The sequence below is a fragment of the Erithacus rubecula genome (genome assembly GCF_903797595.1).
Source record: "Erithacus rubecula genome assembly, chromosome: 2".
Taxonomy (NCBI): Eukaryota; Metazoa; Chordata; class Aves; order Passeriformes; family Muscicapidae; genus Erithacus; species Erithacus rubecula.
In genome coordinates, this window is record NC_136685.1 from 54016376 (window position 1) to 54088464 (window position 72089).

At 40.5% G+C, this 72089-nt stretch overlaps 1 protein-coding gene across 1 annotated transcript; it reads right to left on the reverse strand.

Moving 5' to 3' along the window:
- Positions 1 to 2752: 2752 nt before the first annotated feature.
- Positions 2753 to 43536, reverse strand: LOC306816949 (uncharacterized protein). The gene is made up of 4 exons (XM_079333423.1): positions 42969 to 43536; positions 20890 to 21105; positions 3091 to 3175; positions 2753 to 2974 (listed from the first exon to the last, which is right to left on the reverse strand). Exons 1-4 carry the CDS (start codon positions 43035 to 43037, stop codon positions 2865 to 2867), a joined length of 480 nt encoding a protein of 159 aa, XP_079189549.1. The 5' UTR covers positions 43038 to 43536; the 3' UTR covers positions 2753 to 2864.
- Between the last annotated feature and the right edge of the window lie 28553 nt (positions 43537 to 72089).

Here is a 72089-nt window from a genome sequence, read left to right on the forward strand (position 1 = left end):
CAAGGTCACTTTTACAAGCAACATTAAAACAGAAAATTATAGCAACTTTTCCAGTGGGATATTCATTCAATACGACCTTTTCAATTAGCTTATTTTGATGTCTGTAAAATTCAAAGAAATAGTTCTCCTTGGGCAGGAGCCAATCAATAGAAATGAACCAGGAGACCCCTGATACTCAACTTCTGTTCTGTGCCACATTTTCCTAGACCTTTACCCTATTAATCTTGCAACAACACATGCATTTGTGTGATTTATTGCTTAGCTGTGTCTATAACACACAAAAAGCTTGTGGATGATGGCCCCTGTACTTTTCAAACAAACGGTACTCTCCTATAAGGGCTGGAGGTCTTGCCAAAATGTGGATCCCTGCTGGGGAAACAGGACCTCAAACATACCAAAATCACAGTTTGGGCTCTGTCTCGAAGGGATACTGTGAAGGAAATGTTAGGAAACCTCCTTATCACCCTGCTGTTTTCTCCAGTGATGTCTTTTTTATCCTCTTACCTTCACTTGCTTTCATCCCCCACAGCTGCAGCAGTGTAGCAGATCCTCTGGAAACCTCACCTAATGCCTCACTCTGGAAGAAATCATCCAGGGCTCTGGTTTGGCCAACTTGGTGCTGACCTCCTTCACCATATGGTGTTGTAGGTCAGGGTCAGGTTTACAAATCAATGGGAAAATATGCAAATTAAAAATAAATAAAATGTTAAACCCCACAAATGCTTAGTTCTGTGCTACATCTGTATGGGCTGTCCAAGGAAATGGGCATTGAGGATTCCCCACTGCTGAATATCTCTGCTGAATAAGTTAAACCCAGCTCATCCAGCCTTCCTTCATAGTCAGGAGAGAGAAAAGGACATAGATATGGACTGATTCTTCTCCTCAGCCAGTTCTCCTGTAAGTCAGAAGAACAATGCTTGTTCTTTGTCACAAAAAACAGTGACAAGTGTGACAGCATCACCCCCTTTGCAGAGGTCTGAAGTAAAGGGAAATGATGGTTTTGGTTTTTATTTGAGAAAAATTCTTCAGAACTGCTTCTTCAAGTACTGGAAGCACAATTTTTCACCAAAAAAACCCAGAACATGAAATCATCACAGATCTTCCATATTGCAGCATCTGAGTCACAATGGAGTTCTGTTTCCTGCCTGACATCAGTGTCTGAAGGATCAGCTCAAGGTTGTACTGCAGGTAAATCTGGAAGGATTTCCCATGTCTTCAATCCAGACTGCTATATTTCTTTTTTAGTGCAAGTTCAGTATGACACATAGGGAGACAGGTATATTAACTGCAATTAAGCTTTACTAGACCTTTGATCTGCTACCATGTTGAAGTGTATAAATTAATGCATTAAAAGAAAAATGTAATGTAAAATAATTCTCTTCTCCAAGTTGCAAAGCAGAATTTCAAGCTGTGCCTTTAGAGTACTTTCATCACATTTTTAATTGAGCTAGCTTTTGTGTCAGGAAATAGGGCTTTATTGGAAAAGATGAGGGGAAAGCAGAAAAAGAGCTGATGTTTCATTAAACTGAGAATTGCCATGGGCATGAAACTGTAATCTTTACAATTGGCAGTTGTGTCCTGGCAGAAGAGCCCTTAAACTTCAACTACTCTGGGACAAGATCCCAGATTAGTAAGCTGTGAGCACTTTTTCTGCTTTAACTGAAATTAGCCTGGATACCCAATTAATGTGGGTAAGAACAGTCAGTATCCCCATCTCACCACCACTGCCAAAAAGTGGTGCCTAAATACTATATTTTTAACTGGGTCATTCCCCGGATGTGTTTTCATGTGTAGCCAGCTGTGGACTTGACTGAGAAGACAATGATTTGGTAGTGAAGAGACAGCAGGAGTGAGCAAAAGGACATTAAAACCCCTCTTACTGCACATGTAGCTTGTGGTGGGGTAACCACTGACCTAGTGCAGTTCAGGCAGAAGAAGACACCACTCAAATTAGTTAAATCACCTTCCCTGTCCAGATTCCTATATATATATATTTTTTTTTTTCATTATTATTATAGCTATAGGTACCATTGCTTAGGAATCAGTGTAATTTGCAACATTCACACACTACTGTGAGATCTCATGACTGACTGAGCGTGTTTAGCTAATTAAATGTATTTCTAAACTTGTTTCATAAAAGTTTATCATCTAGATCAGGATTTACTGTCTATGCATAGAAGCCAAGACTGGTTATAGGTCAGGGGAATTAACCAAGAGCATTAAGCATTCCGAATCAAAGCAAGGAAGTGAAAGATTTCCTCCTAATGGGGACGGAGGCTTCTGGGATTTCTCCCAGGGGGACGGTAGCAAAAATGGCAAAGGAAGCAGGAAATCCAAATGAAATCTGCCTCAGGATCAGACACCTACTGTCATGTTGGGAGCAGTTTATGTTCACTGGGACTTTTGCACTGTGTAGTCACAGCATTTTTAGGGGTAATTTTTTCTTGGCTTAAATGCAGTTCTGATATGTCATCTAACTACAGCACCAACAATCCAAGTTAATCTGGTACACTTTCCATTTGTAAATAATATCTAAGCTTATGATTAGGCAAAGGGAAACAAAGACAAAGAAAAAACACCCAAAAAATCCACATCCCTCCAAAAAGCAGAACTCCAAGATAGAAAGCAGACAGAGTAAGAAGAATGCATGTGAGCTTAAGATAGTCAATTTATTCTATCTATGCCAAAACTACTGAGGCTTCTCTTTGTGCACAGCTCAGTTCTGCACACAGACCAGGGGTCACTGAGTGGCTCAGGCTCTTGTAGCTAACGAGAGCTCTGCTCACACCACGGGTCAATGCTGAAACGTGTCTGACAGCTTATTAAACAGATCTGCTAGAATCCTGTTGTTTTTCCTCATTGTGTCATGGCATAATTCCTCTGGAGCCTTGGTGCTGCACACTGTGCTCTGCAGCCATGCACACAAGCGAGGTTGTTGTTGTTTTCACCCAGCAAACACTCAATGGGTGAGAGCCTGTGTCTCATTTTGACATGAAAAGCATCCTTCAATTAAGCTTGGCTGGGAGACAAAGCATTTCAGCCCAGAGTAAAGGCACATCCGAAGCAGAGCCCGCTGCCCACCCCCAGCACCACCCGTACCTGTGTCCTCACTGCCCCAAAGGGTCCTGGGCTCCGACTTGGGCAGCAAATCTCCTTTGTTCTGGGGCTCCTTCATCTGAAAAACACAGAGGGAATACATCACAGCTTCCTATTGAGGTGCCTTTTGCTTTACAACACTTAAAATTATTTGCCGTCCCAAGTGTGTATTTCAGGCGACAGTGCAAGGCCCCTCTCCAGCTGTTTCTATAATCAGGGGTAAACTTATGAAGTGTAAGGTATTGTGATTTTTCAGAAAAGAAAAGGGCCCTGTGAGTCACTGTTTTGAATTGCATTTTCCCATTCCAAGCGTGTGTTGATTTTACACTGCAGACCAGGTGGTGCAGCCCCATTCTCCTGCCTTGGCCCTGCAGAGGTAGGGGCAGGGAAAGGAAATGGTGGGCAGGGAAAAAAACTGTGGATGGGGAAAGGAAATGGTGGGCAGGGTTTCTTTAATGCACAGTGTCTCTACAGAGGGTGCCAGTCCTGGGAGCAGTGAGCTGCAGGAGCCCATAGCTGCCAGCACAGCTCCCCAGGCTATTGCTACCATAAACACAGACCAGCAAAGGCAGTAGATGTCATTATTTATGTCTAAGGAGAAGAGAGTTTTCTAGTTGTGCCAAATACTATTTTTTTTTTTTTGTGGGACAGCCACAATATAGATACTCCAGTGGGGTCTGAAGGATGCTCTTCCATGAAGAGTCACCAAGACTGAAAACAATAATATTCTTCAACTGTGTTACTGATTTTTTAAAATAAATTCCTATCATACCATTGTTAAAAAACAAAAAAGCACTCAGCATTGCTGTTAGTTATTGGGGAAAGTGTCCTCATTTCCTTAAAGCAATATTTTATTCAGACTCCAACTTTTAATTTCAATAAATATTGTGCTTTTGCCTTGACAGTTGTCAAATTGTGAGAAAACTTATAGTTTGTGGCAATGTTTTGTTCAATTAAGATTATCAGGGAAGGAAGAAACAGATACTATTGGTGGACTAAAAACTCAGTTAAAGCAGAGCACAAAGATCTAATAGCATTAGTAGATGCATAAGATATCGTAAAACATGCAGCTAATCTCTACAAGTCCAAGCTGTTTGGAGTAGCTCACATCTAACCTGAAAAAACATAACCACATAACCCTCTTCCAGAGGTTCTGTGACCATTGCCAGGGGACAGAAAATGCATTTTTCTGGAGGACAGACTGGGCTAACTGAATTTGGCACTGGGTTAACCGTGTTCTTTCAACCAAGGACCTTATCCCAGCCTAAAGCCAACCTCAGGGCATAACTGAGCAACATTCTGTGAATCAGAGCTTTTGTGATTCATTGCCTTCAACAGTGCAAACCAGAGCTGTGTTTGATGATGTTGGGAGCCAGATCAGTTTGAATGGGCCTGGTTGATGTAACAAGAGGAAGGACTGTGTTGTTGTTCACAGGACAGGGTCCAGGGAACAATGAAACTGCAAACCTGCAGTGCAATGTAAATGCTGCATCACACAGCAATTCATTGTGAATGTACAGCATGCTGTAGCTACATCACCTGTTCAGTTAGTGAAAAAATCCTGCCTCACGAGAAAACAAAGTCAAGGGAAAATCAGCAGTGAAAATCAGCACTTTTCTTACCCACACTTACATGAAATTTTACCAGTGCTTTTTCAACAGTAGAGCTACACTAATCCAAACAATGCATATAAATGTCATTTGGATTGATCATTGTAAAGCAGCTAACATCTTTATTTATGTCAGATGGTGGAAATAAAAGCACTGAATAGAATATGTTTTTCAAAACTACATTTTTCTCTCTTAGTTTAAAACTTCATTGAAGCCAAGATATGAGATCCAAAGTTTGTAGTCTCAGATTTTGAAAGAGTTTGAATTTGGGTTCAGAATCATATCTGTGTTTTATTCCATGGGAATGAATAGGAATCTTGAGAGCAGGCAATACTGAATGGAATGGAAATTCGGGTATCTAACTGTAGAGTCATTTGTAGACTGCACAATGATCTCATCTGAAATTCTGCATAATGTGGCTACAGAATCTTGTCAGGTTTATTGCCACCTCACCCCCCCCCCTCACTTCTGGCATTTCATGCCTGGTTTGGACTTCAGGATTTCCAGTGATGTAAAATCCACCCTTCCTTATATGAGTTACTTGTTCAACCTTTTTTCCCTTATTTCTCTTATCAATTGCTTTTCTTCATCTTCCAGTCAGAGGAAGCTTTTCTATCCTTTATTTGAAGAGCTTTGTGTTACAAGTAGCTGCTCCACCAGGGAGATATTTGTAGGCCACGGTCAAGTTGACTCTCAATTTTTGATGAAGTCATCATGGCCTTCTCATCCAGGGTTAAACAATCTTGCACTTGACACAAGGGAAAAACACACACTGACAAAGTAACAAATAGAGCTATAAATCTGAGCTCTTCCAGTTGACTCACAATAACATGTACCTATATCCTAAATCAAGTTCAGGAAAAAAACCCAACTAACCTTTAATTGGTCGTATTTTCCAAAATAAGACAAGGTGTAATAGAAACAGATATCATGTCTAGACTATCTAAAAATGGGACTTATTGCCAATTTTCTCTTTTTATGTAGACTTAAGGAGGTCAAACTAAAGACTAAACTATCACAAATAAACTAATGCATTATACCCTATAATAAAAATTATAAAATGTGTCTGAAATAATGTTAAGTGTGGAATTTAACTTCTAAGTAAACAGTGGTGTAAAAAGGTAGCTGTTTGCAGAGCTGACACAATACTCACAATGAACAAGGTGATCAGAGTGGGCAGAGCTCCTGCATGTTCACAGGGTCCCTCAGACCTGTGAATACCTTCCAAATTTTCCAGGAATCAGACTGAAAGTGTCATAAGACTCTGTTTTCTGGTCCTTGCTGTCTCTAACCAGAGCAAAGTCATTCACTTGTGCATTATCCCACTCTCATTTACAAACAGTTAATGCAGGAAAGTGACTGTTCACTTAATTCATTTCAGGTTTGGTTAAAGATTTGGACAAATGTTGGAGTCAGTTCCCACGTTGCCTGAACTAATTCTCTGCCCTGGGCTGTAAACCCTCAGAAATAATCAGTGAACCTTGCATGCTCCCAGCTTGCTCTGAACTGCCTCTGGCCTGAGCAAGGAGCATTTTTCCACAGATGAGCAAGTGAGATGTCTCAGCAACAATCACATCTGCCCACAGTGATAATTGTTCTCTGGCTGTTCAGCCACATAGCACCTATTGCCAGGGAGAGGATATGACTGGATTGTGCTTCAGATACTAAGTGTGCTTATTGTGTAGGTAGTTTGCAGACCTTCTAGACTATATCCTCCCTCTGTCCTAGGCACTAGTATAGAAAACTAGTGGTAATATTGATTGTTCTGTATTTTTCTGTATATGAGAAGAAATAAAACAATGACCACTCATGCAGTGATGCATGCTTTCCACAAGCCAGGGGAAATTGATAATATTTGGCATCTTGAAGTACTGAGCTTAAGGATTAATTGGATAATTATCTCAATTTTACACATGGAAAATCTAAATAACAAAGAGATTGAAGATTTGTTCAAACTCAAATCTCAGTTCAAAGAATCTGGAATAGGCTTTATTTTCCAATCCTCCAATTAATTTTCATGATGAAGTGATAACCTCTAATACATTCTTACATAAGTATGACAATCAGTTTACACATACAGTGGGGTTTATACCAGTGGAGAAGCCCTTTTGTTGTGCATATTTTCTTGATGGTCATCGAGCACTTGGGGATCTTTTTTCCAAGGCTTGTAGTTCTGCCATGTATTCAGATACAAAGGAGCTGAAGTCAGTTAAGTGAGACAGTAGATCTGAAATCCCACCAACAGGATTAACAAGCCCTCAAAACTTCATATATATACAGGATTTGCTCAGAAATGGGTGAATTACTCAGCAAAAGGGCTGAACTTGTTCCTGAATGATTAGCTCTGTTGTAGCACAGCTCCAGGTCTTGGCAGGCTGGTGAGAGGGGGTGAAGGATAATGGCTCTGATGTGTGCAGGGGCGACCTGAGTCAGCTGTGATTTACAGCTGCTGAGAGGATCAGAAGCAATTTATCTCAGGGGTTCTGTGAGACCTGTAAGTCTTTTGGGGGTGTCCAGGTTTCCTGCTCCAGCCCCAAAGTCACCATTGCCTTAGCCCTCTTATGTCCTCTAGCCTGTGCAGTATCTGTGCTGGCAGTGGTGAGGAGCTCTCTACAGTCATCTCTGTCCCTGTGCAAGGAAGCTGACTGGCACATCCTTTAACCTTGTCTGGAACACAAACTTATTCATACAGGAAGAGGGGCAGATATAGTTGACTGAAGAACAGAAGGTGAGGCTGCAGGAGGAGCAGAAATTTACCTGGACCCACCAGCAGCAAGTGCATGGTGCACTCACCAACTGCCCTGCTGCACCAAGACTTCCATTTCCACTGTCTGAGATGTACATATCCTGAGGAACACAAATATCACTTGCTCTATGAAAGCTTCAATGTCCTTCTCACTGGGAAGTGTTGATATTTTCATAATACTGCAGTAAGTACTGTCACAGCAAGGTCAAGAGCATTTCATTACAAGAAAAGATTGCCTACTGTACTTGGGTTTGACCCTTTCTTTTTAAAGTGCCTGGTCATTCTCCCTTTCATATTCCCTGCTAAAGAATCATTTGAGCTGAAAATGAAAAGGAAATGAGGCTGGTTAGAAGCAAAATGTTTTTGGAGAGTCATTGTCTACCTGTGCTATACTTGAAATAATATTTCCATTAATTTCTGAAAACTCAGTGACATAGTGAGGAACTAATCCTCTTCTCTGTTTAAAGCAATGAAGAATCTCACTTTGTCTACAGGAGTGGGACCTCTGTTACAAATATCTCCAGAAAGCAAATTAACAAATTCTGTACTTTTTCACATAGGTTAATTTATGGTTGCTATGGTTGTTGCATGAATGTGCAGAGGAAGAAATGAAGCAAAGCTGTGGGGGGGGGGGGGTATAAATGGATGTCTAAATAATGCCACTGTTGTGTGCTGTGTGAGTCCAAAACTTGAGAAGGAATCATTTGCAGCTATGACAAGCCTATGTTATTCTACACCCTTATTTTGCAAGAGGCAGTGGAGGTGGAGTGATGCTGGCCTGATAGTGAGGGCAATGACTGTTATTCACCATTTGGAAACAAGTATAGACACTGAAATTACTTAAATGAATAGGCTACTGCTATGTCAGGGGTATGATTAGCTCTTATCAGTGGGTTTCCTCTGGCTCTCCTGGCTGGAGCCAAAAGGGGCTGGGTCACTTATGCAGCTTGCTATACAACACATGCCCACTGCATCAGAGCCAGTCACAGAGGCAAACTCCACCTGCATAGCAATGGCTCTGACCTGGGGAAGCTCCCAGCACCTGGGAGAGTAATGGCATGTAGGCACCAAAACACTTATGACATCCTTTGTGTGGCCTCAGCATGGGCTCACCCACTGTCAGCAATAGTGGGATCATTTGCCAACACTTCCCTGAGACTGGCTGTCAAGGCAGCTTAGGTATCCAGTATCCTACCCCTCCCTGATTTTGCTGTCAGCCACCCTAGGAACAATAAAACTTGTATATCAATATAAACATACATGTTGGCATTAACACATGACAATGGGGTAGCATTGGTGTAGTAAGCTCTAAAACTTCTACCCAAGAAATAAATTGAGGGACTTATGCCATATGGTTCTATATGAACATTATTCTTATCTGGATGGATGTTTTTTTAACACTGGTCAGCCATGCAGCAATATCCAGTTTGGTTGAAACCTGGTTTAAACTAGATTTAAACCAAATTTTGCAATCCATGATACAGGTTCTAAGGAAAGAATGAATAGGGCCTGCATGGTCTTGCAGTCTGGCTTTGCAAACAGTGTTAGTTCTGGACATTTGGCAGTTTGACATTTGATGCTGTCATCATTAACAAGACTTGATCCTGCACAAAAAGGCTGGCCAAAAGTTCAGTGTAAAGCATCCAACAGCTTGCCTGTCCACTGAGCATGACTGTTGGTCCTTTGCTTCTGCTGCTGTGAACTGTCTCTAGCCATGTGTTCTGAGGAGTAAGGAAAGAAGGAAGTATATTTCACTGCTTATTTCAAATCATAAAAGCACCAAAACAGCACTTCTGGATGTGTTAATACTTTCTCTTCCAATTCACTTTATGTCTAGTCATAGCATCAAGAAAAATTGAATTTGTTAAATAGGAAAATGTTTAGCACACTTATAAGTATCAACAGTCATGGGCAACTCTGAAAAGCAGTTGCTTCTGCTTTCAAAGTGCAAGTATTTGCTTGCATTCAGTTACTTAATCAGATGTAGGAATGCTGGTTCATAGCTACAGATCTCTCTGAATAAAGTTCCCACTTGTGGTTAGAGAGTCAGAGATTTAGTTTTTCCATTCCTCCAAAAGATTTATTCAGCATGGAGGTCTTTTCCTGTCCACAAAACTTTAGAGCAGGTTTAGCATAAGCAGTGGTCCATCCTTATCACTAAGACCATCAGCAGAATTAATTGACTTATGAATTGTGGCTTTGGTCCAAGAAGAGCCTATGCTTTTCCCTCAAAGAAATTGAAGCAGCATTCTTAGTGAAATGATAGCATATGATCCCAACCCACACAAAATTGGCAACAATCACGTTAGAGCCAAACAGATTTTGAGGTTGTGACAGAATTGAGCAAGTCTGTTACTATCAGCCTCACCACAAGATTGCTGCCAAAACACCGAAAATTCAAAACTAAGCATACGCAGCAGTTTCACTGAAAGAAAAAATAATATTGACAAATGTTCTATGAAGGCATCAGACCTTCCCCCCACCTAAAACTTCTTGCAAAACTTAAAGGAGCAACGTCCTCTGAAGATCTGTTGACAGCTCATAAAGGAAGCTGTATCGGCTTATATATCTACAAATATTCCTCCAGGTTTTATTTCCAGCAGTATTGCTGGAATGAAATGTAAGAAAGAATCAGGCTGCTAATGGCATCCATGGCACTGATACAAGGCTTGGAGAGTGTCCAAATTGCCTTTTTCCTGTGTTCTTCTAGTTATTCATTGGGGCAAGCACAGGTTCAGTGCAGAATTCAGCTTGTGCTAATGTGGTAAAAACACAGATTCACAGACTACTGCAGCAATTCCATAGCTGTAAGAGCACAAAGAGACAAAATATTGCAAACATTGCCAGCACGGGCAAGCCTGAGAGAACAAGGAGGAGCCAGATCTGTGAGTAGATTGTCTTCTGAATTGGGTGTGAAATACCCCCCAAATGCAGGCAAAGCCTTGGACTAAAACAGTGACACTGGCTGTACCTAGCCCAGGAAATGACAAATTTGCAGTCGAGTTTCGTCTTCCAGTTGTGCCTATAATGCAGGACCCTAGAAGAGGCACATTATGATGGAGGAACTATCTGAGCATAAAAATCTTTTAAGGTGTCTTCTAGGGATGAGTTCCCAGACCCTGATCGTCAGAGTCCACCCAAAACTACAGAGTGCGGAAAGCATTAAGCAGTGCTTTATCAGGAACTTCTGCAGTATCAATGCTCAGAATCAATCCAAATATTTATATTAAATGCTATTTTGACACATTAGGAATATAACAAGCATAGTTAGCAGACATGTTGAATTTGAAAAACAAAAGCCACCCTCAGATACAGCCGGAACTGAAAACCTTATAACATTTCAGTGACGTATATGAAAGCAAAACTAAACAGAAAAACTTCCAATTTTAACAAAAACCCTTGGTGATTGAAATACACAGATGTCTGAAATTCTTCCAGTTATAGTAATCGGATTTTAAAGGTACTTTTCTTTTCAGATATATGATATTTATCTTGACAGAGTTTGCTCAACAGTTTCATTGTTCCATGTATTTCCCTTTGGTGCTTTGAAAAGAAAGCTAGTTTGTTCTTTTCATCTGTAGCCATTCCCTCAGTAGCTGTCATTTATTATGTAGAAAAAAAGGATTGTGTTGTATTTCTGTATGCATTTGGCTTTGCATGTAGATATATTTTTCTTTCAGTAAGTGTATCTTGGGGCTCGGGGAATTGTTTTGATGAAAAGACAGCTTTTTAAGCCAAAATATATTTATGTTTCAAAGAGCCTCAGTTCCTGCGGGCTAGATTAAAAAAAATCCTTAAGAATCCAAACATCATCTTCTTAATAAGTGCTAGCCTTTAGACATCAATCTTAGAGGGTACTATCTGCAACTCTAGCTGTATAGGAACCTCTGCAGGTACCTCCTGAGCAGCACTAGTGCTTCATAGTAAGTTTCAGCAGCCAATATTTTGAAAATCGAGGGAGAAATTATAGCATCAGCTATTTAACTTTTGCCTTTCAAGGTTGGCCTTTGAAAAGCTTCTCAAGAGCATCAAAGCTTCTCAAGAGCATCAATCCCTGTTTTTATCTAATAGACCAAGCTTGTGAACAAATGCTCCAGTTTTGACAGGTCTTTCCAACCTACAGGAATCAGATCTGTTTCTCCTGCCTGCCAGGAGCCTGCTCGTAGAGCTGAATCGCTGACGGCAAAACTCGGCACTCCAAAAGGAGACCTTTAGGAAGCAGGCAGGAACTGTGGCTTTCCTTCCCACCTGCACTTCATCCCACAGCCCCGTAATACCCAAATAACGGGTTTCAGGAAGGGTGCCCAGGGTTCCAACAAGCTACAAGGTTTTGTGTCTGCTCTTACAGAAGGAGGCATTCACAGCATCCTCCATTCTCACCTGCACAAGCTTATTACCGACCAGTAGTTAGAGGATGCTTTGGAAGTAGGGTGGTGTTTGTCTTCCCCACCCAACAGGTTTGACAGTTATCTAAATTATATCAGATTTCCACTTCACACCTTCAGTAATAATATGCGGGAGGTACCCCCTCTCAGCAGCTCGTTTTATCTTTCAAGAGCAAGAGTGGATCCTACCACATCCTCTTCCAGACCATTCTTAATCCTTCTTCATGGCTTAGAGAAATAAATCTAACATCTTTTTTGTCTTTTCTATTTGTTTGTTTGTCACAATTCTGAAACACTTAAGCATGTGCAAGTTTTAAGAATGTAACTATGGGCAATAGAAGGCAGATGCCATCAGCACTTGTCAAAATGTTTCTTGGAATTAACACAGTTGTTTGTTGTTTTGGTTTTACTTCTGTCTATAAGTCCACTTATCTCCAAAAAAAAGGTTTTGGTTTCACAGGAAAGCAAAACCCCACATGGTTTCATATGACAGCTCACACTTCAGGATTTTTTAATTAGAAGGTTTGGATTCATTTTAAATTCCTTTAAACCGGCATTTCTAATCTATGGCAGTCCCATGGGCTTGACTCCTTCTTTTTCCAGACTCATGCATTTTATAGACATCAGATGAGATGACACCCACCCCACAATCCCCTTGAGCTCAGTCTCAGGAAAAATTTATTTTTTTCCCTTTAAATTGAATTCTCCGACTTATGCAAAAGTACCATGGGATATCAAAAACAGTAATGCTTTTTCCAGTAAGGCTTCAAAATAATTGTGAGGGAGGGTGGCTGTTTTGAGCCAAAGCAGAGTTTCTTTTTATTTTAAAGGTAAATGGTGTAATACAGTATAGGCCAAATAAAGTTTTTGTGCAGCTGCACTGCTGTTTTGGAAATAATTATATTTCCATTAATGGAAATGGTCAAAAGAGTTGATTTGTCATGTATCTGTCAAATCCAGAGAGTGCATTACAAAAATTCTGTTAGGACATCCTGAGCTAACTATTCAGAAGGATGAAAAGATTTCACAAAATGGAAACTCTATAATTAGGCATAGAGCAAGCACACCGTATTAAGAGAAGAGACACTGAGGAGTCCTGGGGTGTGGATTCCATTAAGTTACCTTAAATGAGCTGCAGGCACTGTATTAACTATTATTATAATAGGATTTACAGAATACATGACATTACAATTGCATTCTTAGCCAATTATAACCTCTTTGTGCAAAGAGGAAAATTGTACATAAGGGGTCATCTGGAACTTCTAGACAGAAAAATAGTGAAACCTATTTATAAACTGCAAAGAAATGCAGCATCTCCAAAGCTAGAACCAGAACAAAGTTGTTCACTGTTTTACTAGCACTGACCAAGATGCTTTGGGTGTCTTGTGTGGTCTGAGACTTCCAGGAGCTGACACCCCAGGGCATATGGAGTAGCCAGAGGAAGAAACAAGTTTTCTTTAAGAAACACATTTTGGGTCAGAGATTAATTTCTTCAGAGGGTGAGGACATGCAAGACCAGCCCCTGCCAATACTCAAAAGCACAGTCTGGGCAGGCCATGAAATGTCTCTTGGTGAGGAGGGGTGGACACAAGCTGGCCAGGGGATGCACTCAGGTATTTCACAGATCTAGTCTTAATAATAATATGTGGTCTTAACAATGCATATATGAGTTCGTTTTATCTGTAGTGCTGATACTCTTTAAGAGAGAAGTATCAATTGCCTGTCAAAATGTTTTTATGACCTTGTCACACAATGCAACAGACTTCTTTATTTATCTACAGTGAAGCACGGAATTATCTTCAAAATGAGCTGAAGCAATGATTACAAAATGGGCAATAAACAGATTAAAATCACACTCTAGTTGAGGAGATCAACTCTTGCTATTTATTTATTTATTTATTGCTCTTGCTAAATAGAACCTTTGTAGACCAAAGGAATGTAGCACACCATGTGATTGTTAAAAAAAAAAAAATCTTATTAAACTAACAGCTTTTTTACTGGTTTTGTTCACTTTTGTCTTTGGCATCAGGTACTAAATACTACCAGAAGCTGGATTCTGAAGAAATGGAGAACATTCTTCCGTTCTAGTAAGAAAATGTCTTGGCCTCAGTGGCTGACCACTTGATAATCAGAAATTAACTTTATCTATCTTGCATGACAGAACAAAATTAAACAGAAATTTGGTCTACTATGTGTGGCCCAGATTCCTCATACCCACTCTGCTGTGCATTTTTGCATTACTACCACCAACGCAGGTAGGAATACTTTTCTCTCACCCCTTTGACTGCCAGCAAAATCATTTGAATCTCTGACTTGAAAAGATGCTAGATAAAAGCCATATTAAAAGAAAAAATAACATAAGAAAGAGAGAGAAAAGGATATAATTTCTAGTTCAGGTGGTATGGAAACCCAATGGAAAGAATAATGAACCATTTTCCAGCTGTAGATATCCTCAGGGAAAACACTTGACAGTTTCTTTAAAATAAGAAATATTTTAATTATCTTCAGTAGTGTTGAACCAGCATTCAAAAATGAGGAGAACATGTTCTTAGATTTAGATATTGATTCGTCCAATTAATTTACTAAGTCTGTGTCACTTGAACAGACCTGTGATGGATGTACAAATGACTGAGTGCCTCACTGCATACTTGTAAAGCAGATGATTGATGTATCACATAATTTCTTTGAGCCATGGAGTTGATTTATATGCTCTGTGCTAGATAGACATTCTCTTTGTCAGTTGGGACTGTAAAACCCCCCACAGGCAATTGTCTGCTATTCAGTCTTTCCCATTCACTGAAATTACACATAATTTTAGCCTGTGCATTTGCAAACTATGCTTTGCCATTTCCATTTGAAAATGCCTTTGTGTTAAACATTTTTGACTTGTCTAAATAAATATTATCCATAATAACCCTATATCAATCCATTACAAACCCATGTAACTATGTACTGCATTTAGATTTAATCCCTGAAATAAAGCCTGTTCCCACCTCACTCGTGTGTTGCTTTCACAGCTGATACTCACAGCTGCAGAGAAATCTGAGCAACAGAGAAATCTGGGATGGCTTTCATCTTGCTAAAGCTAGAGGATTTGCAATAAAATAATGTTTGAGTCCCGGTCTTTGCATATACACACGATCGAATTCCAAAAGCACAGAGACCTATTGGTGGGTAAATAAGCCTCTGCTTATGGGTGGAGATAAGTATTCAAAGGTACTCAGTTCCAAATTCCATCAAAACCCCATTAGTGGCATTTGTATCATTAGCTGAAAGAGCTTTAGTGTAGTCAGCTAGAAACCACTATTTAGGAAACAGCTATAAGCTCTGCTGGTGAAAAATGGCTTTTTCATTAGAAACTGTCAGCTCACAGGATTAAGCTACAAGTTTGACTTGTGATGAGCAGAAAGACAGACTTTCTTCAAGCAGAAACTGCAGAATGAAGAGAAGTACAAAATACCTTCTTTACTGTTCTAATTGCTCATCTTGAGCCACTTTCTTCTCTAAATCTCTACTCTTCAGACAGTGCTACAATACATTTCTGGAGCACTGTATCATGTCTGGATTTGCTTGTAAATGAAAAAATGGTCACAGAAACTGTGGAGTTCCAGTGGTTGTGGATTCTCAAGTTAAATTACATGTAGTATAGAACTATTTGCTTTACAGGTTTTAAAATTTTCTTCCTTGAGATTACATAACAAGTATCCTTCTCAGTACAACATGGAGCTGAAAAAGGGTTATCTAATACATTATTTGTCTGTATGTCACTTCTATGAACACAAGGTGCAGCTTCCCAGCTCAGTGAGATAAGCTCCCATCTTCCAGTCTTAGGGGCCATAGCAAAACATACTCTGAAATCTGAAGTAGCCCACTGTAAAGGCATGAATATTCTATGCATGAATACATTAAACTTCAGCCAGATGTCACTAAGTGTGACTCTTCTGTTCTAGTAGACAGTTGCATATCCCTGTAGCTTTTAATATATAAAGTCTACTCATAATGTTAAGTCTTTTATACCACAAATCTTTTATACAAGATTTTCTTGTTGTTTATGTGCTTAAATGCAAATTTTTCAGTTGTTTTTCATTTTCTCTTTCCAGACCTATTTCTACTTTTCAATATGGCCATGGAGCAGGCAAATTAAACATTATATTTTTTCTGGAATAATATTAATATTTTTTTTTCTGCCATTTCCTTTTCCTGGAAGAAGAACAAGAAGGGACAAAAGAGAAATAATAACTCATCAAGATAATCTTCATAAGTCTTTCCTGAATCACAGCATGGGGCATGCCAGCAAGACAACAAAGCTCACACTGGTGTTGGTCTGAGCTGTAAGCTCATGGGACCACTGGCCTCGTTGTCTGTCCTTTGCTCCTTGACAACATCTTTCCAAAGGATCCTACTTACCAGAGTCACTGCCAGACACTCCAAAGTGGATTCCATTACAGAGATGAATAAAAAAAATGATATCATTTGCTCTGCAAGGCCTCTCAGAGGCATGTGTTGCCCTGGTGTTGCTGTTCTCACCCACAGTAGCTATATCTCTTTCACATCCTTCCCCATGTTGCTCCATATGGGACAGAAGTAGATTCAGTGGATGAAGGGATCACACTTAATTCAAGACCCCACAGTGTGTACTGAGTACTTATAATTATTCCATCAAAGAGCATTACTGTGTTTCTCTCTCTATTAAATGTAATCTGCCATCAGGTTGTTAATTTGCCCAGGTTTGTTAGAACCTCTCACAGTCCTCTCCAGATTTGATTTCACTGAACAATTCTGTAATTCTGTTACCCAAACTTCCTTTTTTAAATCTACTTTTCTTTTTAAAATTGTCTTTTATTGCAGCACTTTTCACATATATTGGTTCCAGGAGTATTTTTGTACCATACTGGGCTTTCAAGATTTTAATTTCCTCAGTTGTGTATGTGCATGTGTTAGTGTATAAACTAGCACTTACCAGGGTGTAAATCACAGGGTGCCTCATTACCAAAGCAGATCATTAAATGTAGGAGGGTTATTTATCTAAAATGTGTGAGAAAACCATCTTTCCCTAAAAATCCCACTCAGATTTGTCACCAAACTCTTTCTTTATGGAGAGCTAGTCAGACTTTTTTCATCTCCACACTTTCCTAGTCCATTAAAAGATATTTATTTTTATGATGCCCCTGTATGCAAAATATTTAATCTGAAATGTATTCTAACTCCACCTCATATGCAAGTTTCTAGAAGCTGTAAGTTATTTGTAGGAGAGATTTGTAAGTAGAACTATCTCAAATAATTTCCCAGCCTTCAGCTTGGATACATTTCTTTCAGCATTCCACATCCTTGAAGCAAGACTTGAAAATGGTAAAGTGCTGAAATCTGACTGAATTTGAGAACTCTTCCATACACAGGAGCCTGGAATGTCTTTCAATAGCAAAATAAATTCCTGCTATGGATCTAAAAACATGATCCAAAAGTGTCTATGAGAGTAATTAACTTCCACTAAGCTGCAAAGGGCTTATCCAAAAAGGTGGCAGCATCGGATTCCCTGCATCCTAATTAAGATTTTCTTGGTGCTCCTTCACAGAAGACAATGAGCATGGACAGAATGGAGGAAGAAAAGGCAATTGCCCAGGAGCCTCCATCTCTTTCCCATAGCTGCTCCATGGAAGTGATAAGAGAGGGTGAAGAGATCCAAACCTGCCATATGGCACCTGATATGGGGAAAGGCCCCTCCAGGGCTTGCTGGGGCTGAGCACCCTGCTCAGCATCCCTGAGTGCCCCACATGGAGCTGTGGCTGTGCTGGACACACTCCTGCCCATCTGGAGCCACGTGGCCTAAATGGAATAAAGGTGTTGGCTCACCCTTTCCCTTCTCTCACCCCTTAGCTAGGGGCTGCACAGGGCTTTTGTTCAGCTGTGCAAAGAAAAGACAGCTCTGGACATGCAAGACTTTGGTCTGCTAGATAGAGATGTGTCTGTGGTGCTTCAGGACAAACGCCAGCTGATGAATAGGGCAGCAGGAGTTTTTTAGACAAAGAGGAAAGAACAGAACAAGCCTTAAACCTAGCTCTTGGCTCTGAGAAAAAAAAAAAAAAGAAAAAAAAGAAAAAAGAAAGATATTTTGAGCTCACTAACAAGGTCCTATGTTTTGCTTATTTAGAGAAAGGTTTGAAACAGGGCATAACAATACAAGTGGGAGTGGAATACACAGGTCATGCATGAAAGAATTGTGTGTGTGTGTGTGTGTGCATGTGAGTAAGATTTGCTTCTTATAACCCAGCTTGGTCAACCCTCACCTGAGAGGTTTAAATCACACCCAATTTTCACGATGTTTGCCTCTCCCTACTTAGCAGACTGCAATGTAACTCTAAGAGGGGATTGCCTGCCCTTTCAAAACCAGCTTATTCACACGAGGTATTCATTACACAGCATGGTAATTTATTTTGAAAGCAAATTTACCCTCCTCATCATGCCAGTGAGTTATGTGCAACCTGAACTATGCAGATAGACATGGAAAAGCAAGGTTTGGTTATTGTAAATGACTGCCTTGGCAGTGGTCCAAGCCCTTAGGGCTTCAGCTGTTACACTAGTAGAGCAGATATAAACCCTCATACAACTAATCCACATCGGTTACAAAAAACAATAATATACCTATGTAAGCCAGTCATGTGAAAATTAGCATGATTTTCTGGCAATGCTTGATAATTATCTAGTCCACTGTAAACACAGCATAAAAAAAAGTCATAAAAATGCAGAGATAATACACTATCATGCAAATAACAGAGGAGACTTAGTAGAGGTTACATCAGTAATAATTTTTATAAATTCCAACTGACACATGCCTTATTAGAAAAGCCTGGGGAAATGGAAATGAGGGCATAAAATAAGAAAAAAACCAACATTATTTAAAATACCTTTAGTTCCAAAATAATCTTATTTACGCTAAGTCAATTTTTAAAGACTCCACTGCATAATTACAATCACAGTAAACAAGCAGTAATGATTTTTTCCCTTGTTCTGTGCTGGAAATAAGAATAGGAATACAGACACGTGTCCTCTTGGGTGATGTGTTTTAATCAGATTGGTTTTTATAAGGCCTTTTTCAAACTGATCAGGATAGCCTGAAGCCTGTCAGAAAAAAAAGCTTGTTGCCTTGAATAAACCTTTAATAATATTTCACAGCTGATTTGTTTTTGAGTTAATTTGTCCTTGAGTAAAAGGACAGGGTCAGTAGGACCCTTGTATGGGTTGGTGTTGAGCACAGCACAAAGGAACTATAATCATTATATCAGTACCTGAAAAACAGAGAAGGAAGAGCAGTGCAAAAAAAGAAACAAGAATTATCCAGGAGAGATGACTGGCACAATCCAAGCTCCCTGCTGATTTAACAGAGATCACGTTCTTCTTGAAATACAGAACTGTCTGTTCAAGTTCATTGGTTAAAAGTGAGGGGAGTTATTTCACACTTATGCAGTGTGTGCCATTTGTAACCCTCAAAGAGAGTCTCACCCAGAAACTCTCTTTAAACCTTGGAAAGGTCACACTCAGAACTCCTTCAGCCTTCATTATTAAAAGCTTCCTGCCTGGTTTTACTGTAGAGAAGAAGGTAGTGACCTTACATTTAATCACACCAAGGACTTTGTGCTTTAACTTACTTTAAAGACTCCTTATGCAGGATACCTTTATCCCAGAAGCCTTTTGCCAGATAATGATGTTTTTAATGCAGCGTGCAAAATATCTCTCTTGCTGCAGACTCCAGCTGCTGAGTAAGCAGCCTCTCCACTGCCTGCAGAAAGGAGACTGAGAGAGGTTCAGGGGAATTTGCATTCAGCCAAATCTAGCCCATATGCATGTGAAAACTAATGGAAATCAGTTGTGAGGCCCTACAGCTCTACAGGAGTACATGAGATTTACAGCAAGGCTAAGGATTTGCAGAATCCTGCGTCTTTGGTGTTTTCATTTTTTAATGCTTCAGCCTGAGCAAAATTAATCTTCTTAATGAAGTAAAATGGAGGAGTAATTAGGTCTTTCACTTGTACATGTTTAACCACAATGCCTTTACTGTGTTTCAGAAGTGCATGGGACTTCCATTTTTACCTGCTGCTTGGATTCCCCTGTTTAAAAATGCAGCAGATGTAGCTTGAAAAAATGTTTCTGCTGTGAGCTGTATGCTAAGGCTCTGATAAATGCCTTGTCACATTTGCTCTGCTTTGTACTTGGAAAGATTCTTATTTGTTTGCTTTTATGTTTCTACAACTCTCTCCTTTTTTTGCACACCATTTCCAGGCAAGGGATAATTCTGTCAGGGATGACAGGCTCTGAGGAAAACTTTCTGTTCTGCATTTGGCTTTTCTCCACAGGGATTATGTGGAGCTGAACAATGAAAAAAAGGTCCAAAGTCTGCCTCAGAAAAGCCCCTTCTCAACCATTTCATCTCAGCCCTTATAGTTTTGCCATCTTCATGCTCATGTGTAAGTGCCCAGCACTAGATGAGGGATGGTGGCATCTATAACATACTAACATGACTTGAAGCAAAACAGGGCTTCCCTTCTGCTAGAAAACCTCCTGAATAATTTACCTCCTGCTTGGCAAAACTCCCTGAGCCAAATTTTGATTCATAAAAAGAAAGTGAAAAATTGTTTGGGGGGTGGAGGAGATGCAAGGTGGTCTTGTACTTGTGGGACAGAAGGGAAAAAATTAGCAAGTCTGGGTCCTTTTCCTTATCTTGGAAAGATAATATCACCTATCTTCACCTCAGTTTCTGTAAAATGGGAGAATACTCATTATTAATACTAGTTATACTGCTAATCTGTTAAAATACTATGAGAGTACATCACAGCACTTTAGTGAAGAGTCTTTTGTTTTCCATGGATACCAAATTTCAAGGTAGAAGGCAGAGCCCAGATGTGCACAACATATCTTGGTCAGCAGGATTTCAGGTTTAGTAACATCCCTTTTTTTCCAAGGGTACACAATCTCATAAATACAGGCCCAATATAAGTACAGACCTGTTTTCAGTACAAAACATATAAACAAATCTTGTAGGGAGGAAAAAGTGGCTTACTTTGCTGTTTCTCTGACTCTCCCAGGAGCAGGACTCGGCCTCCTGAGGAGCAATCCCTCTCTGGAAAGGGTGGTCACTCAGGCAGGTCTGGCAGAGTGGAGGCTCCAGCTCTGAATCCCCTGCAGGTAAATTCATCACAGTGGACCCCGGGTATTTGAGGCTGGCATGTGGATGCTTTTCAACATTGACCATCGGGCTCTTAATCCACCTTCGTACCTGCCAACACAGGAGGAGATTATGGACTCTCTTTACAGCAACTGGGATGGCACAACAGGGTTTCCAATGAGGGCAGTAGCATGGACTGGGGAAAATAATCAGTTATGAGGATCAGGATCAGTTTTCTGCAGGAAAAAGTACCAGGCAAAGTCAGGGTGAACAGTCAGGTATACACATAATCATAGCCAGGTTCTTTATGTTGAGAAGTTTTTGCTGCTTCATGCAAGTCTGCCATAAGTCTATCTACAAAATAAAGGCTTTATAGATATATTGAAATGCACAGTAGACTGCTAAGAAGAGAGTAATAACTACACAAAGCAATTACCCCCAGTCTAAACAGTTCAATTTCCCCATGAGAAAAAGCAGACTGGTTTTGCAGGAATAGAATTGTAAGACTTGCTTTCTGCTGTCCTTTCTTTCAACAGCAATATCTCCTGTATCATCTCTGATTTCATAAACTGCCTTAGCCTATTCTGTGCCTCCTATCACTCTATTCAAGGGTCAGTTTCTCCTGCTGACCTGCCCCAAATTTTACCCTGCTTCCCCTAACCTGCCTTCCCTTGCCCACTCCTCACCCCTGCAGCTTCCCAGCTAGGACCTAGTGCACCGCAGTAGGAAGGACACTGGTTGTGAGCATAGTACGCTGCACTGGCAGGGCATGGTGCCAGCCTTGTGCACTTTGTTTGCTTTTCCTTTCACTTCTGTGACTGTCTCTTTTCTGCCATGTGAATCAGAAGTACTGGATTTTCTGAGAAGTTAAATGAGGAGTGAGAGACCCTTCTGAGCTCTTTTTCCAAGTTATTTTGCACTGTGAAATCAGAAAGGCCACTGTGTGAGCCGTGGTATATTTGCACTGAATCTGATCAGAACTCTGTCATTTGAATGCAAAGGATGGGTAGGGATGTCTCAGGACACACTCTCCCAGCCTGGAGGGGGAAGGCTGAGACAGCCAGGGCTGACAGCCAGCTGTCCTCCAATTGACAGGAAGCAATCTCTCTGCTCTGTGATCTTGGTGTCCCCAGCCTCAGCATCTCCATTCTTCATTAGGAGATAATATTTGCCATTAGAGGATGTTTTACATCAGGAAAAAAAACATTTTACGTTACATTAGTCATGAGCAGGATGGCAAGTGCTTGATTAACAGTGGAAGTCTACATCACAGCAACTGGTAACCAGGATCATGTACAACAAACAAACAGAATGAGGCATCTCTAGCTAACCTTCTGCTGGTGACTCCTCCATGAGCAAAGTGCCTGCTCAGCTGACCTGCCGGAAATCTCAAGATTAGGAAAATTTCTCTTTTCTCTCTATGGAAACCAAGCAAACAGATTTCTTTCTGTGGGCAAATGAACCACTTTCCAGTGCATTCCCCATTTACATTTTTTTAGTGTTGGTTTGTGTGGATAATATTACCCTCTACTTACACCCTCTGGAGCATCCCTACAAAATATCCAGACTGCTTTAGCCTCAGGTTGATGGGTTGAAGCTGTAGGGCGAAGGGATTATTTTTTTCAGATTTGATTTCAACAAATATATATTGAAACTGATCTTTTAAATCAGGGAGGTTTTTTAAATTTTTTTTTTCTGCCAAGCATAATTGATTCTGTGATTGTTAAGCACATCATTAGATATATTATTCTCCCCAAATAAATACATGGTTATGTGTCTTGATCTAATTTCAGATTTTGGTATGCTGAAAACAATAATTATATTCATGGTAAAAAGAAAGCAAAAGCCATGCTTGATTTCTCAGTGTAGTTTTATTATAGGAAACATTCAATATATTTAATGTGATTCTGAAAGAAGTAAATGTTTGTTGAATTTGTCCTTTTAAAGTTATGCCTAGTGATCAGTTAAGTGTTTTCTGACCAGGTTCTGCTTTTCTTCCTCAACATCCTACAACTTTAGTAATTTCCCTATGGGTGCACAAAGTGTGCAGAAATGTGCAGGAAAAAAAGAATCAAACTGGCAACAGAAAGGATTGAGGCTGCAATGAGCTGCAGGTTCAGTTTTCCTTAAAAATTCAGGCAACATAGGCCAGTCTTTACTTATGGAATTCACATGTAAATGTGGATTTAAGGTTTCATTAAGACTCTATGATGTTTGGTTTTGTGATATCAAATTAATGACATTTGCAGTGATACAGTTAAACAATCATTTCCATTGCATCTTCACCTGTTTTTTCACTGTCTTGTGTTTCTATTTACATATCTCTAGCCTGCCTGTGTATGAAGAAGCATTCAAAATGTGACCTGGGTACTTCTCATACACCAGAATCTATAGGTATTGAATGATCTTGTAGATGTACCTTTTAATGGCAATGAAATATACATTCTGCAGTATAATGATCATAAATTAAAAATTAACCACAGGTGCTTTAATGATGAGGGAAAGTAACACAGAGTGCATTTTATGAAGCTGCACACACCAGAGGATAGATGGCATTTCTCTCTCTAGGATCAGTAAGCAGTTCCTGAGCTCACACTGCATTTTAAAGAATTTTTCCTTATGTATTATTTATTCCATGCTGACTTCTGATTTTAAATCGGATATACATCTTTTTTTTATGGGTTACTTATTGCTGTTTAAAAATGTTGGGCTAAACCAAAGTTTTCACATGATAGGTCCATTGTACATTATAGTCTGTACTGAGAGATGAAAAATAAGCATGATTATGAACACTTTTCTGGTTTGTTGTTCTGTAGAATGAAGCAGAGTTTTGGGGAAACTAAGCCAAAAAATTCAGGAGCAGCCAGCTTTGAGATTGAATGGACCACAGGATTTTTTTTTTTTAATGGCTGAAAAAAGTTCAAATAGGTTACCACACCAACAAATGCAGAGAAGAGCTTTAAAAATAGCTTTTCTTCATTAGGTGGGACAAAGTCCAGGTTCATGTACATCCAGCCATGTCTGCTCAGCCCAGGGCGCTGTGCTGACTCAGCAAGACAGGTGTAGCATTTCAATGCCCTAACCTGAGTCACCCTGAAATGCAATATACAATCAGCAAACGCCAGTAGGAAGCCAAGGCCCGCACGGCTGAGCCCAGGGAAGTTGTTTTGCTCTGTCTGAAGCCTTTGCCCCGAGTGAGGCGCCAAGCCGGGCTCTGGGTGCTGCCCACGCGCCCAGACCTGCCTGGCTGGGCTGGGCTGGGCTGGGCTGGGCTGGGCTGGCTGGGCTGGGCTGGGCTGGCTGGGCTGCTGGGGCTGCCAGGGAGTGTGCCAAGGCCTGGCAGGCCAGGCTGCTGCTGGGGCTTGCCTGCACGCGTGTGCCAAAGGTCACTGTGCAGCCGCTCACGCGCCGCGCGATGCCGAGCGCCAATGGATGAGCGCGCCCAGCCCTGGCACGGACAGCTTGGTGCAGAATTAGGGAGGGTGTGATTCCTTCTGCAGCCATGTGCTCCTTTATCTGAGTTAAAATGTCAGGGTTTATTCTGAACTGAGAGGATCAAGAGGACTTTAATGTTGTTTAACTCCTCTAATTTCACTTCTTCGCTGGTTCAGACCAATGCCCCTTAGCATGCCTTTGCATTTTCATTTTGATATTCATAGATAACACAGGGTAAAATGCACAGAACAGTGTAGGAAATGCCGTGATTCAACACTGACTTTCAACATATATTCATGTTCAAAAGCATTGAAAATACTGATTTGAAAGTAAGAATTGGCAGCAACTTCATAGCAGCAAGGTCAAGATCAGACTTTGGAAGAAAACCAATTTCCCTGGTCATTGCTATGCAGGTCTTGGGTTTCTATTGATGCCTGTAGATTATATATTACTTTTCAGAGGGCCTCAGTTAAGTTTATTGAAATGTTATGTATATATATTAGTCACTGAATTTTAAGTCTACACTATAGGCTTTTGTCTAGCTTTAACCTTAATAGACTTCAAAGATTTTTTTGAGGTTTTAATATTTACATTTCCATTAGACAAGTGCCTTAGATCTATAGCTCTGTTTGACTTGGGCTATCTTAAATGTCACTAAAGGATTCAAAGCACAAAAGGTTCATTTCTTTTGAATTCACTTCCACTAAAAAAACTCCTACACTGTATTGCACAAAAATAAAAAGGGTTTTAAAGTAATTTCTCTGGTTTGACAAATTAAGATTAACAAGTAGCAGATGAGAGTTTGCTACTTAGGGCATTATATGATCATAGAATCATGGAATGATTTGAGTTGGAAGGTACCTTAAAGATCATCTAGTTCCAGCCTCCCTGCAGTGAGCAGGGACACATTCCATAAAACCAGGTTGCTCCAGGCCCCATCCAGCCTGGTCTTGAGCACTTCCAGGGATGGGGCATTCATAACTTCTCTGGGCAAACTGTTCCAGAGCCTCACCACTGTCACACTGAAAATTTTCTTGTCAATACCTAATTTAACCCTCTTTCTGTTTGAATTCACTCCTTCTCCTGTCACCGCATGCCCTTGTAAAAAGTCTCTCTTTGGATTTCCTGTAGGGCCCTTTCAGGTGCTTGAAGGTGCTGTAAGGTCTCCCCAGAGCTCGTGCCAGGTGCATAATTATTCATGGCACTGTAAATATTTACATTATTTTTGTTATTCTTATCACGGTATCCAATACCAGTAAATAAACTACAGCCTGCTCCCAATAGCAGGAAGCAATCCTCTTCTAAACTTCCTCTGACAACTTCTGTACTTTTGTTTTAAGGTTGTCAAAGCAAAGAATTTCACCTTTTCCAAAATCAAAAATTTCACATGTTCAAATCAAATGGCATTTTTATTTTCTTTTTAATATTGTTTATTATTGAGATAGAACAAATTATTTGGAACAAATGCAGTCAACTTCACACTCACAGACTTCCATGACTGAGAGTAAACACTTCTCCACCCTGTCACATTTTAGAATTTTTTTTCTATTGGTGGCTTTGTTGGACCACCAAAGGAGCTCTGGAACTAGTCAAAGTTGTTTGGTATTTCTGGCATTTCTTACAATGACAACAAACAAAATTGATGAAAATTTTTCCTATTCTTTCAAGAAAAGTGAGTTCAAAGGAGTGTTGTGCAGCATTCTAATAAGTCAACACGTTTCAGTAATCCCAAACGAAATTGAAATGTGACTGTTGTTAGAGAACAGCTCTAAATACCCTTTTCCCAAGCATGGCCCGTAGCATTGCTGAAAGGTGCACAAGTATTTTTTAAAGGCTCTTTATTTTCTGAACCTTGTTTGCTCAAGTTTCTTTGTTTGCTTTACCTTCTAAAAACATGATATCCAACAGTGATAATCTCAGACTTGAAAATTACCAGATGTGATTAAATGAGATTTGCCAAGTTCCAAGGTTTTTTTTCACTCCTGGTTTTTCCTGTTATGTAATAGCAAAGAGATAAAGCTTTTAATTTCATATGGCTCAGTTGTCAATGGCATCAGTCGACTCAGCACATTTTACACTTTAATCGGTTATCCATAAGCCAGTCCCCACCACTGCAATCATGAGCAATATTTTCCATGAGAGAAACACCAGCCTGGTCTCTGGGGCTGCTACCAATTCAGATGTGGCTCTTGCTCAGAGGAAAAAAGATGCCAGTGGCACCAGTGACCATCCTGGAGCATCCTCACTGTTTCTGGAGACTCTGGAAAACCTGGTGCTTCTCAGGACAAGACAAGCTTCTTTTCTGGCTTCACAGCTGAACATTTGACCTTCAAAACTGATGAATACACAGGAAAAGAAAAGGCAGGTTATGCAGGGACATAATGTCTCACAGGATTAGGCCCTTTGTGGATGTGGTAGTCGCTTCACTGCACTAAGCCCCAGTGTCTGATACAGACCATGGATTTTAGTAGGATTTGGCAATAGGGTGGAAAGATACATATCCTGGAGTAATATTTGTGTGAAAGAAAAAAGGCATAAGTTTGTAGACAAATTTGATAGGCTATTAGATATTTAAAATTGCAGGCATTTGCAGAGGACTGAGTGTAAACTGAATGATGGAATGGCTTGAGGGAAACTGGAAAAAACTGCTTAGAGGTCCAGAATTATCAAGTAGTTCTCAATGAAACATCACACTCATCAACACAATAGTATCAAATGTAATCTGACAGCCAGTCCAACCATGTGCTCTGTACAGCAGCATTTTCTCCCTTTGACAGGCTTATATTTTTTTCAATTTTTTTTTGTGGGAAATTGGAATAAATCACTCTGTGTTCTTGAATTTTTCCGTACTTAAATGCCCATTCTTCATGAAAATTTGTTTGCATCAGTTGTGGATTATTTTGGCTCTTAGTCAGCTCCTTTACTCTGCATGTTGAATAAGTCTCTGGATATTCTTTTCCCTTCCAGCCAACACCAAACGCCTCGGCTGTGATCTAGGTCAGTGTATGTGTCTGTGTTTGAGTTCTGCCTCCCTCTGATATCAAATGCACATTTCTCCTTCTCCAGTTGCAGTTCATCCGATCTCTTCTTTCCTTTTCCTGACGTTATCTAATTTCACCTTGGACAAGGATTTGAATTTTCATCTATTATGTAAACCCGAAGTGGACACGGAGCTCTTGGAATCATCTCCCCTGCAGTCTTGAGGGCGACTGTCAGGAAACCTATTTAAATTACAATTAGGGAGATTAGGGAATGAAAAGCTCCATTGTTCAAACTGTATACAGTCATCTACTTAAGTGGAAAGTGGTAAACGAGAGGCAGGCTGATTAATGCCCCGAGTGAGATCTAGCGCTACTCTCTAGCTGGCTCTGACATTTAATTTGTCATGTCCCATGGGAAATGCGGCACAGCGAAAGAATCAGTTTGTCAAATCACCTCGAGCAATTTTTTTTCCCTGCAGATCCCTGAAACACATCACTTTGTTGATTAATAATCACATTTTATTTTAAAAGGGAAAGTGAAGGGCAACTCTCTGCATAGTCATCGTTTGCTGCTTTCACTGCAAAGCCGAGAAGCTGCTGGCTAAAAAGCAGAGGGTGGCCAAATAGCAGAGTTGTCCAAGCATGGATGTACATGGCCTGAGCTCATGGAGAGCTCAGTCCTCCAGCTGTGCAGGAGAAAGGTTACCTGCATGTGAGGGGCATCTGGGGAAGGACAAATTTGCCACAACTCGGGGTGGAGAAGCGCAGGGAATTACACTGATATTCACAGGAGCCCCTTCGGTATTGCAGCATCTGGCAGAAATCAGATCTAAGGCAAGGCACAGCAAATGTTTCAGTACTTGTTGTTGCCATCACTTGCAATGTTAACACATCAAGTAAATAAGGCAGATATTTTTTGATCTTAAGTGTGAATGACATGTCTCCAGGCCACAGAAGAAAGTCAGCAAGGCAAGATGCTTAAAAAAAAAAAAATGTCGACTTGTGACTGCATTCAGGCACTAATCCCAAAAGTTGATGGGTACCAAAATGACTCGAGGAATTTGGAATCCTCTAAATATGGGTTTAAATATTTCTGCTGAACAAGTTGTAAGTCATGTAAGTCAAAGAATGAAGAGCAGCAGAAAATTTTAGCGCACCAGTAATGCAAATAACTAATGTTAATGGGCACACAGCAAACTGCCTGGTTGATTTTCCTGTTCCAGTAAATGGGAAAGCTCTTGCCAGCTCCAATAATTGAGGAGAAAGTTTATAAAGCCCACGTCTTACATTTATAGCTAAATTAATTTTGCTGTACCCTCACACTGTTTTTTTGTAATTTGGCACCAAAAAAATCTATACAACTGAATAGGCACCACTTAGGATTTTCCTCTCCTGCGTCCTCCCATGTTGTCCTTGATAACAATTGTTAGTGCCACGGGATTCTTTACTCTGTGAATAAATAAATAACTGATGTGCTGGAATCAGGTAAGAGCTCTTGGATCAGTTGCAAGCACTGATGGCACTTGTTCCTACATGAGATGAGACAACAGATTCATTGTCTGTTCTGGTGTATAAACACCCTCTGCGTATTATGTCAAAGAGGAAAACAAAACAAAATGGGGTTTATTGTGTATGTGCAAGTGTAATCTTTCCAGGCTACCAAGTTAAAAGTGCTTTTCATCTAGATCAAATAAAAACAACGTGAACAATACAATCCGAAATCCTACCCAAATAGTCCGAGGCTGCTTGCTGGTACCTTCTCTTCTCTATTCTCTGTTTTATGTGAGCAAAGCCAATTGTCAATAAACCTAGTCAATGTTTATTTTAACTCCTGCTCTGATAAACACCACAGCCCACATTTAGTCAAAGCCTCAAATCAGTCTGCAGGGTTCTGATTCAGGCACAGGAGCCAGGGAGTGCATGCTTGGATGTGAATGGGAAGCAAAGGTAGGTGAATGAAAAAATTCTTGGCAAAACAAAGATACCTCAGTGTGCTTTTTCTCCATCTGATGCAACTGTTATTTTGCATCCTTCAGTAATCTGGGCTGAAATAGCCCAGCATTATAAAGTTTAACTGCAGAGCAAGAATAATGACTGCAGTGGCAGAGCACTATGGATGACTGGTCACAGCACCAAGTACCATTCAATAGTCATCCTTAACTATTAAAAATCTTCATACTCTCAGAGCAAAAAAGCATATTTTGTGTGGCCTGAAATTAATAACTTTACCATTTCAAATTTGAGCCTAACACTGCACTGCACTAATCTCCTTTTGATTTGGCAGAAGGTGACCCTTCTAATTTGTTATATAACTTTACACAGCATCCTAATTTGCTTCTCAAACACAATTCTTAGAAACAGAAAGTCTGCATCACTTAAATTAGCCATTTTAAAATGACACCCCAGCTGAGATGCAGTGTGCAAAACACCAATAAATTTCCATCAGGATCTCAAAGATTATTTTATACTGAACCACAAAAAAACTTATGATTTAAAACACCATCATCAGCAGGGATTTAAGCTAGGAGGAAGATTTATAGTTCAAGTGTCTTGACAAATTAATTAATTGCCAAATATGACCAGTACTTGCAAGATCATTCACTGATTTCCATCACTTATTTTTATCACTATCCCCTAGTGGGGACTAGGATGATAAAATGAACTTATGGAAAGCAAACCACTTGATACATACTCTGTCACTGTAGGAGAACATATGGTCCTGAATAATTTGAAAATAAAACATGCATCGTTGTCTAGCAATTGCACAGACTGAAAGTAAACCTCCTTGATAAAAGAGACTCTTTTGAGGTTAAAATTTGTTGGTTAATGATTCAAAATTTTCTATGCATGATATTCTTTAGAGATACATAATGAAATCTTAGCTCAGGTTATCTGAAAGGTGGACCAAATATTTATAGTATTTCCTGCTCCAAAAGCTACAAGCAACATTTATTTATAATCCCATGAGGAGGAAACTACTATTTTCTCGTTACATTGCAATCGACCCTGAAATCTGCTTGAATTTTACCAAGCTTCCCATCACTCTGTGATGACTAGATGCTTCTTCCATTTGAGAAATAGGTCTTACAAGTCCTCCATGGAGAGGGGGAAGTGACTAAATGCTTCAGAAACAAAACAGCAAACACAAGATGAACTAACAAATCTGAAACCCCATCCCACAGCAATTTCATCACCTATAAAATTGCAGCTGTTTCAATTTGTGAAACTAAGCAATTTCTCCTGCACCTGTCAAACCTGCCTGGCATTTCAATAAATTGTTCCATGTGTTGTTTCTGGTCTTGCTTTAAAATAACTTGAGAAATATGGTTTTAAAAAGAGCTAAGTACAGACAAAAAGGACAGTCAATCAGAGTAAAGCCACATTTTCAAACTGCCAGTCAAAACCAGCCATTCATATGTATTAACGAAATAAGTGTTCTTAAGTGAAGAACATAGTAACAGATGCAAACCAGACACATTCAAGAAGTCTGAAACAAGGAAGCTTTCTTTCTGCCGTTTACATTACTTCCTTTCTTAGCTTAGTGTTTTTCCAGGGGCACACACACACACAAGAAAAATATTCCCCAGCACTTTCATTCCTTGTGGTCTTCACTTTATTTACAAGATGACTGCAATAAAGAGCTTTGTTTTAGAAACACGAGCTAAAGTGTAAGTCACCAATGCTCACTTATCAGCCTGTGGGTTGGAGTCTCCCACATGTGTGGGTTGTTGGTTTCAGGAAGACTGTGGCTGAGGCAGCTTGTTTTGAGTCTCTTATTCCATATGTTTGGTAATGTGTGGATTTTCTTTTGCTTAATTCTTGCAAATAAAACATAAATATTCTGAAGTCATTTCAGGCAAAAGCTAAAAAAAAGAGCTAACACATTTTTCCTCTGAGAATGTCAATGTTTTTTGAGGGTTCAATGCCAAACAGGCTAAACAATAATTATGACATCAGAGAAAATGTTAAAAATACCCTGCAGGTATGATAATTTACATGATTTCAACTTGGTGTCAAATCCTTTTACAGGACTCTAAGTCACCAATATAAATTACTGCATCAGAAAATAAGTAAAATGGGGAAAGCAAACAGAAATTGAAGAAGGCAAGTAGAAGGAGAAAATACCTGAGACAGATAAGTTTTTAAATGGACTGAATAGTTTCCCTAGTAATGTGACCAAGAAATAAGGCAAGTCAGATGATTGCCTAGCATTGAGGACTTAACCATTAACTTCTTCACTAAACATAAATTTGGAAAAGCAGCAAATGCACCAATATCAGCTCCTTTCCATCCTGTGAATAATTTCTCTCACTGGCAGAGTGCCTGGACATGTGGCACATCTGCTTTTGATTCACCTGCTAGGGCAAGTGTGCCAAATTTTAGGTGGCATACCTACACTGGAGAAACCCAATGGTTGTCTGGATCCCACACAAACACACAGATGTGCAAAGATACTTGGGTGCAGAAGATGCTGGAGTTTTCCAAGGCTCACACAAGTTACTCCAAGAGCCTCATAAGGCACACTGCTAGGCTGAACTCTAGCAGCTTGCAATGGAGAAGTAGCAATCTCCCCCTTCAGCTCTGTATGGGCCTATTCAGTACATGGCTACTACATGGGAAAGGTCAAGGTTGGTCAGTCCTTGGAGAGAAAAAAGGGAGGAGTGTGATGAACAGAAGAAATTTGGTGAAAAGAAGATGATTTATTTATATATTTAACTGTTGGAGCACTGCCAGTCTGCTTGGAACTGCACAGAAAGAGAAACTCACCAGACTTGTCTCATATCTAATTACAGCTCTTTCAGGCTTAATATATATGGAATAATTGGGGAATGGAATGAACAATCTCAGAGTAGCTCTGACCTTTGTTCCCTTCAACATTTCTTAATTAATCTTAAATAAAGAAGGAAATTATTTAGTCCAAGCAAGATATCCCAGAGCAGTCACCTTTGCTCTCTTATCACTGTACAAAACCAAAAAAATTACAGCACAAAAAAAAAAAAAAAAAAAAGACATAAAAAAGGAACTTTTGAATCTGAATTAATGCCTCTTTCTCTCACAGGATGGTGGAAAGTGCATGAATGGACACCACAGGCTTAGGAAAGAATGGACACTAATGAATGCTTCTTTCTGACAGGCAGAGCGAATCAAATCTCACAATCTCCTTATCAAAAAGACACATCTCCCATCTCCACCACATGATATTATGTACTGGAGAGATATTGCCAAACTGAAATGCAGGAGCTAAAAGAGAAGTGTCAGGGCCAAGGTAATGAAGAGAGACTCTAAATTCGCTCCTGATGACTATGTTGCTTCTTGCCTCTCCAACCCTCTGAAGATCTTGGTAGTGTTGAAGATACCTCTGGATGACAGTTGCAGCTTTAGGATGCCCATCTACAGAGCTGCTAAGCATTAAGCAGAATTTATGGTTTGTTTTTTTTTTTTTTTTCTTTGGAGAGTTCGAGACCATCACTGGCTAGTAGTCCTAAATAAAAAGGCTTGGCTATTAATTAACTTTGTCAACCAGTTTCTGAGATGAGTGAGAAACCAGTCTGAACTCAGTGATATTGCTGTACAAAGGGGCAGGCTGTCCATGGAGCAGGAGAGAGGATGACATGGAGCCAGGATGCAAACAGAACACAAAGCTTGGAGGCACAGCAGTTGTGGTTCTAATCACACCTCCAATCTGTTGGCATAAGAAGAAAAGGTCACACTACTGAGCTAAAGGTTGCTTTGGTTTGTATATCACAGGCTTTCCTCCTCCAACATTACTTTCCATTATCTTCTCTTCACACGAGTTTTCTTGTAGTTATTGTTTGTATTGCAGCCTAAGAGTCAGAAAGGTTTTACACAGAGGATTCCCACAGTCACTTTGTTCCCACAGCATAGAGATTTAGTCCAACACTCCAACCAGAAAAGTCAATGCTACAATGACTGTCCTTGCAAGGAGCCTTTCTTTGAGCTGACCCTTAAGGAATTCAAAGTTTTGCATGAATCAGAGTGTGTCAAACAATATCAATGTGCTTCAAAATGTCATTAATTTTAAAGCCAGAAATAAATTATCATTATTAAAATTCCAACCTACTCACAGTTTAGGCCATTAAACCTTAACAGTCTTTCATTAGAATAATGCAAGGATCTTTTCAAAAAACAAAAGATACTTACAGAACTGTATATTTTTTTTCACTAATTTTAACTAATTAGCATGGAAAGAATTCCAACCCATTTTACGGACCCTATTCTTGGGTTAATTTTTGGAATACATCTAAATTTGCATTGTTGACTTACAGTTCAAGCATTTTTCTTAATAACCTTCTTCACTTATTTCTGCTACACACTTGAAAACTTGTGCTCCAGTAGAAAGCATACATACAAACTGACTGAAGCAAGACAAATATCTAAGAAAAACAGATCACAAAATAAAATATATTTTTCCTATCTGTAAGTACAAAAGCCCCCACTCTTCCCCAATCAGTCATATAAAAATAATTTTGATGGCATCAGTTGCCAGTGATTTTGACTGTGTTACTGGAGACCATGAAGCCTCTCTCAACTGAGATTTGAACCCAAACTATTTAGATGCTGTCAGTCTCTTTTCCTCTACCCTGAAGAGCTTGTAACCTAGACAGCTGGCAAAAGGATGCATCTTAGGATAGCTGAGGCAGATTCCCTGGGTCAGATATTTCCCAGGAGTCTGAGCTCCAATGAGTCTGTTTTCCTGCGTACTCTTTAGCACCCAACACTGATGCAAGGTGGCACCTTAAAAATACCTTCTGAAAAGGTCCCAGCCCACAGGGATGCTGAAAGAGTGCTGATGTGGGTAGGTGCAAACTGAGCCTTTCCTGAATGGGAACCCCAGGGTCATGTTTCATCCCATATCACATCTGTAGTCAGCTGGCAGGAAGGCATCCCTTCCTCCTTTAGAATATTGAGTGTTTTCAGAACTAAATTCTAATCCCATGACAGGGATTTTTACCATGTGTAGTCCTCTGGATCTTTTCAGAAAACTGAACCCCCATGGCCTGGTTTGCACAGGGTACAAATTTATGTGGGCCTGAAGAGCCCAAGCAGACAGGTTGCTGGCATTTGAAAAAGCAGCCCCTTGACTACTGAGCTGCAGCATCTGACTGTACACACAGCTCCTCCACTGGAGCTGGGACATTAAATGGTTTGCTGCTGCTGCTGCTGCTGCTGCTGGTGCTCACCAAACCAAGGTCTGTGCCCACCTTCAGCAAAAAAAGGCTGTGCACAGCTCACCATCTGTGCTCCTGATGTTATGCAGAACTTGGTTATTGGGGTTTGCTTGTGGAGACACAAAAGCAGTGACATAACTCTGGATTGTGGAGCACAGCAGGCTCCAGTCCCAGGCTGTCACCTCTTCAGCCATTTCCTGATGTGCCACAGTATGGGAACAGGGCTGGTCACGCTGGAAGACACTTATAACACAAACATGCCCCATGGCACTCTTGACTTTGCAGGGCAGGCAGAATCTCAATTTGTGATGCTTTTTCCTTTTGCAATTTTTAATGAGCTGAGTAGACTGGAAATAATAACTTTTCAATTTAACACAGTATCTAGCATCTTCTGATGCTACTGCCATGTCAGCAAGTCTGTATTAAACACTTCTGACCACTTGAAAAAAAATTATTTTGGTGCTGCTGTTGTTAAGCTGCTTTAAATGCCTGCATAAATTTCGGCCACACAAACCAAAGCAGATGTTTGCTGCTGCTCTTTCAAGAAAAAGACATTTTTATTTTAGTGGTGGAAACTTAGAGTAAGGGTCAGGAAAAAAAAACAACTTTAACCTTGCATATGAATTTGTCTAACTGATTGAGTTACCTATTTTCTCTTTGTGCACTTATCTGTGAAATGGGTATGATTATTCTAGCTTGTAAGGATATTTTGAGTCTTGGTTAATTGCTTGTGAGCTGATCTGGAAATGTCTCAGTGCAGTCTTCAATAAACAGTAAGATTTATTGCTTTTGGAGCTATTGTTTTATTACGCCCCATATTTAATCATCTTGCTATAAAAGTGACTGTTGTAAATAACAACCACTAGCAATTATTTTGTGATAATGTGCTATTTAGAAAAAACCCATTTTGTGTCATTGATTTGATTTTGCAACACTGTTTCATGGATTTAAGTCTTGCTTGGTTTTCCACTGCTTTAGCATCTCCATTTACATGTTTTTCTGCAGAGATGGTTCCTATCCTCCTGTTTTCTTCCTCTTTACATCAACCAATTTGTTAGACAGATAAAAGCTTTCCCCTTGCTTTCAGTTCTCTGATTCCTTTCTCTATGGACACAACCCTTGACCTCCCCTGATCTTGTAACCCTCATCAAAGCCATGTCTTTAATTAGCAGATAGGGTAACATATACACAGAGTTGCTCCAAACTCTTATTCCTTCCCAGCCCCTGCAGATCAAATTTATCAATCTCCCCATTTGGCAGAGGAATCACATTGATTTTTCAGCAGACACAGCTGTCTGCTTTCTTAGTATTTCAGTTTGCATCATCAGTTACCACAGAGCTAAGGGTGTCCAAAACTCTCTATGCTGTTTTTCTTGCTGACATTTTCGTGCATCACAATGTTTTCCAGACAATTTGGATGTTTAGACTAAAAGTAAGTGATACTGAAGCTGCTGAGCTGAGTTATGACAGCAGTGACAACATCATGTCCGGGGTAGAATTGCTGTAAGAATTTGACTCCAGACTCTGTGGCATTTAAAACACTGTTAATATGCACTTGGCAGAAGACTGGGAGATCTCACAGCTGGCCCTTCCCCAAACAGAAGCCAAGCTCAGCTCTGAAGGCATGCAATGAAAGCAGACCAAAGCACTCTTTGGACTCAAGCAATATCTAATCTGATCTTGAAAGGAATGAGCCAGAGCAGGCTCTCAAAGGAACCTCCCCCCATTGCAATTTGATTTTAGTGATGGTGGATAATGAGGACCTGAAAGTGGTAAAAGAGCTGCGAAAATGTTTGGAAAAATTCAGTTAGAATATGAAATTTAAAAAATAAAAATGCCCATTTCTCAGAAAGAGTGAAGTAAGATAAAAAGTAAATCTTTAGATTAATTCTGTGCACTGAATTTTCCTGAAGGACACTGATGTACAGCACAGAAAAAAAAACACTTATGAGACTATGTGAATAGAAACAGAACACCACATCTGAATGGAAAGCAAATTTTAAAGAGTTCAGTAGAAAATGAGATGACATGCAACATTTATTTACCAGTATGCAAAACTAACCTAATGTCTTCCTTTGATGAGGCAAATGTGGATAATCTAATCCACATGGTCTTTGGTAACTCAGTAACACAGTGATAACACAGGGGAAATAAGTTAAAATGGAGAAGAATAGTCTTACAAATATAATCATGAGATCAATGAACAAGCTAAAAGTGTATTGTCAAGAGGAATGTTAGTACTGGAGATGGGTTTGATAAAGAACCCAGACTTGTGCTCAGAAAATTTGCCAGTGACACACAGATCTGCTTAGCAAAAGAGGACTAGAGTGGGATGGAGGTCAGAAGTGTGTAACAGACTCCATGAGAGAGAGCCTTGAAAGAGAACTGTATGGATGCTTTGGGAATCCCAAAGAGGTCTCTTGGCCAGCAAGTAAGACAGCTGCCTCTGTCTGCTAGAGTTTCTGGGCAATGGAAAGTCTACCTTAAAGGAAGAGTCTAAAGGAACTTGTCTTCTTTAGCCTAGACAAATTCAGCTGAAAGAAGAAACGACTGTTCTCTATGAATACTCCAGTGGTTGTATATATGAGGGAAGGGTAAGATCTAGGTAAATTATTCCTTTGTGTTAGTAAAAGAGCAAATGGGAATAAATTGGTCATGTGTCAAACCATGCTGAAAATGAAAGAAAAATGAAAGAAAAATCAAGCACGGTGATTTTTCCAAAACTGGAAAAGAACTTGGCAGCTTCAAGAATTACCTTGACAAATTTCTGGTAGGAATTACAAGATGCATTTAGGAAAGAAGAGTAAGCTTAAGCTTAGGGAGTATGAATGTGCTTTCTAGTATTACATTTTTTATGAAGAAGAAAGGAAGAGGTTAGAGGAAGGAGAAAGGAATAAGAAATAAGAAGACTTTCCTCTCTCTTGATCTTTTTTCTTTCTTTCCTTTTCTGTCATTCTGCTGTCCTTCCTCTATTCTTCCCCATTTCTTTTCCTTTTATTAATTTTATTCCAAGATATTATACTTTAGTTTTGACAACACTTTCATATTTTAGTTTTAGACAAGGGACTTATAGGCACTTTCTTGCCTAGATGTTGGCAATTTTGTCCCATAAATATTTTCATGTGTGCTAGCTGAAAAACAAAATATTAGCATGATCCCAAACCAAAGCTCATCTTGATTTTATGGGAAGACAGAACAAAACATTTTTTAATAGAAAACCAGTACTGGGGCCTTACACAGTTTCTCACTCACTTTCATGAGTTGGCTTAACAGGCTTTTTCAGCAAACAGTTGATAGACAGAAAATGAGAAACTATTGGTCAGCTCAATGTCTCTCTGTATCAGGGTTAAAGCCTGATAGATACAGAAGGCCACCTTCATCTCAGTTACCTTAAAGCCCCATGGCAGCTGTGGTCTGCAATGCTCAGCCTATACACTCACTAAGGCATTTGGGGCTCTGCTGGCAAGGCTGAGTGAATCTTTACAGCTTTGGCTGATGCTAAGAAGAGCCATGGACGTTCAGCACCTCTTTACACATAACAAGTCAGATGGGAAAAAAATTATCTCCTGCAAGTCTCTGCCTTACTTGCAGCCAGCCAGGATCCTTGTCTCTGGAAATCAGCTTTAAAATGTATGTACTTTCGTGACATTGGCCCAAGCAGCCAAGAGAAGCAGCACTATAATCAGTCATCAAAAAACTGAGATTTTGTCGCCATATAGACATCTTGTCCCTCATTTTCTTCTAGGTAAGCTCCCAATTTTCTTATATAAAAGGTAACTCTCGCCCTGAAATTAATTTCTAGACTCGTAAAAGTGGCAAAGCAGAGAGCAGTACCCCCACAGCACAATGTACCAGAGGGACCATAATCTGTAGGAACTCAGCTGGAAGTACTGCATTCAAGGGCTTTCTGTATAATTACTGTATACTGAAAATGGTATTCAGGTAATTCTGCAGTCCCCTCAGCCATGTATTGCCTTGAGCTCTAATGCAGCCTGAGTTGTCATCTTCATGCATGATGATGTTTATGAGTTAGTCTCTTCAAGCTTGTATATGGAAAAAGCTGGTGGTATGGAATACCATAAAATATCAGCCTAGAAATGAGAAGAACATGGCTTCCACAAACTACTTGTTTGAAAAAAATGTATAGAAACAAAAGTTGCTATTTTCTCCTCATTCTTGTGCATTCACTTTGCCTTGACCTAAATTGCTAATTAATGTAAATTTTCTCAGTGAAAAAGGATTATGGATATTCTTTCCCTTATCAGGTTTCAGACTAGCAAATCCTTAATCCCTGCAATAAACTTCTTCTCCAAGACATGCCTGGTTTCTTTTTTTTTTTCCTTTTATGGAGGACAGCTATTTCTTTTCCCATTTAACAGTCAATTATCTTCTTCACATTCTGAATAAATTTGTGTTTGGTCTTGGTCCAGACCTAAGAGGATAATGAATTTCCATATTCACTGTGGTTACCATATCATGAATACAGTATTTAAGTGGCAGGGACAGTTCATCATCACTCATTCTTGTTTAACCATGTTGTTTTGTTTTGTGATACACTACATGGCATGTTAATTTGATATGAAGGAGGTCATATATTGAAAAAATATTATCCAAAATCTCTATAAGTTAGGCCAATGCAACAGAAGAGGCAGTGCAAATACCACAAACACCCACTTGCCAAAAAATGTCTGGCAAGGACAGCAGAAGGTGAAAACAAAAGGCCCCTCTGCCCTAGGATACACTGTTGGGCGAAAAGAAATAGCATATTTGTAGGTTTTTCCACCATTTTATTCAATGATCTTTAGAATTGGTAGTGTCCTGCTGTGTGGGCAATCCTGCACAGCTCTGAAGGATGAGACAGGCAAGCCCCTCACAACAGAGAATGTGACTTCTGCCAATTAACAAACCATTTTTATTTAACTTTGGGAAAGTCAGACTGCTGCTAGTATATGAAAAAGAGAGATTTCCCAGGCATTTACAGCCAAAGCTGTTTAATGGGTTATTTATATTGGTATCCAGTATGCAATGTCAGTGGACAGGGAAAAGGATGGTAGTAAAGATGAAGGTAATTGTGTGCCATCAGATGACAAGGTCTTTTAACCTCCCAGCCTTGTCAGAAGATAATCCTTTTATGCCATGATCCAATATTATTTGAACAATGGTGTTTATAATTTATCTTCATTGGATTAACTTCAAATTTCCCCCTTGTACCTATATATGACCCATCTTCTTCTTTCCCTTCCTCTTTTTAGATTTGTGCCATCTTTAATTAAAACCCAATATTTAAATATTAAAACTTCTTCTGATACTAAGCACAATTACTTGTTAAACCTCTTGCAATGAAAAAAAGACAGGCATTGTAAAGCCATTGGTTTTTTTCCAAGCTACACTCATTTTAAGTGGATGAAGCCTGTATTCTGTTGTTCCAACCCCTCAAGAAATGAGTGCTACAGGCTATTCTGAAAAACAAATAGTTTCTATTTCCCTTTTTATTTTAATGAAGTGTGCTGCCTTTTAATTTCAGCCTTTCCTTCCTGTTCTCTGACCTCTGGACATGATTAGCCCATACCCTGAATCATCTGACACAGCAGGCAACATCCCAGAGGGTCAGTACTTTGTCATCAGAGAATAAGCCAGGCTTAAAAAAATCTGTTCCCCAATTCAAGTCAATGTTTGAATGCACCTTCAGCCTAATCTAAATCCACAGAGCTCTGCCAGTCCTTTCTGCACTCTTGGACACAAACAGGACTGCAATTTAATGAAAGCAGCAAAACAGGATTGCAATTTAATGAAAGCATAACGCTCAATGGGAAATAACAACAATGAAGATACATCTGGCACTTTCTTCCAAAATAAATCTGAGTTGAAAAAAATAGCAGCATTTCCCAAACTTTAGTGTGTTTTGTTCTACATTGATTTGGATTTACTAGAATCAGGCTTGGGAAGCACCTCTACTAGAAATGTGTGATTTTGAGGAGACAGACACAGTGATTTCAAACTGGAGAGAATGGATCCCCATCCCTTGTTTCATCACAGACCCTGCTGGTGATGTGGGAGGAGCCTGCTCAGCACCAGATAACAAACCTCCTTCTCTGGGTTTCAGGCATCAGTCAGTACAGAGGGACAGCAACAGCTCACCCAGCAGCCAGGACTGCCAGGCTCTGCAGTGCAGCCCTGCCCCTCTCTCTGGATGGAGGATGCATGCACTGGGGTGCTGGTGATGGAGCACTGTGCTGTGGGGATGCCAACTGTCAAACACCACACTCAGACCAAGAAACCTCACTTCTGTACATCAGGATCCTGGTGGCTGTTCAGCCAGTGTCCCCATCACTGGCAGGGGACCAAAACAACTCTTGCACCCTCTCTCCCTGCTCTCCCAGTAGTTAACAAGTGACATCAGTCCAGCAAATGAAAGATATATTTCTGGGAGCCAGCAACACGTTATGAACATGTCGTTTTTTTTGTTTGTGTGCTTCAAACACTGATGTTGGACAATGGGGATTTTCTGTGAGGAAGTAAGAGGGATAAGAGAAACATCAATGACCTCATATACCTATTAACAGAAAAGTATAGGGAGAGAATTCCCTTTTTTGTGTCTCTAAATTGGTTTTATTGATTTCATCTATCTTCATCACAATAGCAAAAATGCAACACTTGTTAAAATGAAAACCTGCAGAAAGCAAAGACAGCTATTTTCCCTGATCCACTGTCCAGGACTGTATCAGTATGCCAGTTTCTTCAATGATGACTACAATTAACAATCTCTTTCAACTGAAAATTCACTGATTATCAGTGTAGCTCTGAAAAAAACCACAACTTTCCCTTCTTCTAGAACAAAATCAGGTAGAGGTTTCTGGTGGTAACTTTTTAATGGCTCTAAACAGAGATAGAAGACAGTTCTCAATACAGGAACCTTATACAGGAATTGCAAGCCAGTTATCTTCCTCTTTGAAAATACAATTATATTAAAACCTTCAAGCAGTTAGGAAAAAAAGACAAAAAAATGATAAACCTTGTTGGTAAGCTGAGTATCAGACATACATGTGACAATAGTAATGTACTTAGATGAGAAGCCTGTTGGGATGAGAATCATTTTTATGGGCAGAATTTACATGCTGCTTGAGTTATCAGTCTGAGGCTTCTACAAACCACCTTGGAAACAACAATTGTTGGCTACCACTGCACTTTTTTTCCTCTGACTGACCCAAGTAATATTTTCCACATCTACCCTTAAATGTGGCATCTTGGTGCCCTAAAGTGTTTGACCCCAGTTTACAAACTGGTGTAGGCTTCATTTTCTTTTTCTGAAGGGTTAACTGGACTGACCATATTCTTGGCATTATGGAGAGAGAGAGAATGAATGGGGATGAATGAATGAATGAACTAATGGGTGAATGGAGCAGCTTATCTGCTGCTACTCCAGTCTGTTTAAAGAGAGGGTTGTCGTTTTAATCACTCAGGAAATCCTTTCCATGGTGTAGTCCCTGCTAACAATCTCTTTCTGATGCTTTGCTTCTCCTGTCTGGGTTTACCCATACTCAGAATACCTGTCCTGCTGCCACAAGGAAACGACTTTGTCGCTCAAGTTAAAGAGTGTGCAGCATTGTCACTATAAAAGAAAGGACTTAACTAAAGTGATGGGATAGACTTACACTTGCATTTCCTGGTGGAAATCATCAAATAAAATGCATAGCAAATACTTTCTAAATCCTGGTATATCTAAGTTAAAGAATATAAAAGAAAATAAAATGCAGGTATAGCTCAGTCTTACTCTTTTCTCCTGCATCAATTATGATTACAGGCAATTTACAAGACGTGAAGTATTTTCCTGAGCTCACAAATGCTTCTTTGTTCTCTTTTTCCCCCTACTTTGTGAGATGATGAATGGATGTGGGTAATCCCACACTTCAGGAAAGTAAATGGAAGGTGTGGAGGGAGTCACAACCCCCAGTGGATGTGGAGGAGAGAGTCAGAGACAAGCTGCAACATCCCTGCACTCTGCTTTGGAGTGCATTATCCCAGCCTGACTAGCTGCCTGTATTGCGTCAAGCCCTGGGGTCAGCTGTGACAGAGATACACATTCCACAGCAAAGAGTGCTGATGTAATGCCTTTCGAGCCCCCAGCCTCGTCCCTCCTGCCCTGCTCCTCTTCACCTACACTGCTATTGCCCTTGGTGTTCAGCAGAACTGCCCATGGACTCCCTAAAGTAGGAGACCAACGTAAAGCACTCTCCTTCTTCAATGACTTTGTCTCTGCTCTGGCTAAGCAAGAAATGCAGCAATAATAAAAGGAAGGGAAAAAAAAAAAAAAAAAAAAAAAAAAAAAAAAAAAAAAAAAGAAGAAGAAAGAATTAAAGGAAAATCTTACCCTCTTTTTAAAAAACTGAAAGGCTGAGCACTTCTTGACTGGAAATCCATTCATGTCTTTGTTGACCATTTTCCACAGTGAAGGGTGCACAGTGATAGATCCAGTGTGCCAGTGTGGCACTTGCTTAGTGCATCTGTTTCCCTCTGTATCTTGTCAGCTAGTGAAGGCAGGGCAGGGCAGGAGCTCACCGGCACGGCTCAGGCAGCTGTCCTTTACACGCTCATCCTGCCGCACCAGCTACTGCAGCAGCAGCGGCACCAGCAGCAGCCTTCTCCAGCTTTCAGATGCAGCTCTCTACCAGCTGCTTAAAAACATCCCCTAAATACATATGCTCCTGTAAAATCCCGTGACAGCTCTCAGATCACAGGCAGCAGACCTCAGGCTGAGTGGGTCTCACACAAACCCGGGTGCATCCATCATCCTGCGAGAGTTACTGGTACCACATGCTGTACAGGCATAGAGGATACCGTGCTCAATTTGCTATTCTCCTTCTTCAGGTGGAGTGATTCACTGCTGTTTGAGATGAGAGCTGGTTTTGATTGTGCAAATTTCAGTGGGAGCTGCAGTTCAGCAACAGCAGAGAGAGAGAGAGAGAGAGAGAGAGGGAGAGAGAGGGAGGGAGGGAGGGAGGGAGGGGAAGGGGGGGAAGGAGAGAGAGAGGGAGGGAGAGATGCACAGGCAGAGCAGCAGAACACAAATAACCATACAAAGGATAGTAGAAAGCTCAGGGAAAGAAGTGCTGAAAGGCAATATCTTTCCCTTGGGAAAGTGACAGGGGTAGCTGTCATTTTATATGTGAACAGTCTCTGAGTAAGACGAAAAGAAACACAGGTCAATTAAAAAAGAAATGTTTTTCCTGTGTTGTTCATTTAAACAGTGGTACTTTGGAAAAAAGCCCATCCGATGATCAATGCAACACTGGGTTATGTGACAGGACATGCTGTAGAGAGTTCAATGAGCTTAAAGGAAACCCACAGCTCCTATAAAGCACATTTGCTATATGTGATGAAGATAAATGTGAACCGAGCAGACATAGACACATTTGTTCAGATATTTCTCTAGAAACACAGATATATAGCCTTTAAAATCAGAAGGGGTATTTCATTGCAGAAAAATAGGACTGAAAGAATCTTGAAAGGACACCTTTTTAACTTCCTTTTTATGAAATTCGATTTAGTTAAATTTCACCAAGTCCAGGGAATCCAATGATATGTGTTTAACGAAACTGTAAAGTATCTTTTAATTAAGCTGCATTTTCCAGCAAGGTTTGGAAAATGAAATAGGTTTTCATTACCTCCTATCAGCCTGTGTTCCAGCTTAATAAACCTCAGTTTCAAGAAAGGACCTAATTTCTAATTTGATCTGGCTTCTGGTTCAAGCCATAACTTCCAGGATTGGTCAGCCCTGTAATATAAAGTATATTTGAGGATATTGGTCTAATGTAAATCGTCTTTATGTTTAAGTAAATGGACTGAGCATTTCACATTTTTCAGTGGAAGCCATTTCCAGTAGTCTTTGAAGATATTGTGTCACTCTTCCCTGTCCCTTTTATCCCTTCTTTTGAAGATCCTTTAATAGTAAAAGCTGTATATCCTATCCCAGTGCAAGTTTCCTTTATTGCATGCAGAAGTGAAACTATGAGCTTACATCTACTACCATGGCTGCTTCCCAGAGAATCCCACAGGTCTGTGGACCTGTGAAACTGGCTGGAGAGCACAGGCTGAGCAGCTTGTAGGCTATGACCTTTTTACAAGTCAACTTCATGTATTTCTCCCACTTTGCCTCTCAGTCACTGTTTACAAATGATTTGGCTGCACTCATCTTAGACTTGGAATTTCTTAAGGACATAGTACCATAGCATTCATTCAAAACTTATTTTCCTCATACCTATTTCCCCATATTTCCTCTTTTCCTTTCCCATAATTTCCCACTATTTTTCTGTCCTTTCCTGTTCTTTTCCTGTCTTTCCCCTTTGTCTTTAATTGCAGCATTCACAGTGGTCGCAATAATACTCTGAGAAATATTTCTTGGGCTCAGGTTAAAAATTCTGGTCACAGCTATGAGGGGAAGGTACAGCCTGATCCCAGGTCACAAATGAGAACACTCATTGGGAAGCTACAGTTCAGTGTCCAAGCAGCACAAAAAACATAATTTTGATTGTGGATGTTCTTAGAGGACTGTCTGAAGCAAGGGACTGAAGAGCCAATATCTCATCGGAATTGTTTCTCTTTATATAACTAATTGTCACTGTAACATAGACAGAGGGAATTTTCCACTCTGCTCCTCTGTCTGGGGCTAATGGATTTTATTGAGGAGCAATTCAGCCCAGCCCTTGAAAACTGATCAGCAATTCAGAGTTCCCAGCTAGAGGGACAGTGAGGAGATTTTTAGAAATAATAGAATTCTCAATAACCCTCAGCCTCAATAACCTTCAGGTTTTCCCTGAAGTGAGCACCACCCTCCTCCACCTTGCATCCAGTCCCTCAGTCCCACTGATCTCTCATTAATCCTCTGCTGTGCTTTAGAGCTGTCAAAGCTGTATTCTTGGCCTTACAGATAGAGATGTGGACAATGGTGAGTGCCCAATTTCTACTGGTGGCATCTCTCTCTGCTCCATTCTGAGCACCACGGGCTTTGTTGGCTAATCTGAAATGCAAGAACACGACTGTCAAAAGAATGACTTTCACTCAGGCAAACCAGGCACGTTCATTTATTTTTGAGATCTTTGATCTATTCAGCCACAGCTTTGATCTGTCTCTCAGACTCGGATATTTCTCCTGCAGGCACTGTCTTCTCTTTCACAAAAGCATTTGTGCTGTCTCTAGCTCCTCTAGATTTCCAGACTGCTGACTGGAACGCCGCTCTCCTTCCATCCTCCCAAATCCAGCTCCCTGTGGGCTGGGGGTGTGACTGCCCCTGTGAGGACATCTCATGAGTCCTGGTGCCAGGGCCTTGGCCTCCAGACCTTTTCTGCTGTTTATTTGGTTTGGGTGTTTTCCTCTTTTCAGCTGAACAAACTAGACACTTAAGTGAAGCATATTTCTATTAGAGAGAAAAAACTCCAGCTGCTTTTAAAGTAGCCTGATAGATTTAAAGTACTGTAGGAGTTATTTTTCAGTGCAGGTGTGTTGCTGCAAGGGGAATGACCTAGGACACTATCCCTGAATCACAGAGACCCCTCCTTGGCCCCTCCAGGATTTCCATATTTTGAGTAGAATTCTTCTCAGCTGAAATCCCATTGGGTCTGTGGCCTCCAAGGATTTTATTTGCAAACATTTTTTTTTTTTTTTTTACTACAGATATCAGAGGGCAACTCAGTGCCTGCAGAGCTTGTATCTAGCACAGGAGATAAAAAATCTAAAAGAGGAGGAAAGGGGGAACACCACGTTTGTTTTTACACCCAAAGCCAAAGATTTAAAGCCAGAGATATTATTCCAAGAAAAAGTGTTTAACTTTTTTATGATGCCAAAAGCATGGCTTATAATTAAAACTAAAATGAGCATAAAGCTCACTGCATTTAACTTCAATCAAAAGGCATAAAAATTGAGTAGGAAAATAAGAACTTCAGCCAAGCCAACCCACTCTGCTGTGGTTTATTGTGATTGTCACGAAACATCAAGGGCTTTCATCAGCTTGGTGGACTGCCAGATATACTAAACACTTTAAATAAGTCCTACAGGTACTTCATGCTTTAACAATCTTTAGCTGTTTCCATTAAATTGTTATATACTGCCCCAATGATAAAATAAGTTTTTATTAGGGCAGTCAGGAGAGAAATGCACATATATTCTAGCTACAAAATTCTGTCAAGCTGCAAAACACATGGTAGCATTTGAATCCCTGTGAGGCAACCCCACAGGGAGAGCATGAAGGTGTTTTTGTTGAATATCTTGAAGAAATAATAGAAACTCAGACTGACATTGTATGCAAAGGGAATTAAGCCTGGACCAGAGTTTTCATTCTGTCATGCCTCTTATGAACACAGCATACCAATAATTTGCCTTGCTTTTAAATGCTTACAAGTGTAATGTCACAGATAACAGGTGGCAAATCAGTCCAGGGTTTATCATGGAACAAGCAGATTACATTGACAAGTTTAATTAGCTGTGACCTTAACAGACCAAATCTTTTTCTCCCATTGACTAAGAAGAATGCCCAGTGTGAAGTCACAGTTTTTAGTACCACAGCCCTTTTTTGTGGTCCCCTTTGCTGTGCTGTGGAAGTTGCTTTTTTTCTCTGGCAGGGGCCAAAACCACATGCAGCAAATCATTTTGAGAATGAGTTCCCACACAGCTGTTCAGTCTGGAGTGCTGCTTCCCTCACTTCCTTTGTGGGCAGGGAAAGGGGGATGGCTCCCAGCTCCCATGACTGATATCTCACCCTGGTATCCAATGATGAAGAAGGGCACAGCCTGTTTACCAGAGTAACCCAGGACCAGCCCAGAAAGTAAGAACAGAAACTACAGAGAAAAGAATGGGTGTTTGAGCATTCTCTAGTCTTTATGCTATATCCACAAATAAGAATAGTTGAGTGTCCATACAGCTTTCATTGTTCAGTTCTTGACACTTCAGTGGTTGCTCCTCTAGCTATTGGCCTTGTCAGCACCTACCTTGAAATCCTGTTTGTGCGGACACCACCCTTAAGCTAGCTCTCATCTTGTTCTTCATCTTGTATTGCTCACAAGCATCACTTACCCCCCAGCTTCTGCTTGTACTTGCCACTCCTGCCCCTGACCATGTGCAGCTCGAGCTCATGGGCTGCATGGTGCAGCTTGTCATCCAGATTTTCCCACAGTTCTTCCTCTGTGCTTGCTCCGTGCTCTCCCAGTCACTGTGAGGAATGGGCACTGAGTGACATGGTAACAGCCCCAACAAACAACCACACACTCACACACCAGAAGTTAAGGCTGGTGATACAATGCCTAGCAATGAGAGACTAACATTAATAACATTTTTTAGGGAAAGTCTAAGGTTAGAATCCTAGGGGAGTTATGGCACCTTCCTGCAAGACAACACTCACAGTATTGTAGGAAGGCAAAAGAAAGTGGGTAGGGTATTTCTTCAGTTGGGAGAAAAGAAGGATGAAGATCCTTCTGTACAGTGCTGTCCAGAAATAAGTCACAGCTAGAGTTCCTGAGCTGGGCCCTGCCAGAGTATTCCAATCCTTCCTTCACCTGGCCCAGTTGATTATGCCAGTCTTTCACAGGCTTGTGCTGGTTAAATAGAAAAGCAAATCCAGCTCCTCCCTAGCACTTCAAGCTTCTTAAAAATGGCTTACAACACTTTCTATTCACACACAATATCAGAAGTAACTTGAAGGTCTGATAGTCTGAAATCCTTCCAGGCCTGGAAGCAATTGTTCCATATTTCATAGGGGAGCTGAAATCCCCTTCTGTCCAGCTGTATGTAGTTCCCATTTCTAGCCTACAGAGAGCAGGGGATATAAAAACTATTCCACAGAAAGAAAACATCAATCTATATCCTATAGGCCACAAAACAATCACCAGAAAATAATGAACTTTGCTGCTGCTGACCTGAGCAGAATTCAAACTGTGAAAATTTCCATGTCCAAGATCAGTCAGCTTAGCTAAAGTGCCTAAGTGAGTTTAATTTTTGCATACTTGACTTTCATTGATTATTTCAGGCATCTCATTTCCTCGAGTATTACTTAGAGGAGGAATGAAAATAAAATGATACATGAAACCATGAAATGAAATAAAACTGACATTCACAAAAGAGAGAGAAAGAAGAACTGGTTCTAAAGCAAGCAGAACTTCGCTGGAATAGACAGAAATGCTTTGTTTGTGCCAGGACTCTGTTTTTCCCAGAGAAGTTGAATATAAAAAAAAAAAAAAAAACCAAGAAAAAAACGCACCAAAAAAACAAACAAAAAAGGATAGAGGAAGGTCATCATTGTTACTGTAGGCCCTTAATTAGATTTCCTAACTGTATCTTGATTGATCTGTAAGGTTTTTAGGAATAGGGAGCCAGAAAGCATTAGGGGGAAAAATCTAATTTTATGGAAACCCTATCGAGTCAATACTTTTCCCTGGCTTCTTTTTCCACTCCTTGAAGCCATTCACAAAGCAAAACCTCCCTCCAGCCCTAGCAGTGCCAGAGTGGGAGCCAGGGCTGAGAGAGCTCTCTGTGCCCCTGTCCCTGCAACTCTCTGTCCCTGCTGCACCCAGCAGCACTGGGATTTTCCCAGCTGCCTGCAAGCTGCTGCTGGGTGTCTTATCCCAGCCAACAGATAGAGCTTGTCAGGTAGAAGGAAGCCTGCAGGGAAGTAAAGCCCCTGCAAAATACCTTAACAAATGACAAATAAAAAAAGCATTAAAACTGAAATAAGGTCTTACCGTGAGAATATTTCACTTGCACTTACTTCCCTTGCTATCCACCAGGACAGAGCTGTGTCATAACATTTACAAGGATGAGGATTTATGAACCATACTGCTTCTGAGCAGACAGAAATTGGTAAAGGTCCAAGCTGGGACAGATTTAAACAAATCCATGGTGTTTTGAGAGTGGGTTAGCAGCTGCCTGAAATCCAGGACTGAAAATCATTAATAATACCTAGTTACCCACAGAAGACTTCGTCTCAACCCTCCACCACTGACAACCTAAATGTGGAATCATTACTAGTTTAGATGACATTACAAATAAGCGTGCTTTGTGGAGGACATCACCATTTTGTGAGGATTTGGTAGGCTAAACTTCCTACTGCAGTTTCATTTAAATATGTGCATTTTGGTTAAAAAAGAAAAAAACAATCACATCTAGGACACACGCTTCTCTAGGACATTTGCCACTGCTGTCAAGGTGGAGATATTGTTCATTTTCCTCAGCAAGCACAGCATGCATGCTTGAGTTCTCATGCTGTGGAAATCTGCTCGCTCTGACTAACAGGTGGAGAAATGAATTACAGCCACCATCCCTCTGGGCAAAAAAAAAAAAATCTATTGCTTGTCACAGCAGTGAGGTGTGAGCTCTCATTGTCCTTCACTTTGGGGGGAATTCTTTTTGTCTGCAGATCAGCTACTATTACTATCTACTCACTTCTCAGAGTGTTGTTTCATCTCAGCTGCATTTTTTCACTCATATCACAGAGCCATTAGACACAAACTGTACTGGATTGCCTAATGAAGCCCAGTGATTGCCACCCTCAGCTTTATCTCCCTCTCTCTAGACAGCTGGTCCTTGGAGGAGTACTTCTAGACATCCCCTTCTTGATTCTTCTTCACCTATTCTAGGTCAGTGCCTCAACACTCCATAAACTATAAAAATTTCCCTCTGTTTCTTTAAAAAAGCAATTCAGTAGAATGGAAGCTTTCCAGCTACTTCAGTCAAGTAAATAACTACATTTAATTTGGGACCTGAAATTCCTTTGTTTCACTCTGCCTTACCATGTAGAAGCAGAAGAAAAATGCATTGGTACAAAATCAACATTTTGTAAACAATAATATGTAGTTCATCTAAAATGGGCTGGCTTATGATTATCTGGCCCAGGGATGAGAAAAAGAACCTGGTATGAACAATATCAACTTAGAAATATTCTAAAGAAACCTTATCTCAAAAGTACCAGATGAGTCACAATTACTCATTTGCTCCTTCAGTTGGTTGAGGAGAGGGAAACAGAGAAATAGCTTATTAATGCTGGCTCATAATATCTAAAAGTTCCAACAACCCACGTGCAGTACAGTTACAGTAGCTGTCATGTAGGGGAGGCAGAGCCAAGATCCACCCAGTCTCCACTGCTTCTCTCCCAAACTTGTATCTCCACCGTTTCCCATTGCAGTCAGATCCAAGGTATGAGCTGTCTGTGTAGGAGTGTTTGCAGGTGGTATTTCTCCAAGGCAGTGTAACACTGACACATTCTGATAAGCCACATCATCATCATCCATCCCTGCAAAAGGGCAACTGAGGATGGCTGATTTTTGCATTACAGCTCCAGAGCTGCCAACCAATCTCTGCCTGCTTGTAAGACCTGGGCTAAGCAGTGGTGAGGTCCAAAGGACCCCATTGTCTGAGGAGGAAATGGGGATAAGTTATCTGTCCAGAAGATTATGCTTTTGGTGGTTTGAAGGCAAAAGAGGCTTCCATCAGAAAATCTTTGTGTACAGGCCCTTTGAAAACATTCAGGTTATGACTGAATTATTTTATTCTATTTTCACAGTAAACTCTGCTGTAGCAAAGCTCCCTTTATAGCAAGGCAAATTAAAGTCACTAATTGTTTCATATGTGCAATGTGGGAATTGCAGTTTCATTTATAATGAAACTTTGATTACACTGTAATTGTTCTAGCAGAAAAATTATTCCATTTTCTGAGGCTTCTGCTGTGTTTTCAGACTCCATCTGTGTCTGCAGTAATTTTTATATTTCTTGACTAGCATTGTGCAATCACACATCTTTAGGCTTTCCCAGAACTGTGATTCTTATCACCTGATTCTGAAATTCTGGAGAAAGTCAATGGAAATACTCTCCTTTAGTTAGAAAAACTGACAGAAATGCAGTGCCTTGGATAGCCTGGTAAGCCCTGACCATTCTGTGCAGAATCCCAGGGGAAATAGCAACTCATGCTTTTTAATTTACTAGAAAGTCTCTTGCACTTGACATGTCCTCCAGTGCTTTTCCTGTTACAGAAAGCCCCTCTTCCCTTCCAGAAGGTGCTTCTCTGACTTCCTACAGGAGTTTATTTAGTAATTGCCTACAAAGTGTGAGCATGCCTGCACTGAATATCTGGAAAGAGAAGGCACCATTGAAAAGACCTTCAGGAACTTGTTCCTAAGGTAATTAAATGCATGAATCACATTCCTCACGACCTTCTCCCCCCTGCAATATGCTTTGCTTCATGCTCATCCATGAAGATCACCTCCAGGTGGTTATTGGCATAACTTAAAATGTTACAGTTGTTGATATTTCTCCTATATGTTTGTACTGGTGAAAGAGCAGTCTAGGACTCTGAAGTGTTTGTAAAAGGGATCCAGTTTTCTTGGATTTCTATGTCCAGTGCCTACAGGTCTGAGAGCTTCATGGAATAATACATAGTAATAAGCTGATGTTTATCACCTCTGCTTCCTTTACAGATTTTCCAATGTCCTCTCCTATTACAAAGGAATACTGTAGCTATCAGGTGACATAGAAGGGGAGCAACTCTACTCCTTTAGTTCCTTAGAAACCCTAGGGTAATCACACATTTTACAGTGAAGGAAGAAGTATTTGTAATTAATGTCAACAGATATGGGCATTGAGTGACTGACAGCAATGTGCAATTGGGGCCCAAAGCAGGGAGACTTGTAGCTGAGACCAAGGGTGTTGTTTCCATGCCACTGATATCAGGACCAAACCTGTGAAGTGAATATTCACATCCCTGGAGTGGGAAATATTCGATTTCCACAAGATAAACTCTCTGCAGTATGAAAGTGTGAAGAAAATGTGTCAGGCCACTTTCTGGGAATCCTTTTGTGAAAATGAAACAGGTTTTCAAGACATGAGAAAATTAACACCCAGATAAAGCTGTTTTGCCAGATGACTTCAGCCTTTTCATATTAAACTCTTCCACAATAAGACTTGAATTCTTCTGAGTAACAGTTGTGGGCCTCAGCAGTACTGTCCTTTAGCACTCAGCTGGCATTACAAATGAATTTTTAGGTGTGACATACCTCTGGGTGGGAAAGCTACTATATGAACCATTGAAAAGTGTAACCATTTTAACCTGGATTATGTAGAGGCTTTTCCTATGCTTCCATTTTATAGATACTAATGGGCATGTTCCACTACTCCTGTTAAAAATCATCCATGTGACACAGGCATTCACTTCGAAATATTTGAGTACTGTTCTGAACAAAATGTGTCACCATTTTACATCTCAGTGCTCTCTTTTGGAGAAACTGGTACTTATAAAAGTCTCTTCATCCTTACATAGGACTTGTAGTCTCCTGAAAATCTCAATGATGGAACTCTGGTGCCATTAAAAACCTGTCATCAAATTTGTTCTTGTCATTTGTGTTTTATTCTGAAGGTTTTTCATCAGTCTTATTTTTATCTCCTTGAAATTTCAGTGATTTGACATACGCAGAGGCTGAATTTATGGTAAATCATCTGAATCTTTCACCATGGAGCACCAGATATGCTAAATAAATGCTTTGATCACTTATATTAAATGTCTTGGTTCAGATAATACTGAAGATATCCATTAACAAATAACATTAGTGCTGGGATTCATACCATAATGGATTATGACCAACTGTACTCTTAATCAAACACAGAGACATCTGATGATGCTGGAAAAATCTAATTAGTAAATTTGATTTTAATATATCATAAGCAAAATTAACATATGGAAAAGGATTCAGATAATGCTTTAGGAATCTAAAGAGAATTCTTATTATATTACAATGTCATATGTCAGACATGAAAAGAAAGAAAGGTGAAACTAATTAGAGCATTTCCAGTAAAAAGCAATTTTCATTACAAAGTTCAGTATGACAAAACCAAAGCTATTCACAGAAGGTGGTTGGTTTTAGTAGGTCCCAGGATAATTTAAAATTGAAATTGTCAAAATACCTCCTTTTGGTTCTTTAAAGCAAAACTCTTCTTTTCTGACATAAGATTTTTTTTTTTCAGCAGCAATTTCCATTATTGTATCATGAAAAAGTTTGAAAAATTAAAGTCAGTTATCAGGAAAAAAAATAATGTTTTGACTTTTTATTATTTTTTATTATTAGGACATCACACAGAATTTATTGTCCTTTTATCCTTTGTCCTTAGTGAGCTTTGAAATCTCAAAAATTCCTATAGATCAGAGACTTGCTTTGCATTCAGCTCTTGCACAGATGTCAGTATTTGATTATCTCAGCATACTGAGAAAAACCATTGGTTTTAGTTAGGAGTCATGAGACAATGTTGGTGTTGTGAAACCTATCCAAACTTACAAATTCTTTATTTGAGGGCATATTTTTTGATCATTTCTTTTCAGACAGATGTGAATTTAAAATGGTTAACATTTTGCACCTTTTTTTTCTCCCTAGACCTTATTACATTATAAAAACAGCTGTTGTGTGATGTTAGGCCTTTCTTTATCATCCAGCAATACACAGTGGATCCACTAGTGTGTATTTCATGTGCAAATCCTTTGATTTTCTGTTATTATAGAACATCCTGTTGCTGGTTCAATGATTTTTAAATGTCGTTCCTTTGATCTTAAATAAATTAATTTGGAATCAGAAGTAATTGACTGATTTTCCTACAAAAAAAAATTAATATATTACTTTTTGACCTCTTCTCTCTCATACGCTAAGAGAAATGTTAAAATTCATGTCATGGTTAGCAGAACAGCAAATTGGGCTTCTCATCTCCCTGGTGTTTAACTGGACATTTTCAGTTAAGACTACAGTGTTGTCATGGCCAGAAGAAACTGTCTCTTCAGTAACACCTCTGAAATTAGTGCAGAGACTACATGATAAAAGCAAAACCTTGACCTTCACACAGATCCTTATCATGAAACAAACCTAAGCATCAAAGCACTAGTTCAATACTCAGCTGAGACCTGAGTCAGAGGCAGCTCTCTGCTGTATCACCTTTAGTTTTGCAGGATTTTGTCAAGAGCAGGAGAGCTGCCTGTTCCCAAAGTGACTAAGGTTTTTGGTCAAGAGGCAACACCTGTGCTGTGTGTTAAGGCAGGACACAGGGCTCCTGAGCCAGCACTGTTATCCAGTGCTGCATCTTGGCTTTGAGCTCCAGGAGTCCATGGCTGTTGGAGTTTGTTTTGCTCAAAGTGCAGACAAAGCAATCTCCCTGTATGCCATGCAGACCTATCCAGAGTGACTGCAAGGAAGACTTGTACCTCTTTCACCAGCTGCAGATGGAAAAGCCCTCATAAATAAAAGAGAACCAAACCCAAATGGTTGGTGCCTCTGGGCCAGTGGCACAGTGAAACTCTTGACTATTGTTCAGCCAGACCTGTAATGTAACTCATTTTTAGTCTTTTTCGGCAAATTACTGCTGGCAGGACAGTCACTGAATCTGTGCAGGCACCATGTCACCCTGTAGGTGTGTGGCATGGCTCATGTGGAGCCAGGAATCATTAGCATACTGATACATATCTGTCACTTATTAATGGACTAAGACTCCTATGCATGTTCAACAGGACAGTTAAGAGGTCACAATGCCACACAATAGTGCTTTTAGGGCAAACTCTGCTCCTCTCAGGCATCCAGCAAGGAAAGGAACAAAGGCTTCAAATCATCAAAGAACCAACTAGGGTCACCTTGGCAGCTGCTGACAGATTATGCTGATGTCTTGCATTTAGCTGAATTAACCTGACTTTGACTTGCACCAAGGTCTCAGTTTCTACACTTGTATGGGAAACCTTGAACTTTATCTCCAAATAAGCAAATCTGATAGTTTTCTGCAGGATCTGGGCAGGCTTAAGTTGGGGCTACATAGAATTCAGGTTAAAAGACTCCCCCACAGTAAATAACCTTTCAAATCTCTCTGCAAGGCTCTTCTGAGGCACTTGGCTGATGAGTACTATTAGCACAATCAGTTACAGGTGACCTTCATCGCTCTGAGTATGGATGGACAAGTGAAGGGCAGGGAGGACAGAGGATGAGGTGTAATTGTGGGGGATGTTCATGTCCAAGTTAATGTAGGTGCTCAGACTCTGGCAGCTGGCACACAGGATAAACAAAACCCAGAAAGCCCCTCCCTTGCTACACTTTTCTCAGAAGTAAACTGGAAATAAATCAGCTACAGCCCATAGATTTTGTAGCATATGCAAGAGGGAAATCAAACAGTTGTTTAACCTGTCATTGAAAGAACAACCATCCACTTCATTATCTGATAGCCTGTAGAGGAACCCTGAACTATCCTGAATACCACCTGGACTCCTAATGCACCATATTCTTAACTTAATTTCTCAGAAAAGGAATGACTCTATCTTAAAAGACTCACAGTTTCAGTCTACTGTTTCTTAGAGAGAGCCACCTTCAGACTTCAAGCTTCCAGTTTGTGGCCAGAAACATTCTAATGCCTTTTTCATCTCCATGCTTTTAATATTTGCTGTCTGACCAGCTGGGAAATCAGGCAAAAAATAAAATCAAATAAAATCAAATACAAAATACAAAATAAAAATCAAAACACATACCTTGTTGGAACATCTTAATGGTTTGAACAGTATGTAAAGAATACACAATTATGAAAGCATCTTCATGACAGAGTTAAGGACAACAAAAATTTAGCAGCAACAGCTAAACCCAAAGGCAGATGTCTTCAACTTGGTAGCTTTAGTATATACCGTGGCTCACCTCCAGCCAGCCACCCTGCTATTACAGCAGATGAGATTTTGCACCCTTACACTCAATCACAGTTACCTTACTCTCATCACAGATGCCTCTCTCACAGGTTTTGCCATGCCCTTGAGGCTGTGTTAAATATGAGAAAATTACATCAAGCATGTAGCATAGCAGGAGGTGTAGCATGTTAGAGGCTTAGCATACACATCCATACATCACTACCCAAGAGTACCCATTTAAAATGTGGTGAAGCACAGAGGATAAATTCTGACTGGAAGTTGTCATCCACCTTCTAACCCTGAATTTTGACTGATAGATCTGGCCTTTTCTCAGCACTGCCTCCTCTGAGATGCAGAGTCAAGAGGTAAGAAGGTTTGGTGAACTTGAGGTTAATGCTCTATGACCCTCTAGCATTAGACTGTGCTCACTGCTAAAAGATGAAACCTTAACACACCAACCTCAGGACCACACACGCAAATTTTGGATCAATTAGAGCCAGATCAACTTCAAAATTAAAAATGAATTTTCCACCTGATACAGATCTAGATGTGAGGACAAACAGAAACCATAAAGATCACAAAAGCAATAGCAGGAAGTATCAGCATCTGCTCAGGCTTCACCCAGGATAGACATTATGTTATGCTGTGTTATGTTTAGTAGAGTCCAAATTCTATGTGTGACTGGATGAAATATGCTGAAGTTTGACTGCGTCCTGCCATTATGCATGGAAATTCCACTTAGTGATAATAAATACTGAGCCAGAAACCTCTTCTGAGTTCAGAAGAGATTTCTTGTTTTCAAAATGTTCTTCTGATGTTACAGCAATGTGACTCGGGACTTATTATGTACAGCTGTTTCTTTTAATCTAATGTTCTTAGCTTCAATGTCAATTTAGACATTCCCCCTGGGGTTACATGAAAAATAGAGTTCTTCATCATTGCCCAGCTTTATGGAAATTCAGTGCAAGCCATCATAAGCTGAACCCTGAGAAGGTCACTTACAAGAGGGAATGAAGGAGCTTAGTGACAATGACTGCTCAGAGCAGTGAGCAGCACAGCTGAGATGAAGTGCAGGTGTGCTCAGGGTGCTCTCTGCCTCCATGGTGCATGCTGGCCTGACACCAACCATCCCCTCACCTCCAGGATACCCTCCCCTCACCACTGCCCAGCTTTTGAAAGGTTTGGGGCAGGAGTACCTTTTCTGAGGGACCTTTGGGTGCAACTTTAAAAAAATCCTAATTTCAGTGATGTTGTCATACTGAATTAGTTTGACAGGAAAGAACTTGATGTCTCTCCTCCTATTTTATGTCATCTTTATTTAACAACAAGTGAAATGAAAAAGTAGAGTTAAAAAAATTGTTTGCATTTTACTTCTCTTTTATTACATTTCCTTTTTGGCTTCCAACACAATACCTTTAAATTTTTCTACTGTTTTTTGAAAAGTTGCCTAAAGGTAAGAAGTGAAACAGGACATTGCAGTGCTGCAGTAACTGATTCATTTCAAACGAATATCTTAGCTATGGAATGTTTTTCAAATAAATCATTTTTAATTCTGTCAGCCCCTCCATTAAATTTGTAGACTTGAAATTAAATAGATGTATAGTGTTCTATCAGTCCTAAGTGACTTCTGAGGAATTAGGATGACTTATACTTCTTCAATTTTTTTTTCGTCAGTCTTTAAGGAACATTTTGGGAACAGTTAAATGTCTGTAATTTATTACAAGAAAGAACTGATGAATGAGCAGAGGTATAATTTGTCTCTTCTAGCCTACAGCAGAATTGTTGTATTACTATACTGTAAACATACTGAGATAATTGCTAATGGTGAGTGACAGAGTACTCAACAGTTTGCCTGTGGACAAGTTCACTCTGGGTATCACTGACAGTGAGGAGTACTCATGTACCACAGTGAAATCAAAGAAAATTTTGTTTCTTTATGGACTTAACAACATAAAGTTGCATTTTTATCCAACCGTAAATGCAGTAAAGGTCTTATATTGTATTTAAGGTGTTCAATTCACAGGGTTTGGTTTGGGGTTTTTTTTCCTTATGGCTTTGTATTTGAGCTAAAAGAGATGTAAATGGCTACTGTTCTGCTCTCCTTTCAGATGCTAACTACAAAAGAGATAAACCCAGTAATTACACAGCTTATATTTGTGAGATGATTGACTAAAGTGCTGCAAAAGGTGGGGCAGTACAGGCTGGTAGTCACAGAATGTTTACAAGGCACACGACTTTGTAGAAATTATGTCATGTATTTTCTGGTCATATTTCATTAGAATTTATTCTAAAGCTCTGCTAACTTACTGCAAACAGTATATCAGCCTGTCACTCCTCATTCTTTTTTTCTGGCACATAAAATTTCTACTGCTCCTATATATTTTGGCAATTACAGAAATTATATTGACAAACAGGGAGAAGTACCTTTTCATATGCATACTGCTTTATGCCAGGAGACTTGCCCTCTAATATTAGACAGCTGGTTTAATACTTGACACAGATTAGTAGTGCCTTAGACCAAGCATCTCTAGACCCATATTTGTCCATTAAATATCTTTGAATCTTTTGTAATGCAAACTAGCTGGATGATAGTTTCCCAGGCGTACAAAATTGCTCATTATGTCAGCATCAGTGTCTGATTTGTGCTTTTGGCTCTGGCAGTAAATGGACCTGCAACTCCCATTTGTGCTAGAGGAGTCTTGAAGGGGGAGAAGAAAATGGAAAGGACTTTTTTTACTTCCTTTAGTCTTTATTTTTGTTGTCACTAAATAGTAGCTTCTACCTCCAGATAATCACATGGAAATACAGATAATTAACTCAAAGGATTGTAAAATATTCAGTGCTGAAAAGAAAGCTGCCACAAAATCCTTTTGCACAGCACATGAAAAGAAAAAGAGCAAGTGCAATTGGAGAAATGACTAGAACTTGACCACTGGAATCTCTTAGAGAAGACTCTTGAGAAGTGGGTCTGCATGGACCTCATGAGGCTGAACAAAGCCAAGTAAGGGTCCTGGAAATGGGCCAGGGTGACCCCTGATATCAACACAGGTGGGGGGTGAAGAGGCTGAGAGCAGCCCTGATGAAAGGATTAGGTGTAATGGTGATCAAAAAGCTGCTCATGAGTGGCAATGAGCACTTGCAGCCTAGCAGCCAACCCTGCTTTGAAAGCAGCATGGCCTGCAGGGTGAGGGAGGGGATTCTGAACCTCTGCCCTGCTCAGGTGAGACCCCACCTGAATGCTGTGTCCAGCACTGGAGCCACCAATATGAGAAGAACATGGATTTGCTGAAGAGGAACCAAAGGAGGGCCATGAAGATGATTGGGGGTTGGAGTAGCTCTCCTTTGAGGAAAGGGGAGAGACGGGTTTGTTCAGCCTGGAGAAGAGAAGGCTCCAACAAGACCTCCTTGTGTCCTTTCAGTACCAAAAGAGGGCCTACAAGAAGGCTGGAGAGGGGTTTTCACAAGGAAGTGAAGTGACAGAGCTAGGAGGAATGGCTTAAAACTGAAAAGAGGGTAAGTTCAGGTTAGAGAGCAGGAACAAATTCTTCACTAGGAGAGGGTGGTGACACACTGGAACATGTTGCCCAGAGATGTGAATGACTCACCCCTGGTTCAAAGCCAGACTGGATGGGGCTTTGAACAACCTGATCTAGCTGAAGATGTCCCTGTGCATTGCAGGGGAGGTGGAACTAGGTAACCTTCAAAAGTCCTTTCCAACCCAAGCTGTCCTGGGATTCAAAATGCCTTGGAAATTCTCTAGGATCTCATGTACTGAACAAAGTAAACTTCTTAGGTTATGTCTTGGCCCTAAATGCATGAGATTTTTTAAATTATGATAATATTATTCAACATGATTAATTTGAAACAGGACCCTTTCATAAGTAATGTGAAGTAAGAGCTGCTGGATGTGACTTGATAAGCTGGAACTCAGTGATTTTTGTGTTTCTTTTCAAAGTTGGAGCTTTGAAAAGCTGAAGCTCAGTGATTTTTGTGTTTCTTTTCAACTGCTAAGACGTTCATTCTCCTTGCTGCATGCTGGGTGTGCAGGATGGATTCAACCCAGATTGCATAGACAACAGTGGGCAGCCATGAGATCTGCCTGAGTGCACACCTGCAGCTGCAGACTTTGTGCCAAAGCTGCAGGCATGTTCAGCAGATGGCTGGGAGCTTCTAGGGCATGGCAGAGCACATGGAGCCATTGTCCACATCCAGACACAGGCAAGTAAGAGAGATTTTCCCTCTTGCACAACACATAGTCTATCTGGGAAAATAAAACGCAGATTAAAAAAAAATCCAACCCAAATTTGATAGCAAAAAATAGAACACTGACACCAGAAATTAAGTGACCACTGGAGTTTTATATCAAAGGTCACTGCTAAATAACTCCAAGTTGCATTAACATATTCAAGTTTGTATTCATAGTCCTCTAAAAATCTCACTGATTCTTTCTCTTCTGTGGCTTCAGACCGTCACATGCCTGCAAAATGTTTTGCTTGACTTGGGAGGGAAGTACACTCTTCTGCTTTTCTATGCTAGATTATGTTAAAGGTTTTTCTGCCTACTAATGAGAGAAGGAGAAGATGAGCTTTCACTGAGAACTTTTCTTTGAAGTTGAAAATCTTTGGTAGAGTCTTCTCATTTCTAAGGACACTATAATCATCTTGATGGAAGGAAAAAAAAATAAATTCTGGCTCTGTACCTATCTTGCTCCCACTCTCCCCCTCATTTTCTCTCTCCCTCTCCTTCATGCACACATGCACGTCCACACACACACACACAATCTCTCTCTATGGGGTACAGAAACAGCAGCCTACAATGTATGTATTTTTTTAATTGCACACTTACATCTACACAGGTACAGATTTTTTTTTTTTAATGCTCTTACCTGTAGCACATGCACGCAAACACACAGCATACTTCAAGGACTTTACTTTTCTCCTTTTCAATACACTTTTATGGTTTTGACCTTTATTTTCTGCACACATCCTGTCAAATCTTTTGCAAATGAATTTTATAGACACAAATATTTGCTCTAAAGGAATCTGGAATTATAAACACCCACTCTCAAAGAGACTTTACTTTAAACATGAATACTTTGCTATGGAAATACTTGCATTCTTCAGAAAGGGAATAAAATCTGCATCTTGTGTGACTGCTTCCAACCAGACAGCACAGTTACAATTATGCACCATAATTCCCTGCGATAGAAGGATAGTGACAATAATCAATTCAAATGCATTCAGATAAATAATTTTAAAGTAAATGCATATGGCTGGGGGATATTCAGCAAGCAGGGAAAAAAAAAAAAAAACAAAAAAAAACCAAAACCCAGTAGCCTAATATGTTATTTCTTGGGAATAGCTCTATCTGCCCTTAGGCTGATATATTCTTTGGGAACTCTTTAATGCAGTTCCTATAATTAGCGAACACTTCATAATAACCTTCTAGAGAATGAAATCTCTCTCTAACACTGGGGTGTGCTTTGAAGGCATCGAAGCATACATGGTTCTCCGATCAGCAGAGGAAAGGTTGCAGGGCAGGGTTGGGGGGCGCTTTAAAACGTTTCCAGGAGGCATCGACATCGTTTCACTGTAGCAGGTTACACCTCTACTCTTCGAGAAATAGTGAAATACTAGTGAAACCCGGGTCTGCCTGGAGCTGCTGGGCGTTCTGACAGCTGCTCCCCCAGCAATCCCTCTTGGGGGATGGCTGCATTTGCATTGCAGGGGTGGGGGAGGCGTGCGGGGACAGAGTCAGGTGCTCGCTGCCGCACCTGGACGCGGAGGTCACGCGTGGGCGGTGTCCCTGGCAGGCAGCTGGCAGCTCTCTCTCTCTCCCAGCCATTTCCCTGCCGCCCTCCGGCCACTCCTGTTCTGCCCCTCTCCTGCTCACGCCCCGCGGCTATGATGTCTACAGGCAAAATGTGTTCCTTCAAGTAAGATTAACTGCCTGTGATAGTATGGAAAGATTACCATGTGGTTTTTAACTCTTTGAGTGTCCTGGGACAAACTCTGTCTATGGGAGCTCCCCCTCCGGCTGCCACTGCATCTTCTGTTGAATTGGCATGCCAAGAGATGGAAAAATCATGTCTGAATATCATGCTGATATATTGTCATGCCTGGTAATTATTCTGTCAAGCTGCTTATGGGAGGCAACAGCAGAAACAGCTGTGGAAAACCAGGCAAGGACTGTTGTTCTTGTAAATATCTTTGAGCTTGTTGTTCAGTAATTGCATAGCTGTAGAAAGGACCATAGTTTATATGACATATTACATTTTGTGTGTGATATTGGCCTGGTAAAGGAAGCGTCTAGAAAAGAAATTCTGCAAAAATTTTACTTCTGATGCTGCTTGCCAGGTGTCTGAGAACTTAAAAAGAAAAGAATTTTTTAAAAAATCCCTAAACTCTTTTAATGCCATTTATTCCCTTGTAATTTCTTTTCCTCTGCAAATTTGAATTTGAGAAGAGAGGGTTGCACACTTACATAATGCATTAGTTAATTACAGATCCATCATCCCTGGACCCCATGGATCCCTGTAACCCCTCATGTCAGTAAGCACCCCCAAAAAAAACCCTATTTCTCATTTTGAACCAAAGAAGGCTTTTTATGACATTTCATGTTAAAATGTATTTCCATGAAATAATTTCTCAGAAGTGATCTACAGTATGAGAATTTAGACTGCTGAGGAGTATTCTGTATGATTTAGACAGTGATAGTGCTCTATGTCTCAAAAAAACAGAGCAAAAAAACTTATAACTAAATGTCTCTGTGTAAGCTGATTAAACCAAGCCTTCACCTTATGCACAATATAACAGAGCTCTTTGATTTCCTGTAGAATTTCTAATGCACTCATGTTACTATGGTTCCACAATTACTGGAATACTTGGAGTGAAAAGTTAAAGACAACTGATCAAACACTAGGCAGTATTTTTGAGATCTCAAATTAAAATATTTAAGGGGTCTAGGTTTTTCAAATAACTGAAAGCAGATACTAAATAGGGTGATTTGTTCATTGCTGGGAGTTGAGGGGAAGAGCATTTGTAAGACTAACCTCTCTTACAAGGATAAGTTAGATTAATGGTTTACAAAATGTTCTGGGTAATGTAGCTCTTTTACCTGCAGGGTTTTATGTAGGCAGGCATGTGACAAGTCTGCAGTACTGCAGGGCTGGCATGCACTGCTTATTTAGATTCATACCTGCAAAGCCGGTAGTGATTTCATGCCTTCAGAATGAATTTGGAACAGAATGCATTGTTTTTTACAAGAGAGAATATTTGAGATGCCCCACGGGTGCAGGTTACACTTGTTCTTTCTTTAACATTCACACCTTTTGAACCATATTCCTCTGAGGAGGATGATATAAGGAGATTGAAGGACTTTGGTCAAAGCCTAAAACCAGGTTCCTAAGTCCTAGATTCTTTGTAAACAGTACAGACATGCTGTGGGGCCGGGAGCTTGTCATCTCATTTTTTATGTGGGTTAAATTAATCTTCTCTGAAATCGTAAAATTTGTCCATCTCCCAGATAGGCAGCTGATATTAAAACTTATTTTTACTCTAGGGCATGACATATATGGACAAGAGGGGGCTGGGAGTTTCACTTAATCTCTGCTTCTATCACTTTCAAATTACCAGTTCCTAAGGTGTAAGTTGAGATGGACACAGCTCTGGGAGCTGGCAAGACACATATTCCACTAAGTGAGGTGTCAGTAGAGAGAATTGAAAATCTCCCATGAAAACCTAGAGAATTAAATCATACTATAGAGCAGAGTCGGTGTAGATGCACACGCACACATACATATATACATATCTATACACAAGTATCAGTCAATTAGCCTGATAAACCTAAATCGTTCTGTGATTCTATAATATAAAATCAGGGCAGAATCGTTTTAGCTAAGGGTTAAAATGGCTGTGTAAATCAGACATTTCCCTTTGCAACCCCAGACACTGTCAGAGAAAGCATATGGGGTTTATCCTCTTAAGCACAGTAGGAGTAAAGAGCAGCCAGCCCTTTCCTGTCCTCCATTTCCAGGACTGCTTTTCCCGAGTTCTTTCAATAACCAGGTCTGACTTTCCACCCCAGTTGAAGGTGACTATGCTTTTCTTACCATCTGTTTACTTCTTTCACAGCTTTCAAGAGGTGCAAGGACCGTGAGCTTTTGTTGTGGACAATGTTTGTCATGTGATGAATTGCCTGGGGCAGCAAGTTCTAGAAAGCCCCATTTTCTCTCCCTACAAAGGGCTGTCATTGTCTCTCCCACTCAACTATAAATGTGCCTTGCACACGTGGCAGGGAGGAACAATCTCTAGCTGTATGGCAATTAAATAGTCTTCAGAGGGGAACTTACTATAATACCTTGTCGTGTTCTGTAACAATGAGGTTGACACAAGCATCAAAAATTCATTAAAATGTACTCTTAACCCTTTCAAAAAGAAGGCTCAAACAGTATGGGTAGCCATTAAAGCGGAAGACATGCAACACTGTAGGATGAGCCTCTGAATATGTATAATCTGAATTCACTAAATTCCACACAACTTTATGAAACTTTCCCTTCTAACTGAGGAAGAAACATGTTCCCTGGTTTGTTTGTTTTGTTTTGTTTTGGTTTTTTTTTTTTTGTTTTTTTTGGGTTTTTTTTCCCTACTAGAATAATTGCAGTCTATTAAGACACACCAGGTAAGCCAGAGCAAAGCTTGTTTGGAGTTCTCGTTTCAACTGTGCATTATGCACTTGCATTGTAATATATTCAAACTGACAGCTTCATTATGGAGAATTAATCTAAATTATGTCTAGACATATATTTGCAAGAACAAGCACCACAGAGACTGTTTGATGGTTGACTGTTCAGAGGAATTAAACAAGAAAACCCCAGGCTTAAACCTTACTAATAAATGGTTAAATTAAATTGATAAACAAAGGAATAAATGAGTTTAGATCCTGCTTCAGGAACAATTCCAAAAGTTTCTCCCTGGAATTTTACTAGCTTACATATTCCTTCACCAGTTTACCACTTAATTATCATCCCCTCTGCTGTGGGGGTGCAACCCTGTTGTAATGCTACCACAGAAGCCCACACAGCAAGAGTGCAGGGAAGTCACAGCCATAGGAAGCATTACATAATTCCTGCTTCTGTGCAGTAGAAATGCCTGGATATGCCCACAGTTTGCAAGAATCTTGTATGGCTATTTAATATCACCTGTGTTGAGAGGCTTAGCTACCATTTTAACATTTGTGAAGTTGCAGACATAAATTTGGCACTGCTCCACCATTAATGGTGGTAGGGGGAAAGGAGACTTGCAGCTCACTACATAATTATTTATTATTTGTAAAGACAAAGACTTTAGGACTTTCCATCTGGAGATAATAATTTTATTACCCAGCTGTAAAAAATCCTAAGTTTAAAGTCTCACTGTATACAGTATTTCAGACCGAACTCACTGCAAGCTAAAAGCCAGGCAGGATGGCACATGAAAGGTTTGGTGTTTCACTGTGGCTGGGGCAGAATCACATGCTGGACAGGAGAAATGTGAGACTGGAGACACCTTCAGCACCAGGACTCTGTATTTACAACAGTAAATTCAACTCCTTGATATGCCTCTTTTCTCCATGGGAAAGCAGGAAAAACTAGCACGGGCACAGCCCTCAGTGACGCGTCCTAAGAGCTTCCAGGCTGGAGCAAGCTCTCACTGCTCTGACTCAGAGGGAAGGCAGAGCTCCTCCAGTGTGTGCAGATGTGCCTGCAGATACACCAGCTGGGAAAGGCGCCGTGCAAGCGCTGTACATGTCCTACAGAAACGGGATTGAGGTAACAGTGATGGCAACACAGGAAGGTCAAATTAATTCCTTGAGATTGCCCAAAGGACCTGTGCCAAACACGTCCTGAATCCTGAGTGAGTAACTGCGAGCGCAGTGGGGTTTTACCTCCAGGAACACTATTGCTGCTACCTTTAATAAGTGTTTTAAGTGCTCTGTCGAAGTGTGTAACAGCTATTTAGAAAGCAGAAGCAGAGAAATGGGCATATGGCATTAGTTAGCCACTGCTGTGTGCTGGGTTGCCTTCCTGGTCCCTGCTGTTAAGGGAGGGTGAGGAAAGACTGCAGAGGTTTCAAAGGGGAGCCAGAAAACTGGACTGTGGGCTGCCAAGCAGGCTTTAGGAGTGTAGACATAGAGACCATAATTTATTTTAAAAAAAGAAACCCGAAGTGATTTGAGTGTTTTGCACAAATGTTAGCACACAGGATAAATATCTGAGAGCAGAGAGCTTTTAAACTTCTACTGACAAAGACGTGACAAGATCCAATCACTGATAAATGTCCTTTGGTGGAAGAAACTCCAAATCACAGCCTACCATCAGTACTGAGTACCTCACATGATTGCCTTCAGGCTATGAAAGGATTTGATTATTTCCCTATCTACCTACCACTTTCTGAAGTGCCAGAACCTGATCACCAGCTGGAAACAGGACAATGACAGGGTAGACCAATGGCAGAAGACACTAAACATTCTCAGCAACCTGTTTCGTGCATCTTCCCCGGTGCTCAGGGTCACAGCAACAACCACATTTGGGGTGGGAAAAGCATTTTTCTCCTAAAGATAGTCAAGCAGGATTTTGAGAGGGTTTTCTTTCCTTTATCTTCAGCACGGATTGTAGTTTGCAGGCTGGAATTCCTCATTGTCTGGAGTATTTGGGGTTCAATACTTAGGTGGTTTTTTTTTTTTCATGCAGAGCTTTTTCTCCAAAAATCTGAAACACTTACTATAATCAACACTTAGTATAACTGTAGCCTTTGGGTCATGCAGGAATTCTAACAATTCTTTTGGGCCACTAAGAGAACATCACTAGCCAAGTAAAATTTTAAGACAAAGTCACAAAAAGTCCTTCTCAGCTATTAGTCCACCCTGGCAATGCTCAAACTTCTCATGCTAGTCCCCTGGCAGGGATGAGCAACTTGAATCCTGTCTCATTTCTGTTCCCTATCAGAATCAAGAAAATTGAACCCTTTTTGCTCATCTCCCATTAATAACTTAATCTAGATGGAATTCCAAGAATATACCAATGTGAGCACACTGCATTCAAAATATAATTTAAAATATAGCTGCACAAGAAAAACACCTTTCTGTTTCTTTATATTTGTGGTAAAGGGCTAAAATGTTCAGCTGAGATGTGGTCATTTGACACAGGTTCAATTGTCCTTTTTTTGCCTGGGGGAATTTAAACTTCAGAGGAAGAAATCTTTGCTTCTGGCACTCCTCTGAGCACTAGTTAAAAGAACATTTTACAACCTGATAAATGCCAACATCAATCATAGTACTGAAGAAGACTTTAATGTCCACTCAGTGTGATTGAAGGAACAGCACTGACACAGCCTTTCTAATGTAAATTAAACCCTAGGAATACTAAGTGAAAGTACTCAGATACCTGTCTGTAAGAATATTTTGGATACAGGAGTTCTGGCCTAGTTGTGATAGTCCTCCATCAGTTTATCTTCCCTTCTGCTGTTATCCACTGTTCCTTGCAGAGTTCCCCAAAGCACCATGTGAGGAGTCTATCCCAGGACTAGCAAACTATGAATTTGTGCATGGTAGGTAGCCAATCTGTGAACTTGAAGATTGAAATTTTCAGAAATTTACAGCTGGATAAGAAAGAAACAGAGAAAAGCTATGCTGGAAGAAGAAACCTAAAATTATGTTCAGTATATGGTCATGTCTATAAGCTGCTGATGGGAAATATCTAGGTTTTTTTGAAAAATCTTTTGTCACAAATGAAGTTATTCAGTGAGAAGCAAAAAAACCCCCAACCAGCCAACCAACCAAACAAACAAAAAAACCCCATAACCTTCAGAGTAAGCAAAGAATTATTGGCATGTTTCTGTCAGCCACGTTTTAGCCTTTCTTTTTTTTTAATGGGCTGTATCTAAGTGAACTGTATACACATACTCTGTTTCTCCTTAGCTTTTGAATCCACTCCTTGATTTGAAGTTAATTCAAGACATGAATGAAACCCTCAAAGGTTTTTACTGCTAGAATATTATTCTGGAGGGGAGCTGAAAGGTGGAAAAGCACAATGAGAGGGGACAGAAAATCTCTTGGTTAAATCAACCAAGAGATGAATCCTGTAAGAAGACTGACTTGATGTTCTGTACTCATTGCTTTTAAATCACTCTCTTTTGCTTTCTGCAGCTAATACCCAGAGTTTCTGAAGGTCTGAGGTTCATTCATGGGCCCCTCCAATAGCTGTCTGTTCTTGTGACCCTCACAGGAACTTCACAGGAACAATATATCCAAAGGTTGTCAAATTCAGTTCAAATCAGCCAACAAGTTCTGTGACTACTGAAGGGGAAAATATATTCACGGTGCAGTTCAGACAGAAATAGAAAAGCTTACCAGCCCTGAAGCCATGAACAAACCACCTGATACCAGCCAGAGTTAATGAAAGGAGAAGGAGGGCTCAAGCTACTTTACTCACTCCAACATCCAAGGGAATCCCTTAAAATCACAGGTTGAAATGCAGGCTAGTAGAAACTGGTTTATTGGTTTTAAGTCCTTCAACTTCTGCTTGTGATTCATCAATGGAAGAGCGGGCTACAACATGCAGGGAGGTTTGTTTGGCCAGCTGTGAGCCAGAGCAAGTCCAGACTCATGTAACCAGTCATCACTTTCTCACTGTTAATATAGCCATGCAGAGCTCTCTGCTGTTTCTCCTGGAAAGAGTGGGTAAGGATGGAGGGAACATGTGGATGAAATCTAGTTCCAGGACAGCCAACATCATTTGATCAGTATGTGGAAAGACATGGGAGAAGATGGATCATCTGCACAGTGCTGTCATACAGAGTGATTGCAGTCTGAATATTACAGACATATTTAAGAGGTTGCAAATTAATAACTAACTTCCATGTCCAACATTACAGGGTAGGAATCTTACTGATCATTAATGATGACCAATGTACACTCCTTTAAAAAGGCACATTTCTTCTTTTTATGCTTTTTTTCTATGCCCTTATGTATTTCAGAAAGTTTAAGAAGAAAGAACTAAAACATCATTTTCTAGGCAATGCAATCTAAATAATTATAGTAATAATTATGTTTGGTGTCTGCTTCTGTGGTGTAAATATAACCCATCCTACCATGTAATAGAAGTTAATTTTAAACAGTGCACATTTACACAGCTCATGAGGGGTTTGATTCTATTTTCAGTTATTAGCCATGAAAGCTACCACTGTACAAGCTCTCAATTCAGTGACAACCATTTGGAGGGTAATTGCACAATGTGCATTAGCTCAGTGCCACATGGCAGCTAAGGCATGAAGCCATTGCTCAGGACTAGCTCTGTGTCTGATTGCAGTGCTCTATTAGACTTCTGCTGGCCCTGTTGGTGTTTACACTAATGACTTTATACACTCTCAAAGAAGAGAAAAGGAGTCTTAAACCACATACAGTTTTCTCATATTTCCTGCCCTGGATCCCTTTGCACTTCATGAGCTATGTGATTATTACCTACTCATCTGGATATGAAGGGAACCTAAAAGTAAGGATGCAGAGACCTTTTAACAAGAGCAGCATGTAGTTACAGGATGAGGGGAAGTGAATTCAAATTAAAAGAGACCAGGTTTAGATTAGATATTAGCAAATAATACTTTGCAGTTAAGGTGATGTGGCACTGGAACAGGTTGCCCAGAAAAATTGCAGATGCCCCATCCCTGGAAATGCTCAAGGCCAGGCTGGAGAACTCAAAGCAACCAGGTCTAGTGGAAGGGGGTTGGAACTAGGTGATCTTTAAGTTCCCTTCCAACCCAAACCATTCTACAATTCTACACAGAGCAAGTGAGCAAACCCAGCAGACGGATCAGGCTCTGCATAGATGCTTTGCAAAGCTGTACTCCTGTCTGGGAAATCACTGACCCTGCCAGAGATGCTCAGTGCTGCAGCAAGAGGTAAGGATTGGGACCAAGCATGGAGAAAGGTGAGTATAAGTGGCAGTATAGCACCTTCACAACTCAATATAATTTAAATCATTTTAGTATTTCCGTCCAAACTGATGAAATATTACCTTTGGCACAACGTATTCCCACTTCCCTCTGTCTTTGCAGCCAGCCTGTATTCCCAGTGATTTTGAATTGATTGCATGTTTGACAGCCATGTCACCTTCTCTGACATATAAGTGGGCATTTCCTTTGCTCCCTGACCAGCAACTTGACAAGCAGTGCATCAGGAAGATGAAAAGGCAGAGTTTTTATGAGTAAAGGGTGAAGAAATGCAATAAAAGCTGTCCCTTTTACTGATCACAAGCCTCTCTGACAGACCTAGCTTATAATGTTGCAGTGCTGAAAGGCTGGAAATTATCAAAAGTGAGGAGCCATGGTGTTCATCAGCTGCACACAGCCTGGGAAATCAGTGGGTACCTGCTGCTCTAGCTGGTGTGGCTACTGGGGTTGCTGTGGGGAGGGACAGACACAGAAATGGGAGTGGGGAGGGAAGGGAAACCCCCAGAGTAGCAGCAGCATGCTGCAATAAAAGGCAGAGCTGTGATGCCTGGGCAGAGGTTTGTTTTCCCGAGAGTGGCACATGGCACATGATGATGGTGGTGCAGGCTGGCTGAGCACAAAGAGCCCCTTGTGGGGCTGCTGGTGGCTCATCCCGCAGCGCTGCCACTGTGGCTGTGTTTCCTGCTCCCAGCCTCTTGGTCACTTGCTCGTGGGTTAACCCCTGCCTCTGGCCACCCTGCTTTTAGCTAAATTCCACTGCATAGCTATCAAAAGCAAGTGTTTGGGTGAGGGCCATGAGCAGAGGCTTGAGGCTGTTAGGCCCCCTGGCTCCCAAGGGGTCTGGCAGGTACTGCTGGGCTCTCAGAAAGGCACAGGCTGTGTTCCACAGGGACACAGGGTAGGAATCCCAGCTGTGTGTCTGGCCTGTTCCAGTGCCAGTGCCAGCTGCCCTGGTGATGGCATTCTGGTGCTCCCAACATTCCCATGGCAGGAATGGGGGGAGCATGGGATCAGCCAGTGATGGGTGGTGGTGGGAGGAGAATGGGGAGGCAAGTGAGTACTGCCCCATGAACCAGCCTGGGAACTGGTGACCATCTTAAAAGCCTGGTCTCTGTGATCCAGGGAGAGTTAGTGGCTAGAATTTGTCAACAGACTGAGTTAGTGTGCTCCTGATGCCCTGCCAGGGCTTCTGCAAGGGTGAGATAGGGATACCTGAGCAGCTGCTGTCAACTCCTCATCCCACTACAGTGTTTTACTTGGGACTAAGTGAAGTCACGTCCTGGGAACACCTGTTTCTTGGCCTTACAGATGAGTTACAGCAACTCTGAAGGGCTATCTTGGGTGCAGAGACATGCAAGACCAGAGTGCAAAGCTGCAAGAGGGATCTAGGCACTAATTTTCTAATTTCTTTTAGCTTAACTGAGTCTCCTCAGCAAAATGATTTATGGAACCTTAAAATTGGTACCCCCAAAGTGGAATGATCTGCTTTAGTATGGAGCACTCCCAGTTCCCGATGAGCTCATCAAGACTCAAGCAAGGGCAACACTCCTAGAAACAGGTGGCTTGTAAAAGGTTGCCTGACTGTCAGCATCGTGTCAGGAAACACTGTCCTGTGTGTAGGTCACCTCCACAGGCACAGCTGCTCTGGGTGGACATGATGTCCCTGGCCCTGGGTCAGACTTTACAGTAGGCAGCACCACACCTTTGTGTATGATTAATCTGTGAGCTGTCATCAGCAGCGATGGGCAGGGCAAACACAAGACTCAAGTGCATGCAGCAGCCTGCTTTTCTGTCCTGCCATATTCTTTCTCCTTGACCTCTCTGTCCATGACTGCACAAGCTGTCC

Bases quoted from the DNA above. Each gene is read 5' to 3' on its own strand.
- LOC306816949 (XM_079333423.1), bottom strand. From the start codon at position 43,037: ATGGTCAACAAAGACATGAATGGATTTCCAGTCAAGAAGTGCTCAGCC. The intron at 3,176-20,889 runs GTAAGCCACTTT...TGTGTTTTTCAG, and splicing joins AGAGTCAGAGAAACAGCAAA to ATGAAGGAGCCCCAGAACAA. The intron at 2,975-3,090 runs GTGCTGGGGGTG...AATGAGACACAG, and splicing joins TGAGGACACAGGTACGGGTG to GCTCTCACCCATTGAGTGTT.